Source organism: Urtica dioica, chromosome 12 (assembly GCF_054948205.1).
Source record: "Urtica dioica subsp. dioica isolate 48M chromosome 12, U.dioica_male_clone48M_v1_H2, whole genome shotgun sequence".
Lineage (NCBI taxonomy): Eukaryota > Viridiplantae > Streptophyta > Magnoliopsida > Rosales > Urticaceae > Urtica > Urtica dioica.
Genome location: NC_142767.1, coordinates 16,606,436 through 16,674,273, shown reverse-complemented (window position 1 = coordinate 16,674,273; position 67,838 = coordinate 16,606,436). Strand labels below are relative to the sequence as shown.

General features: G+C 36.7%; 10 protein-coding genes across 12 annotated transcripts; 2 read left to right on the top strand and 8 right to left on the bottom strand.

Moving 5' to 3' along the window:
- Positions 1-8,098: 8,098 nt before the first annotated feature.
- LOC149379647 (protein neprosin-like) lies at positions 8,099-10,703 on the bottom strand. Its single transcript, XM_089604047.1, has 8 exons — positions 10,654-10,703; positions 10,349-10,493; positions 10,027-10,116; positions 9,784-9,948; positions 9,512-9,676; positions 9,156-9,212; positions 8,917-9,066; positions 8,099-8,507 (listed from the first exon to the last, which is right to left on the bottom strand). Exons 2-8 carry the CDS (start codon positions 10,481-10,483, stop codon positions 8,145-8,147), a joined length of 1,125 nt encoding a protein of 374 aa, XP_089460173.1. The 5' UTR covers positions 10,484-10,493; positions 10,654-10,703; the 3' UTR covers positions 8,099-8,144.
- A 2,181-nt stretch (positions 10,704-12,884) lies between these two features.
- Positions 12,885-17,781, bottom strand: NFXL2 (NF-X1-type zinc finger protein NFXL2). The gene is made up of 13 exons (XM_089603770.1): positions 16,517-17,781; positions 16,064-16,177; positions 15,917-15,972; positions 15,717-15,783; positions 15,489-15,581; positions 15,313-15,398; positions 15,041-15,203; positions 14,777-14,941; positions 14,464-14,654; positions 13,957-14,038; positions 13,648-13,851; positions 13,461-13,550; positions 12,885-13,384 (listed from the first exon to the last, which is right to left on the bottom strand). Exons 1-13 carry the CDS (start codon positions 17,681-17,683, stop codon positions 13,226-13,228), a joined length of 2,637 nt encoding a protein of 878 aa, XP_089459896.1. The 5' UTR covers positions 17,684-17,781; the 3' UTR covers positions 12,885-13,225.
- A 1,240-nt stretch (positions 17,782-19,021) lies between these two features.
- LOC149379645 (phosphoinositide phospholipase C 2-like) lies at positions 19,022-23,049 on the bottom strand. The gene is made up of 9 exons (XM_089603771.1): positions 22,618-23,049; positions 22,312-22,508; positions 21,715-21,850; positions 21,403-21,645; positions 21,093-21,319; positions 20,345-20,462; positions 19,933-20,085; positions 19,749-19,835; positions 19,022-19,587 (listed from the first exon to the last, which is right to left on the bottom strand). The coding sequence occupies exons 1-9, from the start codon at positions 22,936-22,938 to the stop codon at positions 19,294-19,296; spliced, it is 1,776 nt and encodes a 591-aa protein (XP_089459897.1). The 5' UTR covers positions 22,939-23,049; the 3' UTR covers positions 19,022-19,293.
- Positions 23,050-25,032: 1,983 nt separating this feature from the next.
- Positions 25,033-28,692, bottom strand: LOC149379644 (phosphoinositide phospholipase C 6-like). The gene is made up of 9 exons (XM_089602683.1): positions 28,125-28,692; positions 27,518-27,711; positions 27,301-27,436; positions 26,976-27,194; positions 26,665-26,885; positions 26,459-26,576; positions 26,197-26,349; positions 26,029-26,115; positions 25,033-25,645 (listed from the first exon to the last, which is right to left on the bottom strand). The coding sequence occupies exons 1-9, from the start codon at positions 28,473-28,475 to the stop codon at positions 25,352-25,354; spliced, it is 1,773 nt and encodes a 590-aa protein (XP_089458809.1). The 5' UTR covers positions 28,476-28,692; the 3' UTR covers positions 25,033-25,351.
- A 2,207-nt stretch (positions 28,693-30,899) lies between these two features.
- Positions 30,900-33,294, top strand: LOC149379643 (peptidyl-prolyl cis-trans isomerase CYP19-4-like). Its single transcript, XM_089602684.1, has 8 exons — positions 30,900-31,057; positions 31,178-31,246; positions 31,332-31,404; positions 31,882-31,929; positions 32,100-32,123; positions 32,232-32,414; positions 32,488-32,563; positions 32,981-33,294. Exons 1-8 carry the CDS (start codon positions 30,980-30,982, stop codon positions 33,117-33,119), a joined length of 690 nt encoding a protein of 229 aa, XP_089458810.1. The 5' UTR covers positions 30,900-30,979; the 3' UTR covers positions 33,120-33,294.
- A 2,088-nt stretch (positions 33,295-35,382) lies between these two features.
- Positions 35,383-36,144, bottom strand: ELF4 (EARLY FLOWERING-like protein (DUF1313)). The gene is made up of 2 exons (XM_089602686.1): positions 35,567-36,144; positions 35,383-35,413 (listed from the first exon to the last, which is right to left on the bottom strand). Exons 1-2 carry the CDS (start codon positions 35,862-35,864, stop codon positions 35,406-35,408), a joined length of 306 nt encoding a protein of 101 aa, XP_089458812.1. The 5' UTR covers positions 35,865-36,144; the 3' UTR covers positions 35,383-35,405.
- Positions 36,145-37,410: 1,266 nt separating this feature from the next.
- Positions 37,411-39,519, bottom strand: LOC149379641 (DNA replication complex GINS protein PSF3-like). The gene is made up of 6 exons (XM_089602685.1): positions 39,198-39,519; positions 39,037-39,105; positions 38,852-38,952; positions 38,372-38,464; positions 37,755-37,894; positions 37,411-37,677 (listed from the first exon to the last, which is right to left on the bottom strand). Exons 1-6 carry the CDS (start codon positions 39,240-39,242, stop codon positions 37,568-37,570), a joined length of 558 nt encoding a protein of 185 aa, XP_089458811.1. The 5' UTR covers positions 39,243-39,519; the 3' UTR covers positions 37,411-37,567.
- A 5,347-nt stretch (positions 39,520-44,866) lies between these two features.
- On the bottom strand, positions 44,867-47,335 carry LOC149379640 (SGNH hydrolase-type esterase superfamily protein). Its single transcript, XM_089603772.1, has 6 exons — positions 47,008-47,335; positions 46,542-46,619; positions 46,214-46,354; positions 45,835-45,911; positions 45,551-45,700; positions 44,867-45,260 (listed from the first exon to the last, which is right to left on the bottom strand). The coding sequence occupies exons 1-6, from the start codon at positions 47,116-47,118 to the stop codon at positions 45,047-45,049; spliced, it is 771 nt and encodes a 256-aa protein (XP_089459898.1). The 5' UTR covers positions 47,119-47,335; the 3' UTR covers positions 44,867-45,046.
- Positions 47,336-52,337: 5,002 nt separating this feature from the next.
- On the bottom strand, positions 52,338-56,929 carry ATH9 (ABC2 homolog 9). Its single transcript, XM_089604439.1, has 12 exons — positions 56,729-56,929; positions 56,158-56,312; positions 55,827-55,952; positions 55,644-55,739; positions 55,424-55,524; positions 55,284-55,320; positions 54,875-55,093; positions 54,459-54,570; positions 53,973-54,064; positions 53,494-53,673; positions 53,220-53,333; positions 52,338-53,013 (listed from the first exon to the last, which is right to left on the bottom strand). The coding sequence occupies exons 1-12, from the start codon at positions 56,910-56,912 to the stop codon at positions 52,810-52,812; spliced, it is 1,620 nt and encodes a 539-aa protein (XP_089460565.1). The 5' UTR covers positions 56,913-56,929; the 3' UTR covers positions 52,338-52,809.
- Positions 56,930-60,377: 3,448 nt separating this feature from the next.
- Positions 60,378-64,403, top strand: LOC149379638 (retinoblastoma-related protein-like). 3 transcript variants are annotated; one of them, XM_089603285.1, is made up of 12 exons: positions 60,378-60,744; positions 60,829-60,933; positions 61,055-61,203; positions 61,300-62,174; positions 62,285-62,408; positions 62,553-62,625; positions 62,732-62,908; positions 63,026-63,142; positions 63,218-63,362; positions 63,476-63,588; positions 63,803-63,924; positions 64,010-64,403. In XM_089603285.1, exons 1-12 carry the CDS (start codon positions 60,646-60,648, stop codon positions 64,146-64,148), a joined length of 2,238 nt encoding a protein of 745 aa, XP_089459411.1. In that variant the 5' UTR covers positions 60,378-60,645; the 3' UTR covers positions 64,149-64,403. The 3 variants fall into 3 exon arrangements, with proteins under 3 accessions (XP_089459411.1, XP_089459410.1, XP_089459409.1); XM_089603284.1 differs by having other exon boundaries at positions 63,467-63,588; XM_089603283.1 differs by having other exon boundaries at positions 63,215-63,362; positions 63,467-63,588.
- Positions 64,404-67,838: the final 3,435 nt, after the last annotated feature.

Below are 67,838 nucleotides of genomic sequence, written 5' to 3'. Positions count from 1 at the left end.
GTTAAATGAAGCTGAAAATCGTCACATGTCTATCACGTGCTAAGAAAAGGCATTGATTGAAGTTCACGAATATCTCATTCGATTGTTCACAAAACAGATAGTTTCGTCTCTTCGATCTACCGAATTTTTTATTACAAAACAGAGAATGACAATGTCTTGATTCTTGAACCACAAAGAAACCAGGTTAGGTTGATCACCTAAAACAAAAAGCTCATATGCGAATAAGGAATTCCCGTGTTTCGATTCAAAAGCTCAACCCATTCATTCCAAGGAGCCGTCGATGGGTCCAAAAATTACGAGATTCCCGGAAGCATCGTGGATACATAGAACTCGTCAACTTCCCTTCGAATTCGTCCCATGATTCACCCATAGTCTTCATTTCAGGCCTAGTCTCATTCCATGGTCTTATTCTTGTCAAATATGAGTTTCCTCGTAATATCAAGACTTCTGACGAAGCAAGTGGGACTACTGTTGAAATCTAACTCGAAAGTTCGCTCCTTCATCACCTCGCTAGCCTGTCATCTCGTCTAAGCCACCTCATCTGAGCTTCAGCTCGTCACGCCGTCACTTCGCCGTTCATCCTGACATGCGTATCTCGGGAACCTCATTTCTTGAAACTCGTCTCACTTGGGAAAAGTGTTGCATTTATTTGTCATTCTATTTTCTATGTCTTGTTTTCTGTATAATATTTATTATTCTCTATTTCCTAGACGTAATTATTACACGTTTTATTACACTCTCATGTATCTAGTCTATTCTAATGTATCCGGCCACCACATGTATAAATAGGTGATACAATTTCATATCAAAAATAAGAAATAACATTTAAAGTCTCGGAACACTCTCTCTCATTTCCGACTCCTTTCTCTTTATTTCTTTTACTACAATTCTCGAGAACTTGAGCAAAGAGAGTGGTATAACATCTCTCCGGAGTAAACTCCTCTTCATCGCCAAAACCATGGTGGGAAAGAAGAAGAGGAAGATGATGGCTATGCGCATTTTTTTTTAATATAAATGATGGTTATGTGGTATTTTGTTACTAATTTTCGCTTATATTGACTGTTAGTAAAAATATGTTGATAAACAAAGATCGAAACAGTAGTTTTTTTTCGTCGCGAGTTCAACATGTTAAAGCGATCATAGTTGAGGGGAAAAAATGTCATTTATTATTTTTTTATGTAAAGTAAGAAAAACAAAATGCCTAATGTTTTAGTTTTATCTAGAGCTGTCAATTGAGCCAGGCCGCCCATTGGCTGATCGGCCCGACCTTCTTTTTAGAGGTTTTGGACCGGCTCAACTCTTTTCGGAAAAGGATCGGGCCGAACCGGACTTCATGAAGGGTCTGGGCTTAGGATATAGGCTCTAAAGTCCGGCCCGGCCATGCCCCTAAAAAAATCCCAACTTGGGCCTGACTCGGACCCTACTAAAGCCCGGTCCGGGCTTAACCCTTTTTTAAATATAATAAATATTTAATTTTGTTAAAAATTTATGTTTTTATGTATAAAATTTATTTTTGACACATAAATAAAAATTTATGTTTTTATGTATAAAATGTACTTTTGACAAATAAATTTAATTTTATATTAATGATATAAATATTTTTTTACACAAAACACCACTTTTTTTTTTTTTTTTAAACTTAAAAATACACATATACTCTTAATTTTTTTTAATGTTTATTACTCTCTCTCTCTTTCTCTATCTGAAACACAAAAACTCTATTTTTCATCATTTTTGAGGGTATTGATTTGTTTTATTTTATTTTCTTAGAATTTTTCTCTTCTATTTCAGTGAAGTGCAACTGGTTGACTACTAACTGAAGAGGCATATAACTATCAGAGTTCTTATCATCATCGTCATAATTCTCATCACCACATTTCTACTCTCCTTCACCATCAATAAGCTTATCAAGGAGTTCAACGGAGAGCGAGGTGGCAGCGGCAACGGCGTTAACGGCCGCGGCAATGAAGGAGACGGCCCTGAACGATTTCATGGTGTTTCACACACGGGCCGCATCGAAGTTGAAGGTGGTACGAATCTCGTAGACAAACTACAACACTCACTACGTCCTTATTGGAACATTAGGCTTTTCCTTGTATGGGTCGTCGAACATAGTCTCGCTTAACATATGTGTTCAGTTTTTCTTTAGTGATAACAAATTGTGTGTCGTTTGTAATGGTTTAAGTTTTATTCTCTTATAGTCGTTTTTAGTCTTCTGTTGTGGTTTGCCTCAACTATATATAAGTTTGTCTAGAGCTGTCAATTGGGACAGCCCGCCCGTGGGCTAATCGGCCCGGTCCTCTTTCTTTAGAGGTTTTCGGCTGAACCGACCATTTTCGGAAAAGGGTCGGACCGAACCGGTTCATGAAGGGCCTGGACTGGGCTTAGGATATAGGCCCTCAAGCCCGGGCCCAACCCAGACCCTACTTAGGCCCGGTTCGGGCCCAACCCTTTTTAAATAAAATAAATATTTTATTTTTGTTAATTTTTTTTTTATTTTTTTTATGTTTAAAATATACTTTTGACAATAAATTTAATTTTTATATTAATGATATAAATATTTTTTTTACTAAATTTGTTGTTGTTTTGATTAAAAGTGTATTATTTTAGTTTTTAAAAATATTTATATATCATTTCTTATGATTATAGTTTGGACTTTTTGAGACCTAGTTTAGGCTCTTTCAAGCTCGGGCCCAGATCCGGCTCTTGACCCCAAGGGTCGAGTGTTTGGTCCTGAGTTGGGCCTAAGGTTTTATTCCTTAGGTCCGGCCCGGCCTAGCCCTCTAATAAATAAGTTTGGGTTGAGCCCGACCCGGGCTCTTTTGAGCTTGAAGAACCTTGCCCTTTTGACAGCTTCCGGTCTCATGTACGAAGTTAAATAGAATAGAATAAAATCTTTTCAAATGTAAAAAAAAAAAAAAAAAAAAAAAAAAACAAACAAACTTTTTCACTTTGATTCTTTAAAGAACAGAGCTTCTTCCCCAATTCGATTTCTCCGTCAAAACCTAAAAATCCAATAGTCCTTAACAATGTCGCCTCATCCCATTAAGCTTATGCGCCAACACTTTGTCAAATCTTCCGACGCCATCCTCCCTATTGGAACCCTAGTTCAGACTGATGGCTTCGGCGACGACAAGATCAAAAAATTCTCAATCTGATAGCGATGCCAGCACTCTCCTCGCACCGGAACTCTCCGTGAGTTTTGGTCTAAAGTTTTTTTGTCGCTCTCAAGTCTATGACGGTCAAGTTTAGACCGATAATTTTTTTTATCGTTAGGGATAGTTTTGGAAAAATTGAAAATTGCTCAATGGAATGCCCATCGTATTTATTATGCGATGGAATGTAATTGATGTAATAAGCATACTGTAGAATCTTGATTCCAAACTAAAAAAATTTTGGAATCCATTTCATTCCAAACTAAAAGTTTTTGGCCAGTCTCAATCTTGATTTCTACCAAATTGTAGGATTGAGAAAACTAGCACATAGATCAAACCGATATAAAGTCCAAATAGAGACTGGCCAGAAAACAATCAAGAAGCTAACAAAACAAAAGGGATTGAGTAATCAAAAGTGGAGACAAATTAAAAAAAAAAAATAGAGCTGAAAGCTTTCGCAGTATAGGAGAACTATAAGGCCATCTCCTATCCAACGGCATAACACTAAATTTAGTGCAAAAAGTCATTCAACCACACTGCAAACCACACTGCATAATTTAGAGTTGGTATAGTATCACGCCATATTTGTATCACGCCATATTTGGCGTGATACTGTATACACGGCATATTTTTTTTTTGTTAAGGTTTTGTTTGACTACTATTAATATGTATATACACTGCCTCTGTCTAGTAACCAGTGTAATAAAATTGTGCAACCTTTACTAAAAAAAAATATTAATATGTATATAAATATATTTAAACCATATACATTTTCATAAATATTCAAAATTTACAAATTGACTACAATAAAAAATGTAATATACTAATTTAGATTATTTAAATGTATTGTGATTTTTTTAAGTAATGTAATATTAATTTTATTATTTTAAAATTTAGTACATTTAATTTTTCATTGAATATTGGTATATGTTTAATCACCTAATTAATAAATATAAGAAATATTAATTATAAATGATAATTATTTAGTTTTAATAGTATTTTTGGTGTAAGATTTGGTGTTGTGGTTGGAGTAGAAAAAAAATTGGTGCTAAAAACACACAAAAGTTGTGTAATTTCAACACCAAATTTGGAGTTGTGGTTGGAGATGCCCTAAACGAAGCAGGACGTTTAATATTCTTTTTTTGTTTTTTGTTTTTAAGAAACGGAGAATTTTATTAAAAATGGCAAAGCCGATAAGGTAGAGAGCCTGTCGGCGGGGCAGGGAAACGAGGACCCAAGAATACGCAAAACGAACAAGCCACTCGGGGGACTCAGAACTCAGCCCCAAGACCAACAAAAAGGAACCACTGAAAAAACTACAAAACACTGGACCAATAATTTTTCCCCCAGGGCGTTTATATTCTTATTTATCAATCATTTTTCTTCTTTGGTTTATGCATTTTGGCCAATTTTCCAAAATATTTACACCTTACCTGTGTGCTTTGTTCTGTACGTATAGCTGATTGATCAACACAAAGATGTTCGGGATAAGGCAAAAATGGTCTATGAAACCATGAGGAGATGAATTATGAGCACCCGACGTAGAGTAACAGCAAATGTTCTTGTTTATCAAGATCTTCCATTGTGCTACTACTTATTTTTAGGGTTACTATTTTAAAATTTACTTTATGAAGGCAAAAGATTACCAGAAAAAGCTTGATGAGCTGCAAATAAGCATCTTGAATCTGAATTTTTTATTTATTTTTTTTTTTTATATTTTTTATAGTTGATAGTGGCACTTTGATTTTTTTTTTTTTTTTTTTTTTATAATGGAATTTAAAGTTTTCTAAATTCAAAATTAAAATCGATCAATGTTATGATTATATCATTTCAGGAATCGAATCCTGCCTCTATATGTAGTTCACTAAGTTTTGAATCCTGATGTTCGATTGTAGGTACTTCTTTGCCTTTCCTTAACTCAAATTTATTCTGTATCTATTTTTCTCTAAAATTTACTTCACCTCTTTACTTGTCAAAAATATATTCTAATTGTTGCTATTTTGCTACGAATTTTGGTGTTTTGAGTGAGTTCGAATTGTAGAGGCGTATGAGTCTGTATACTAATGTTTCTCATTCATTTTTATGTGGTGACTGTGTAAAGCTGATCGGTACAGCCAAAAATGTCTAAATTGTATCCTTTGTAATAATTTAAAGCACTTTATGAAATTGTATGACATCAAAACCCATTATTAACATTTACAATGGTTGTGAGGAGTTTTTTCATACTTGAATTTGCCTGCCTCTTTTTAAGTCAGCATGGTAGGTAAAAGAGATGGTACAGAGAGAATGGATTCCTTATTAAGTCAATTAATACCATTTTATTATTATTATTTAAAAGATTGACGAGTGAAAAGTCGTCGAACTAAAGAGTGCCACTAGATCTCAAAAAGCCATTAGTTTGTCCGATCAAGCGAGAAGTCGCGGCAATAAAGTTGGCAAAGCTTTCAAACGTTGTTCAGTTATAACCGGGCCAAGATCATCGACCACCTCGTCAATTTGCCACGCAACGATCTAGTCTTTCCCAGATTGAAGCTATCTCCCTTTTTCATTCGCCACGCAAACGGATCTCGGACAAAGCCTAAATCCTTTAGATTACAACCGCCGCAATTTGACCCGGACTTTTAGTGTTACCCCCTTTCTTCTCGAACGCGTAGGGGAGTTTGTTGAAATCTCTTCCACACATCGTAGAGAGATCGTAGACATGCTTGAGAAGTTCCCACGAGAATTTACTTAGGTCGGCCTCAGGAAATTACTAGTATATATTTCCAAGTTACGCTTTTGGTGGAAAATAAGAAAAAAAGAAAAGCAGGGTAATTTAGCAAAATAGTCAATTTAAACGTTGGTAATTGCTAAATAGCCAAGGTTTGATAAATATTAGGTAAATAACTGATTTTATATATTTACAAATGTAAATATTATGTAAATAACCACTATCATATTAAGCCACGTCATCATTTATGGCTATTTACCTAATATTTACCAAACCTTAGTTATTTAACAATAATAACAATATCAAACGTTTAAGTTGGCTATTTTTCTAATTTTTTGAAAAAAGTATTATGAAATAGTAGTAATTGTGTCAATTTCTCATGAAAATTTCAAAAAAAACAAAGATAAAAATTTAAACTCAAATGAAAGAGGTGAACACAGGAAAGAGTTGTCAATTGAGATCGGATGTTTGTGGGACACTCGGCTTGATCCGCTTTTCAAGTGTTTTGGGTTTGATTGACCCTTTTTTAAAAAAGACCACACCAAATCGAGCCCATTGAATGGTATAGCATGTGCTTGAAGTATAGCCCCTCAGATCTGGCATGATCTCAACCCTAAAAAAATCTCAACTCAAACCTGGTTCAGGCCTAAGTTTTTTAAAATATAATAAAAACATATATATATATATATATATATTTTAATATTTATGCTGTTAAATATAAAATTGTTGTCATACATAAATTAATGATTTTTTTTTATAATGATATAACTTGTTTTCAATTAAAAATGCAGATATTTTTTAAATTAAAATAATACATTTATATTAGCTGAAAGTATATATTCAGTATTTATAAGGGTTTTGGTTTGTGCTTATTTATATGCCCAACCCTCAAATAATAAGGTCTGGGTCGGGTTTGGACCTCCTATGGGAATAAAATCAATGGATAGGCCTATCATCTCCAACTATTTACACAAATGATTTAGAGTAGGCTTCCTGGAACTAAAACATCAAAAATATATAAAAGAAGACGCCAAGTTATCCTTATGACCTTATCTCAATTGGATATTAATAAAGAGAAGTTGAGAGTAGGTGATCTGGTAGAAATATGCCTCAAAGAGGGCATAATTATGTTGGAAGAATAGTAAATAATAAGCTTTATTTACAAGTAAATGGATGATTTGTGGCTAATATTTGAGTGGGGTCCACTCATCGGAATTTGTTAATTCTTGCGTATTCTTATTCCTCGTTGCGTTGGGTATAAGATTGATTATTTATTTGCCAAAATCATTACTATAATGAATGAGAAATTGATGCTCAAAGTATGCTTAAAGAACACATTAGTCATGTGGAAATAAAGTGAATTGCAAAAGTCCCACATGGGTTGGGTAAGTGTGTTGTGGTAGTGTTTATATACCATCCTCTCTCTTTAGTGGTCAAGCAAGTGCAAGAGAGGAGAGTGTGTGTGGGTTATCTCTTAACCCCTCACGCGCGCACACACGCGGGCCGCCGAGCCGGGCCCGGGCTTGGGCCTTGGGCTCTTTGGGCTTACCCTTAACTTTTTATTGCAAAGTTCACTTACGATTTCTTTTAATTCCATAACATAACTTTTGTGTTATGTTGAGAATTAATTTATTCTGCATGGGATTAAATGTCTGCATGGGATAAATGCATTACGTGCCTTTATTCTGGAGAATAAAGGAGACTTAATGGAGACGTTTTTGAGCGAGCTTCCAAGGCTGCTCACGTTCAAAACCTGCAGAGTTAGTGAGCAGTAATGAGCATTAATGTATTAATTGGAGGTTATGGCTGAACGTTTTAGATGGTTCAAATTCGGAATCTCCTCTGCTTGCTCGGCTATAAAAGGCCTTCGAGTCTCTCATTCTGGGAAGAACCGAAAACACTCCTCTCTCCCTCTCTTTGAAATTGTTTTTGATTTGTAGTCTGGTGATAGGTTCTGACGCTCTGGTTCTAGTTCGCCGAAGCCGAGTTTTGTGGTGCATTGCTCGTCTAGAAGTCGTTGTATCCTGAGAGGCTTTCGCTCACGAAATCCAGCACCCGTGGGAGGGCGATAAAAGCTTCAAAGAAACTGTCAAACGGGCCTCGACCTTTCCTTGTTTTCCTGTTTCTGTTTTCTGGTTTATTTCCTTTCTAATTTTCCTTGCAAGTGTCTTGTATTTTTTCTATCAATATTATTATTAATATTGCTAACAAATTATTTTTTTATTATGTGTGCATCAAACTAAGGCATAAATCCTTACAATAAAAGGAGATGAGTTTAATTAAGCCTTTGGTCCGGGGCCTCCAAATTCTATAAGGTGTTGTACCGATACAATGGTTCCGAAGTCTGATGCCCTGTAATATTTAGGATTATCATTGATAGGGATTGTTTTCTTGGGATCTTCAAGTTGATATCCGGCGTTAACCGTGTATGGGGACATGTGATATGCGCGTGACCTGTCCATCTTCGGAAATAAGCCGGTCCCCATTTGTGGACCGCTCTGACCCGGCGTACACTTAGCTTTACCGCCCCATTTGACGTACGTGGCAAAGTCAGCCAAGTCCGTGAATGCCTCTCGCGGCCAATACCCGATATCAATTTTATTCGCTCCCAATGATAACCACCATTGTCCAAAAAATGCTGACTGAAAAAGCACCGATCACAATCTAGTTAGAGATAAGGTATCAAATAGATCGTAATATTAGGAAAAAAAAATATTGTTCTCAATCATTCTCTATACTTCACTCTTTTATGGCTCTAACAATAGATGTCATGGTTTTCCATATGAGCTTTTACAAAAAAAAAAAAAAAAAAAAAAAAAAAAAAAAAAAAAAAAAAAAAAGAACATTTATCAAAATGCGTAACTTTTACGGAGAAAAAAAAACTCTATTCAGATTTAAAAGAAAAAAAAAATGAAATCTATATGGAAAAAACATTGTATTTCTTTCTTTCTTTCTTTTTTTGTAAAACTAAGAAATCAAATTAACTAGGCTAATTCCATATAAACAATTATATTATAGCCAGAGGAAAAAATTATAAGAAAATTGTAGTACCCAATGAATATGTATTGGTAAACCAAAGGGTTCCCTTCTTTTTCTAAATGTTGAATTTCCGAAGTCCCTTACAACGCCACCGAAAGGAACCCGACGGTCCACTTGAATAAACTGGCCGCAACTTAAATCAAAGCAAGATACTGATTTGCCCTGTTAGAGAGAGAGAGAGAGAGAGATAATATATTACTAAAAAATGATCAAGCTTATTAGAAGAAAAAAAATACATCGATGATACTTACTTCAGTATATATGTATAAGCGCGCTTGAGTGTCATTAGGATACTTAATGGTATTTACCTGTTGATCATGAAAATAGTGGTCAGATATATATATATATAAACTTTTACTTGTCGATGTTATTTAACGGGAAAAAAACACTATAGTCAACATAGGTTACTCAAATCTAAGAATTGAATGGAGTGAACAACATAAGAAATATATACTTGTGAATTCGAAAAAGAAGAGAGAGACACCTAGTTAAGTACATAAACTATATAAAGGAATCAAAATGATTTAAAGGTAAGTTTAGTGTAGCTCACAAACTTTATTTAATATGTTATGTATACTATAAATATATATAAGTAAGTAGCACCTACCATCCATCCAACTTCGAAACTTTCAAGACCATTCCCCAAAGCCATTAGTCCAAAGCTTTGTTGACCAGGAAACACCTTAGGAGGATTTGGATGAACGCTTATTACAGTACTGCCACCATAGTACTTCTTGTTTGGATGTTCTTTTATTGTTTGTACCATCGCTCTCTGCAATTAAGATTTACTTTCATTTCAATGTATACACATAGGATAATTTATTTGTAAACAGTAAATAAAAGATGTGATGTATGAAGGATAGAAATTTTTTTACGTACATACTCATTGTCACCAGCTACCGAGACATGATATTTTTCTATATCATCTTTGTTTGTAATTCTCTGAATTGGAACAGTTCCGATTGGACATCCTCCATCCGGTAGTACTATGATACCGCTCAATTCATACACTTCACTATCACTCAAGTATGAAGATGAACTCATCTGTCAAACGTATATATAATAATTATTAAGTAGCAAAAAAATCTCTATTGAAACGAAAAATATCAATAATCCACAAACCTTGTATTCAAATGTGTGATTTTTCAGTAAGGGATTCTTGAAAGCCGGTTGTTTGTAGAAATCCACGCAATCATACAAATCGCCGAAGTACTAAAGTGTGTACATCCGTGTTAAAATTATTAGCCAGAATATCTTTTGTTTTACAGCATCAATATAATAAGATATACGTGGTTAAGAGATAAAAACAACAGTATAAATATATATTAGCGTTTAAGTGTACATTGAAGCTCCCAACCTTTATGTATATATATACACATACATATATATGTATATATGTGTGTATATATAAATCAAAACAACACTTTCATTCACACATACATACTTCTATTGTTTTCACCGGTGCCTCATCTTGCTTTTCAGAATCCGATTGTCTCTTTGGAAGAGCGTCACAATTAACCGAATTGAAAATTCCAAGACATAGAGCAAACGCTAGCACAACCGTCTTGACTCCCATCATTCAACAAAATCTAACACGAGAATGATTTAGCGTTACTTAATTACAATTACAAAATTAAGATATAATGAAAAAAAATTAAAAGTTTCACCAAAATTATTTAATAAAGACGTACGGAAATGCATGTAAAACAAAAAATAAGTAAATAAAAACTTTAGTAAAATAAAACTTACTTGTAAAATGGGAATTGTCAATATGTGATGCAAACTTCAAAAGAACGTTTCAGGATGAAATAGAGAGAATTAAGACCCTTGTTTTTATAGACTTAAAAAAAAATTAAAAGCGCCTTCTTTTTATGATGTGGTACTCTTACTTTTGTCTCATCCGTAAAATGATTTCAATTAATTTATCTCATATTTGACCATAATTGGAATGACTCTTAATTGTGTAGAGTGACTCATTTTTAAGTCAGCAATTTAATTGTGTACCGATGCCTCAGATTCGCAAAGGCAAAGAAATGTGGGGTTTCGGACGAGATCTGAAAAAGCTCCCGGGTCTCGAATGATTTGCTGAAAAAAATAAGAAATTACTTATTCTCAAAATAAGTAATTTTGAAGAAGACCTCAAAATTGTTCAATGTCAAGAGCTTTGGCGCTAAAGCTGATGGTCGGACCAATGACGCACAAGTATTTCCTTACCTTTAATTCTTCATACTTTTAGTTAATTTAGTTATAAGTATAACCCAATTGTTCTTTCTTGGCTCTTTAAAAGCTAGCATCAGCTATGATCTATAACAAAAGAAATTTTACTTTCACTTGTCACACTTTGAGTGACACAGATTTAGCTTTAGATAAATATACCACTGTGGTTACAGGCATTCACAGAAGCATGGAATGAAGCTTGTAAACCTATAGGCACAGTCGAAATTGGGATACCGAAAGGCACGTACTTGATATAGAACCCGTGTTCTTTAACATTCCCATTGTGTTTGAATGAGAAATGCTATGTTTATACATAAATATACTCTGATTATTACTCAACTAGCCTGTGTTTACGATGTAATTTGATTTTAACCATTTTGCTACTTTGGTTTGACCTTCTCAAAACCTTGAAAAGTCAAGAATATGTCTTTCTGCATTATGTTTTTCTTTCCCTCTGCTAAATTTGGCAATGCGGGTCTTTTAGTGTGGGAAGCCCGGGAAAATGTCCCACTGAGAGAGACATAAACGAGCTTATGGTCCGAAAGTGCAACGTGAAAGGGACAACAAACGGTATTCGAATCAAGCCATGGCCAAACTCTCCTGTCAGAAGCAAAGCGACGAATATGAGATTCGAGAACATTGCGATGAACAACGTGAGCAACCCAATCATGCTCGACCAATCCTATCGCCCATCTTTCACTTGTTCTTCCAGGGTAACATTTCATCTGTCCGATCGTTTTTTGAGCTTTACTTCATAACAATATCTTAAATCATATGTTGATCATTTATTCTTGGTGGGATAAGAAGCCATTTTGTTGATGCCGCAGAGTCCTTCTTGCCCCGTTTTGGCCCCCACGAGTTCTTCACGATGATTTATTCCCGTATTCGACGGCCGAGACTCCGTGGTACAGCTCGGTCCCACATTTTCCATTAAACACTCCCTGTATATTGAAACTCGAGAAGATCGTAAAGTAAAGGGCACGAAGAAGACCATGTGCATTAAACAAGCTTATTATATGGTGATCTTGATCATTATCCCACTGTAGAATTGGATGGCGACGCTGAGAGGCTGGTGAGCCAACGCCTTGATGAGACACAAAATTAGTCTACAGTGGGACCGAGCTGTACCACGGAGACTCAAAAAAGACACGCTTAAGATTACTTTCGTCTTTCATGGCATTCATTCTAAATAAACAAATAAATACAAAGAGCAAAAGGGAAAAAAGACATAGTTGAGTTGAAACCCACTCCAAATAAAATATGGTCGATTAGGTATATAATCATATTTACACTTTTACACTCATATCTAGTCAACTTTTCGTAAATATTAAGTAAATAGACTCGTCCATGTATTTACACGCGTAAATTAACATAAATACTCCATTATTTTATTCCAATTAAAAAGCAAATCAAGAATGCCACGTCATGTTTGTGATCATTTACCTAGTATTTACGAAACGTTAGTTATATAACAATGTGAAAGTGTAAATATGACTAATTACCTATTTGAATCAAATAAGAGCACGCAAAGGAGTTTGAAGCAAACAAAATCAGCCGAGTCCACTCACTCACACATATGTTGCTACTTAGACTTTTTTAATCCTCATGGAGTTATGCCCTAGTTTCTCCCAATATTAATGCATTATGCTAAATATGATATTCTTTCTCATATTAATATTTGTCACCATGCTAAAATGGAAAAACCTGAACAGATTTACCTAGTTTCACAATTCCAAAATCAAGCTTCCAAAAAGAGAGAAAATAAACAGTAGTTAGCTGCAAACTAATTGGTTATATACGTGGTCTCAAATTATTACAAAAAAAAAAAATAAATAAAGTGTTTTCCCAGCAGTGGGATTATTGATGTAATATAATTCTACAATGAAATCAAACAATGACTTAGCAGAAACCGAAATAACAGAAGAAAAAATGTCTAGTTTGCACTTATTTTCTTCTTACATAAATCATTTTCCGCCAGAAAAAATCTCCCAAAAAAAAGGGTCATATATAGTTCTGTTTCAGTGTATTTTTTAAATAAACGAAATACTGTTACTACGCAAGCCTTGTGCAGATTTAAAATGGATGAGAAATTGTGTTATGAATATTAAACTCGCCGGTAACTTCTCTTTTTTCTTTGACTATCAACCTCATTCATCCAATTGTTGACCCACAAGAGACCTTTGTAGCCATAATATAGAGCTGCAATCACCGCCATCACGAGAATCGTACAGAAAAGAAACCACTTTGCCGTTGAAAATACTTTCTGTGTTGCATGAAAAATACTATAAGCAATCTCATCACGAGTATTTTCTATGCAAAAAGAAAATAAAGCGACTTACTTGAAGAGTTGAGATTTGTTTTGTTTCGTTCACCCGTTCTCGCCTTTTCTTGCGTTTTGAGCCGTGTTTTTCAACTTCTGGTTCCTTTACCTTCAAAAAAATAAAAATAAAGATAAAAACAAGGCATCGGTGTCAAGTGAACAAAATGATATTCAAACATTATGTCTATTGTGTTTTTGACTTTTACCTCCACAACTTTAGATTTACGCAAGTGTAGCTCCGAATCATCTTTGAGTTTACTTTTGCAATTCGAATCACACGGGATAAGTCCAAGTCCGTATTGATTTCTGGATACGTCTTTTGGATCAGAACTGGCATTTCGGTAACTGGATTGAACGGCATGACATAGCCACTCTTTTTTCAAGGTTTGACATCCACAACGAATAGTAACCTGCCCAGAGTCGAGTATAGATAGATAAAACGATAAATGGATGAGGTCAAAACTAATTATACATTGACAAGATTTTTTAGTTTAACTTGCAACAAAAAATATTACCTTTTTCGAACAGTTTTCTGGAGCCGGACATTGACCAGGATGACAAGTCTCGGGGCATAGATGCGTACAATTCGGCAATTTTCTACATAATGAACATTAGTATCAAGGTACCCATTTAATCACTGTTCTTCTAACAAAGTAGTTACTAAGGCATAAAATGGAGGGTATATAATCCGTTATATAAGAAATATACAAATTGTATTTGCACCCCTTTTGGCTTTCAGCTTAAATACAAAGACCAAAATCAAAGCAGCCAATCGATCAAGGCCGTTAATTAAGGCCCCTAAATTGTTTCACTCTCACAGCCTTTTCAATTCATTCCAGACCTACTTACACATCACTAACAGTCGAAGTTTGAACTAATGTTGCCCACAACCTATAAATGTCATTTTCAGATCTCAAGGTTTTATGGTTTAAAAAAGATTGTCCTTTCAAATAAGTTTTCCCCGATTTGATTACCCAATTGAAATTTTCAATCGCTAAAAGAAGTGTACACATTCAAATCACCTGTGGCAAGGTCCGCCGCATGAACGAGCAGCCATTTGTGCCTTCTCAGATAAGCCGTTGTAATTTATACACTCAAATGCATGGACCATCGAACCACAATGACACGATCGCTTCACAAGAACCTTGCACTCGGGACAATCCCCGGGATGACATCGTAAAGTGCATGGATGTGAACAAACAGGCTCTCTCTCCTGGATAATTATACCATTATTGAATTATACTTTGTCAAACCGAGGAAAAAAAGAAAGTCCATTATTCTAAAGACGATAACTTTAAATTACATTTAAAAAAAAAAAAAAAAAAAAAAAAAAACCTTTTCACATGGAAGATTGCATGCTTCACAAGATTCACTTCCCCGTGATGAGGACGACAGGCTGTGGATAGCGTGGCATGTTTTCGTGCAGTAATGATTGGTACACGGCAAGAGATTTCCGCACAAGTTATCGCAGGAGAACTGTGATCTATTTGAGCACACCATCTAACAAAAGGACGGCGAAAAAAGGGATCGAATTTTTAGAAGGTGCACAAACAGCTTGGAATTATATATATACACATATAATTGCCTCTGGTAACTGACCATTTTCTCGGCTCCAATGTGCTGACCAACACATGGTCTCCAAACGAGTTCGGGACAAGGAGGGCATGGAGTACCGGAAGTACCTTCAGTCTGATGATGAGATTTCTTTTTCTTCGGTTTCAATGTAAAGTCTAGGTTAGGAGGCGGCCTTGAGTCATGGCACCTAGAAATGGAGAACGAAAATAAAATAATCCAAATCAAGATACATTTAAAAAAAAAAAAAAAAAAAAAAAAATGAAGATTGATCCAATTACGCAGTCAATAGCGCAGACCTTAGTTTGCATGCATGGCCGCACGGATATTCATCTCCACAAGGCAGTTTACATTGGGGACAAGCTCCGTAATGGCATTTGTGTGGCTGGAATATTATTTAGGATTACGATCGGTAAAACCCCCCAAGCTGAATTAGAAATCTTTGGAAACTCTAGATACATAAAAACATTGGTACCTTGAGATTCGGTGCATGCCTGCACAAAGGCTTAATAGTGCATCGTTTGGAACATCGAGGCGGCTTTTGATCTGTCTCAGTGCCACAAGGAACCTAATACGCGGTCCATTACAAGAGTGAGGCAAAATCATATGACACGAATCATGACTAAAGCATGGAACGAGAGATCGTATAGCATGATGGCATAATAGTAATAGATTGACCGCTCATCGGGGCGCATATTCGTACCTCAAAATGTGTCTCGCCACATTGACATGAAATCGTAACCATAATAGGGCACGGAGCACAAGGACCCCTGCAAGAGAACATAATTTTTTTATTATTATTATTATCAACAATATTTGCAGAGTTGGAAGCAGCAACGAACTTGCCTACTACATCTAAGAAGAGTAGGCTCAGTTGTGACATATTCGGGTTGAAGAACTCACCTGTGACACGGAGAAGGGCATTTGTGATTCTTACACCGAAGCCTTCTGCCACAAACCTAAATATCCCGATATTAATAGCCACAATACACACGGAGAGAGAGAGAGAGAGAGAGAGAGAGAGAGAGAGAGAGAGAGAATCATCCGAACCTCGGAGCAGGGCGGACAGTCCCCGTCACAGCAGCGGCGCCTGCAAGCATGCCGGCCACAGTCTCTTTGGTTTTGGCATTTCCTCTCGCACGAAATGTCTTGATAGCAAGGAACCTACTTTACACCCCAAACCAACACAAAGAGACAAACAGACAAAAAACTTGCTCACTAAAATCAATCAATCACATCTGTTAACAAGTAGCTTTCGTTTCACCTTTTTGTGTAAACTCGGCTCACGCCTTCATTCATACAAGTAGATTTTGTTTAAAAAAAAAAAGAGATAAAAAAATAAACAATTGGTTCTGAGACGAAACCCAATAAACAACACGGAATTTCAAGACAAACGCCGGACCTCCACTTGAAGCCTAAGCGCCGCCTTCACTCTTTCGATTCCTACCAAGTATTCTATAATCACCCCTCGACAAACCTACTCATTATCACAAAGACTCTCACCTCCTTCTTGAAGCTCCCGCAGCGGCAAAGCTTAGCAACAACGAGCCTACAATTCTCGACGCAAGGCCCGCGGTGGCACCTCTCGGGACACCTGTGGAAGCCGCACCCGAGCACCTTCCCGCACGTCCCTCCGCACAGAGGCGGCTCCACGTCGCACCCCATCCCTTCGTACCCTCTCTTCCCGCACGGGCACCTCCTCCCCTCCTCCTCGAACGGGCACGGCCCGCACTCGCCCGCGTGGCACCCCCTCCCGCACGCGTGCCGCCCGCACCCGAACCTCCCCCCGCACTCCCCGCCGCACCTCATCCCGACCCCCTCGCGACACTCCGCGTCCGCCCTCTCCGTCCGCCCGCAGAGGCAGCGGTGGGGCCCGCGGCGGCAGCAGGGGGGGCACTCGCCGGAGTGGCAGGGCTCCGGGCAGCGGTGGGCCCCGCAGGGGCCCACCGTCTTCCCGCAGGGGGAGGCGCAGGAGAAGGACTTGGAAGCGCAGCGGCGGGTTTCGGTTTTTTTGCCGCAGAAGCACCGGGTTTGGAGGGTTTTGGGGCACGGCGGGCAGGGGCCCGGGTGGCAGAGGAGGAGGCAGCGGTGGCCGCAGGAGCGGGGGAGGGACCGGTCGCAGACGTTTCCGCAGGAATGTGGGAGGATCCAGGGGTCGTCGGAGGGGGGGTTTTCTGATTTTCCGCAGAAGCAGAGGTAGGTTTTGGGGATTTGGGAGAAAGGGTATTCGGATCGGCATTTGGGGCAGTGCCAGGGGAATTGGTGGTGGGAGGGGTTTGGGGCGGTGGAGCGGAGGGAGAGGAGGGAGGAGGACTGGCGGGCCCAGGATTGGATGCAGACGAGGTGGAAGGGGGCGAAGCAGAGGGCGGTGCAGGACCAGGTCGGGTCGGAGGGGCGGATTCGTTCGAGGCAGATGAGGCACGAGAGGGCTCCGGCGGCGGAGGAGGAGAGGAAAGACTGGATCTTGGAGAGATCTGCGGCGGTGGCGGAGGACTTGCCGGTGGATTCCAGGTAGGATTTGAAGATGGAGGAGGAGAGGTCCGCGTGGTGGCGGCTCTGGGGGTGATCCGAATCGGAGTCCGTGTCGGTGTCGGAGTTTGAGAGGTCGTGGTGACGGTGGCGGTCGGCGGGGAGGGGCATTTTGGGGAATTGGGGTTGAGATGTAGACATTGGTGCGCGGCAAAATAGGAGGAGAACTCCCAGTCCCACGTTACGTTACGACTTTTAGGAGAAACCAAAAGAGAACCAGTGTAATAGTGTACTTTGATTACATTTTATTGCTTTTTTTTTTTTTGTAGTATTTACTTTTACTTCCAAAGTTGAAAAAAAGTAAAAAAAAAAAATAGACGTGCACCCGCGTCACGAAGTCACTGAATTTCATAAAATTATAATTATAGAAGCCCGTATTGTTACTTCGACGGTTCGACCAAATCCCCGGTATTCCCAATTCACGTCAACTATCTTCATTTTTTTTTTTTTAATATCAAGAATATCTACCGTGTTTAATCGAAATGCGAGATTTATCCCTTCTATTTTTTAAAATATCAGACATATCCTTCAATTTAATATAAATAACATATACATCCCTTAAAAAATGTTATATTACAAATTTCACAATTTTTCGTTTATTTTTTACAAAAAAATGATTTGAACTCCCCAAAATACCCTTAAGAAATAAATTTTTATTTTATATTATATATACAAAAAAATTAAATTAAAAAATTTCTTTATAAAAAGTTAAGGATTTTTTTTTTATAAAAGAGATTTTGATTTTTTTAAATAAAATAGTAAATAAATATTTATCATATTAAGGGTATTTTGGGGAGGTCAAATTATTTTTTTATAAAAAATAAACGAAAAATGGTGATATTTGTAATATAATATTTTTAGGGGATGTATATATCATTTATATTAAACTGAATGGATATATCTGATATTTCTATAAATAGATGGGATAAATCTCGTATTTCGATTAAACATGAGGGATACTCTTGATATTTTTTCCTTTTTTTCCTTTAAAAAATTACTAAATATTGCTTCTTTAGCGTACATCAGCTTGAAAACAAAATTACATTTCCCCCTTTCATTTTAAGGTAGATGCATCAATTCCAAAATTATTAAATCTTTAAATTGCATTGGTGTCGGAGTTTTTTTTTCACAACTCTTCTAATTTGATACTGACTGTCTTGACTTAAAGTCTTTCGAACTGATTCACGATCAAAGAAATCGAAGCTCTCGCTCTCCGCCTCGACTTATCATGAGCTTTGGTAATGTTTTTGTCTATCTACTTTGTGGAGTCAGATGCTAAGACGGTGATACAAACTCTCAAGAAACATTTTATTTTCAAAATGAGTTTCATTTCTTTTGGTCGGATGTATCTAATTTTCAAGAGTAAAGTTGTCATACTAAGAGGCCAACATGCTGTCTATGCTGTAACTAATCATAAACATTATGACTAATAATATATTTTTATCTCTCAAAAAAAAAAGTGAATAAAATATTGTTCAGACACAGAAACCAAAATGAAGGAGCAAATCAAATAACACAAGTTTCACGTTCATCTCGAGTACAAGCAAAAAGAAGCTGCACGTGGTCTGTATCCTTGCAAGAAATAGTATTACAACACAACAATCTTAACAGAGCAAGAATATATAAACACTTACAAGCTAACTTACATACAATACAACACAAAACAACTCAAGCTCACACAAAACAAATCCAAAGAATAAAGAAAGAAAAAACTTTAGCTTTACAACAATAGTACATGTTTGCATTCTCACTCAGGCCAACTCAAAACGCATGAGCAGCTTCACGGAATTGTATTTCTTTCCCTTGCGGTCGTATAATTGAACTGATCGAATGCCTTCTTTTAGCTCCGATACGGGTAGGCACGTTTGGCCGCCGAAGTCGTCCTTTTCGGACATGTCGTATTCATGGACTTCGACTCGGAGAAGAGCCAGCTCCGGAACAGTCAATGCGAATTCAAACGCCTCGTTCCAGGCGGGTATCCAATTATCTTCCAGTGTCTTCGTTTTCTTCATTACACAATCTGCAGGGACTCCAGCAATGCCAATCTGTATCATCACACAAAAAAAAAAAAAAAAAAAAAAAAAAAAAAAAAAACAATGTGTTAGTTTTGAACGAAGAGAAAAAATAATTCATCGGTATTTCTTAGATCACAGGCTTGAGAAGAGGAAATATTAAATAATGGACCCAGAAAATTGTATGTACGCACTCTGGTATAAAAATCCGGAGGGGAATATGCGTCAAAGTGAGTGTGTCGAAAATCGTAATACCATCCTTCACCCATGTAGACAGTTACCTAATATGAGAAGAGGTTATGTATCTCCTCGGTCAAGTCAAGAACACATGAGAAAATCGACGTGAAGCACGAAAATACCGGAGTACAATGAACTCACCTTGATAGTTTTTTTAACGGGTAACTTAGCTTTAGGATCAAAGACTTCATTGTTCGGGCCGCTCATAAGCAGGAAGTCTGGTTTCTTAACATAACCGCAACCCCCGTTGGCTCTGAACATCCCTTGCATCAGCCAGAGTGATCTCCCGTAACCCTGTTAGATTATTAAGCAACAAATTTTATGTGAGAGACTTTTAGGATTAAATGTTTTGGAAGCTGAAAGTAATAAGCAATCATGATAAATCTTAGATATGAACTCTCAGAGTTGGAACGATGCTGTTTCTAACAGCAAAAAAAAAAAAAAAAAAAAAAAAACCGAGTAATATATCATAACCAAAAAGTTTCCACCATAAATCAGAATATATGTTTACCAAAATCCAATCTAACTATTTGAACAGAAGTCAAACTTATACCTGCATGTTAAATGCAACCATCTGAGCTCCGTGCATCCATGCAATCAATGGGTTATAGTTTGATGAGTCAAAGCGAGTACCCTTGGGATAAACTCTCAGAATATTCCGTTGAGTAAATCTGCATCAAACCAATCGACAATAAATTATCTGAGAAACGATAAATCTTATGTTGTGCTAATATGTTTTAGACTGGAAATAAACAGAATGGAAGTATGTACATGAATAGTAAAACAATTTGAACAGAAACAGCAATCACAAGAGCAAGTTTACATAACCAGGCCAAAACACACAGGGATGCTTCTGGTGTATCATGTATGTATTTACAGAATCAATATGCTTTCCGAAAACACATGTACTCAACCTCGATGCCATCGAAATTAAGATCTTCAAGGACTTTAAAATATATTGCAACACACAGGTTTGTGTGAGTACACAGAGAGTAAATCAGGCACACAGAGCGAAACGATCCCACTATAAACTTATCTACCGGAACAGTTTTATACTTTTTGTACATGAATAGTAATACAAAATTGAACAGAAGCAAGTTTGACTAATAACCCTATCGAGCGGAACAAGTTACACTTTTGTGGTCAATTTAACTCGATCTACAATTCATTTATGGCTATGATCTTAACCTCTAAGCTGTTTGTGCTAGTTGTTTCAAATATACAACAAGCAGGACTATATTTATACACTATTTTCCATAACCAATAGGAAGCACCCAAAAAAAAAAAAATTCCGTGAATACCTGACGATGTCTTTCCCACGAGTTTCTGCAGTTTTTTCAAGCTGTGGCTCACTCAAACTCAGCCGCCGTACTTTTTCAGGATCAACCTTGAGGCATTCATCCATACCACCTTTAGGTTTCCCAGCATGAATTGCAATCAAACGTTTGTATTCGGGAGCTTCATGCTGAGTATTGGAATCTCTGGCATCATCTGTTTCATCGTTACTATCTTCCTCATCCATATCTTTCTGTGAGAAACGAGAAGCTCTTAAACTGCTGTCGACTGACCCAAAATGTAATGGCAATAAACAAGTTTTAAATTTATACAGACCTTGCTGTCCATTGAATTCAAGGATTTCATGTTTTTGACCTCACTCCCCCATGCTTCCTCATCTGCAGCCTTTGGTTTCTGTGAAGCATCTTCACTTTCCTTGGCGACTTTGGCCTCGAGGTATTCCTTAGGTGGTTTGGTCGAGATAATAATCCTCTTCTTCAACGATTCAGGGGAAGGAAAATCCTTTAGGCATTCCTCGCCAGGACAAAACAGTATGTCTCCGAACGTTTGAGTGATCATCTGAAATTCCAGTTTGTATTAAGCACATTATATATCCCAATATAATCCACAAAGCATTGAGAGACTCACCTCAGCGGTTTTGGCTTGAAGTTCTGGGGTAAGGTGGTCCTCTAGTGTTATCACAACTGGAAATTCAGAGGCCTCGAATGCGTACTCCTTTATAGACCTCAAACATTTGATGAGTTCCACTGGAGTGGTCAACGTCCTGTATCAAAAATTCGTACTTCTATCAGTCAATTTAATTATCAATCAAATTTACTACTCACGAACATTATGTCAATTAACCATATTCTTCAATATAGTCGTATTGCAGCCAAAGCACAAAGTTTTTGACTAATATAGAAAGTACATGTAGCTTTACCTCAGTTTATTGCAATGATATAAAATTAAATATATATCCAAATTAACCATCCATGAAGTATAGTGGATAAATCTTAAAACTGCACTGGATCAATTTTTTTTTTCCATATAAAGAATGGAAAATGTCTAACCACAAAGATTCTATCTTTGCTACAACTACCCTTTTCGGTTATATTAGATACACAGTATTAAAGCTAAAAAAAATTGACTTCAAAACCATAGACCGCAAAAAACAACCAATCACACATTTTTACAACCAAAAAAAAAAAAAAAAATAGAGATTAGAAGACCATATGGCTTTAGTACCTTCCATGAAGAACCTCAACATTGTCTCCAGCTGAATTGGGCCAAATATCCAGCTCGATCACTCTCACTCCTCTCTTCAAGGCCTCGATAATCGGAACATCACTGCAATCACTGCTCAGCTGATTCCCGGTCAGATACGAATTATGGCCTGTGTATATGAAGTAATGAGAAATCGGAGCTGTCATATCCTGGTGTACCTACAAACACACACAGAGGCAAAAATTGATAATCTCCAAATTAGAATCAGACGAAGAAAAAAAAATACAAGCACGCGGAAAAAAATCAATTGACCGAAAAAGGACATACTCCGAGGGTGGTCGAGATCGCCGGATTGCTGTCGGAGAAGACGTACTTGAAAAAAGCTTCGAGGTTGAGAGCTTTGCGGTGGAAATGTGGAAGGTGCTTAAAATCCCTAATGCAATGATCGATAATTGCCTGGGCTTCCTCTTTCGTAACATTGCCTTCCTTCTGAGTCTCAGTCAGGAATCTCTGGAAGTGATCAACGGTCATCATTCCGTTCTCGGAGTACCGCTCGAAGAGTTCCTTGATCTCGCCCGGAGCTTCCGAGGCGGTGAGTCGGAATCGCCGCCGGAAGCAGAAGCAGACTCGGTAGGTCTGTTTGGACATGTCGACGGAGCTATTCCTTGCCCGGAAAACGGCGAAGAGAGAGAGAGAGGTGGTGTTTGGTTTCGGAGATAGAGAAATGGATTTTGTTTGGATTTGGACCAAGTGTTGTATGGTATTTGTTTTGTAGTGAGAGAAAATTAACGGAAAAGATAATAAAATAAAAAAGAGACACGATGTTGGTGGTAATTGGCTATTTTATTTTAACACCTGGCAGGCAAATATACGTTTAACCAGTTAATAAAGCCGAATGCTTTTTTTTTATTTGTTGTTAACATCAGATTCAGATTTTTTTTGGATTATGTATTTAATGAACACGGTTGACAATTGCCAAGAAAAATGTGCTAACTAGTGTTACGCCAAAAATATCTATTTTTGGATTTTACATTCTTTTACTACAAATTTTTACTATTTGTAACTTCTTTAAAAAAAAATTACGAAAACTCATGATGTTAGTTAGTTCTTCCTGTCATTCCAAATTATTAAAAAAGATTGCCTAAGATTTCGTGTTATAAAAGTAATGGAAATGACACGAAGATTACTATTTATGCTCCACATTTTGTTGACATTCCTAGCTCCGAGTAATTTGCGTGTTCATTTATTAGGGTCGTGGATTTTTTTATTCTATGCATAATAATCGTGTAGTGACAATGACATGGCTAAGCATAACAATAACGTTTGCATCGAATATATCTAACACACACACACACACACACACACACACATATATATATATATATATATATATATATATATATATATATATATATATATATACGTAATGTTTAAGCATCGGTTTGCACGACTAACTTTCAAGTTTCAAAGATCCCGGACCAATGTCTATACGTTATTGGGGATCCAACAATAACGTTGCGTTGTGTTGTGACCATGAGGTCTTTAGCTCTTTTAATTTGATGTTATTCCCGAATATACAGTTTACTCTTTATACCAATATGAGAGAAGTCGGCAAAGTGTTTTTTTATTTTATTTTTAATAAAGTGTATTTATATGAAGCATGGTGTTGTAAGATTGGTATAAAATGTGACGTCATAATCATAACATGCTTTAAATGATCAAAAGAGTCCATATAAAATAGGTAGATGATATGGCTACGGGTCGTATTTATTTCGTAGCCCCACACAACAAATATTTATTATTTTGTCGGTTGGTTCGTCTCTTTCATTTGTTAATGTATTTTGCTTTCCATTGTAATTAAATAATTTGAATAGCCATTGTAGAGTCTGTTTAAAAGGTCTAAGTAAGGGTTAGACAATATCTAAAGATAAAGATGTATAGTCACTTTAGTGTTTTTTTACATCCTTACTTTTTTAACGCATTGCAACACCAAAAAATCATATCACGACAAAACTGTTAAAGAAAAGTCGAACCATTTTATCATAACGCAATTTTTTCTGTCACAATGTGATCTTACTCTTTCTACAATAAGAATATTCTTCATCATAGAATCATTCTACATAGCTACGAGAAATTCACGTCGCGATAAAATGTCACTAATTTCACAAAGGAACATTATTTTTTTAGTTATCTTACTATGACGGGAATATTTTCGTCGTGAAAAAACATCGGGTCACTACGAGAAATCTACTTGTCGCACCAAAATTATTAAAAATCACACTTTTTCACGAGGTAAGTTATTGTTTTCATCACGACAAAGTATACCAAAAGCATTATTATTTCACAACATGACTAATTTTTGTCGTTGAAATCTTTGGAAACCCCTGTTCTACGACATAAGTTATTTTTCCATCGTGGAATCGAGCATGTATTCAATCTAAAATTAGTCAATTGCATATTTAAACATGGTCACATAAAAACTAGATTCCTCTGTTATAGGCATAATTCAATCTAAATTTTTATTGTATTCAGCTTACTCTAGTCGAGATACAAAGATCTTCGCCAAGGCAATTGTAATTTTTATAGTCATTAACTAGCTTAATATGAATATATTAAGCATTTTACTTTTTTGAATTAACAAGAAATATATAATAGGCAACGATGTTGACATAAATACTATTCTTATCCAAAAGCATGAAGACAGGTAGACATATCAACTGCCCTTTTGACTCTAATTCATCATCTCAATAATATACTTTTTTTTCATTGAAGAATTTAATACTTGCCTTGATCAGTCAATCACCTTAATGCCCACCGAACCCATGCTTGTTGCAACCTTCAAAACCTGGTTTAAAAAGTCTCGAGTAAAAGTATTAAAATACTGAAAGTTACTTTTTTTTTTACTGTCACACACTCACAGCAAAAACATGACATTCAATACACAGAAAGAAAAATAGGTTACAACAACAAAATGAGCCTTATTACAAATCATAACTCAGAAAGTAAAAGCTCATTTATCATTATATATACAGCTGATTCTCTTGACTTTATTGACCGGATTTTATACGAATTGAAAACGCACTAAGAGCTTGACAGAGTTGTATTTCACTCCCTTTTTGTTGTAAAGAGGGACGGCCCTGAAACCGGGCTTGAGCTCGGAGACAGGCAAACATGTCTGACCACCAAAGTCATCCTTCTCGGACCTGTCGTATTCCCGTACCTCTATCCGGAGCAGGGCTAGCTCTGGCACGGTCAGAGGGTACGTGAACTCTTCGTCCCAAACAGGTGCCCAGTCGTCCTCTATGATTCGTGTCCGTTTCTTTGCACAATCGGCTGGAACACCAACAATGTACACCTGAAGAATTCAATCGGGTAGTAAGAAAACGACATAAAAACTACAATGTCCATCTACGAGTTGCTGATCCTTTGATCATCACTCAGAAATTAATCAACTCTGTCTCTTTGACAAACAAAACAATCCAAGCTTCATCTTTATAAATCTTCATCTCTCAATCTTGATCGATAGTTGGAAAATAGTTAACAAAAAGTTACAAGAAATCTGGCTCATGAGGTTTCCAAACAAGGCAACAACCATCTGGATTTTCCGAAATACAGCTGAGTCGTTCTCATTGCATATTATCATAGGACAGGATCACTAAAGTCTGAATTGAGCATAAATGTCTATAATTTTATTAATTTGAAATGAAGCACAAGTACTGCAGAGAAAACCATAGTTACCTTTGTGTAGAAGTCCGGTGGTGAATATGTGTCAAAATGCGTTCGGCTGAAATCAAATCGCCACCCATCCCCCATGTATACTTTTACCTGTTACGAGTACATAAATCAGTTCTCGTAGCGAGAATTGGGATCTCATTGGGCAAGACTTGAAACACAGTATAGACCAACCTTTAACGTCTTTTTCACCGGCAAATTTCGTTTGGGATCAAAAACTTCATTTTTCAAACCCTTTTGCATTAGAAAATCAGGCTTCTTCACATAACCAGAGCCTCCATTGGCTCTGAACATCCCGTGCATCAACCACAGAGATTTCCCATATCCCTGTCGAAAAGATGACATAACACGTAGCAACTTAGGCACACAAACTGTTTCCAAATGGCAACAAGTTCTGATCGAATGCTTTGAAACATTAAAAAAAATTAAAGCAAACCTGCATGTTGAATGCAACCATCTGAGCACCGTGCATCCACCCAATGATCGGCTTGTAATTTGAGGACGTTACTCGTGTCCCTTTAGGGTATACTCTTAGGATATTCCTCTGAGTAAACCTAAAAAAAGCACGACCAACTCGATTCAGAGTCGGGTGGAGATAACAAGAATTGATGGTATAAGAGCCAAATTGAAAATAAACCATACCTTACGAGGTTGGTCGGGTAAATAGAAGCAGCCTTTTCAAGCCCCTGTTCGCTCAAACTCAGACGCCTGACTTTGTCGCCTTCGATTCTCAAAGCCTCCCTCAGACCACCCTTTGGCTTCCCGGCGTGAATTGTGATGAGGCGTTTGTAATGTAGTGCTTCTTGACGACACGGTTTACATTCGCTCGCGGAGCTGTCCTCATCATCCCCGTCACTGTCGCTCTACCCATAGTCATCAACAAGCCAAAGTGAGTTAGCATAAACCCAGAGACCAAATTACCTAAAGAGATAGAGGTTTGATCGGCGACTCACCCTATCTTCTGCATCGTCTTCAACAGTAATGTCTACGGGATCTTCCTCGGAAGAACCTTTCCCACTTCCCTTGTCTTGCGTACCCTTCGATTCGAGGAACTCTTTCGGTGGTTTGGTAGAGATAATGATCCTATGCTTCAGCAACTCTGGCGAAGGGAATTCCACGAGGCCTTCAGAGTCGGGATAGAACAGCATGTCCCCGAACGTTTTAGTGATCATCTACATTCAATAAAAAAAAAATATCAACATGTCAATGCAGCTCAAAGTGCTCATAATTTATAATCAATAATAAAAAAAATTAAAAAAATAAAATAGTTAAGCTGACCTCGGCAACTTTAGCCTGGTGATCTGCAGTAAGGTGGTCTTCCAGAGTTATTATAACAGGATACGGAGATTTGACAAACGCGTTTTCTTTTATCGACGTCAAACACTTTATGAGCGGCACCGGAGTAGTCAATGTCCTGCAAGTGAGCTCTTTGCATCAAATCCTCATATTCATGCAAAAATAGTGGTTTTCGACATTCTAGGGGTACCGAACCGACCTCCCATGGAGGACATGTACATCGTCCTTGGAAGACGGCCATAGATCGAGCTCAATGACCCGAACGCCTCTCTGCAACGCCTGTTTAATCGGGGCGTCACTGCAATCGCTGCTTAGTTGATTCCCTGTGAGATAGGAATTGTGGCCGGTGTATATGAAATAGTGCGATAGCGGAGAGGTCATCTCATGGTGTACCTGAGAATCAAGACAACCACATTCCTCAATTTTGGAAGTTTATCAATATCAATAAGATATTTTAAGTGGGTGATCTTATAATGGGACACAAAATCTTCATTAGTTCAATCAATGCTCTTCTTCAAGACAAGTGCAAAACCTACCAAATTCATGGCCTACAGTTTATATCCCCAAACAGTTCCCTTAAAAAAAAACTCTTAATAGATTTCTTTACTGTTTTACCTCATTCAAGCTAAGCAATAACGAAAGATACAGTCCAGAAATGGTCAAATAAAATAAAATAATAGATAAGTCTTACTTGCTTGGGCTATATTTTTCCATTGAAAAGTTACGAAAACGTCAAAATCAATTCTCAGAATCTATATCGCAAAATCACATAATCGAGTCCTCATGGAAACGACGCGAAATTTTACCAGCGAATTGTAAGGACCGTTGAAATCGTCTAGAAAGAGCATGTAGAAGAAATCGTCAAGCCCGAGCCAATCCGGAATCGTCGTTCTGTCCCTCGGCGTTTCGTTTCGCCTCCTATGGATCTCGGAGACGATCGCCTGGGCTTCGGCGAGCGTGACCTCGCTGGACTCGGCCTGATGTTCCGCCATGAATCGCCGGAGCTGATCGGCTGACATCCGATGATCGCTGTCGGAGAACTTGGCGAAGGCTTCCACGACGTCGCTCGGCGGCGCGGCCTCGGTGAGCTTGAACTTCCGTTTGAAGTACTTGAAAAACTTGTAGCTGTTGTAGCTCTGACTATTGCTCGCCGCCATATTCGGATTCCGAAGATTCTCGGTCTCGATTCAGGCTTTGCAATGAGAGCGAAGAAGATGACTTTCTGTTAGCTTTTCAGAGACTGGTTCAGAGAAAATGAGATCTTAACTATGTAATAAATTATTCGAAATCCTAATAATTAATGTACTAAATGTCGATTTAGGAGGTTTCTGAAGCTGGATCGTTTTGTGTTATTGTTGTTGGGAATTGGATTTTCGTCACCGTTATTTATAATAGTTATTTTCCCACCAAAAGTCTCGACTTAAGTCTTTCTTTTTCGCTAAAAAAAAAAGTCTAAAGCCTTAAGTCCTAAGCTTAATATAATAAATTCTATGTGTATATGGGATTTTTTTTAGAGTCAGAAATATAAATATACCTACTAATTATAAAATAAAAAACTACATATTTCAACGAGTGATGTAAGAATCACTATTAATTTGTGTAAAGACTAACTTAATTTGTAAAGACTAACTCATGTTAGCCTTATTTGTTTGACTCACTTTAATTTGACTCCTCTAAATTTAAATTGAGTTTTTTTATAAAATTGCACGAATCTTCTACTAGAAATAGGGTATAATACCTAAACACTGAATACAGACAAGAACATTTAACAACACGAACCATGGACTTAAGTTGGAGTGAACCTACCACTAAATACATATAATAGATCATTTTGTACAAGCTTCTGACAAATGAAAGAACAAATAGCACATTAAAAATAGAGCATTCATAAAACTCTTTCAAAATACTCAAACTGATTGATGGAAAGATCCAGCCAACCGATGTCTGATGAACATGAGAAAGATAATTCTTTAGCCTACATTGACTAAAATATAACAGAATATTCAAATTAGGATAGGGGATAACAGCTAATCCGTCTCCCATAAAAAAAAAAGCTAAAAAATAAAGAGTTCAAGCAAAAACAAAAATAAGTAGACAAGACAACAACCCAAATAACTAAGCAAGAAAATAAAAAATGTCAAAATTCGAAACCCACACCATCTTTGATGCCTCCAACCTCCGATACTCCTCGCCTAGCATAACCGCTCTATCCTTGCAAAAATCTCCTCCCTTTTAAACGCATGAAGTGTTACACCACCGTACTTCAAGAAGCATTTGTCAAGGTAATTCCGATCCAGAACTTTAAGCGAGCCACCAAATGCTCGTCCACAGATGACTCTTTGCATCCAACAAGCGTGCATTCCCACACTCTCGAAACCAGGACTACGGACCGTGGCAAATTGAGGCGATTTTCTACTAGAATAGGCGCCACCACCGAGATCCACCTAACACAACCTATTTATGGCTCCATTGACAAAAGCTCACCGCTGAGTAACTCCGCTGAAATTCACCTATATTAGTATCATGAGCTCATTAGCGCATTAATAATATTCATTTCCTACAAATTCAATAGATGAAATATATTGAGCTCGATTTTTATTAAAATTATAGTATGATAAGTTCGGATGAAATTGAAAATTATCATCAATTTGTTTCACTTAGATTGATTTTCACCATCAACTCAATTTAGTCTCGATTTATATTGAGATAGAATCAACTCAAAATTGAGCTTAATTTTTCTGGAATTGCAATTGCAATCAAATTAACTGGAATTTCACATTTAGGGTTCTAATTCAATCATAAGGAAAACGTTACAAAATTAAGTATCTAAAAATTTGGCACAAAGTAAGAGATGATATTATGTTTGGAATTAAATATTGAAATTTACGTCGAATCTAGCTAGCTAGTGGCTGAAAATCAGCCAACAAATCGATGTTGAAAACTCTGCCCGAGTATTAATTACTTTCAACACTCTCATGTCTTATGTTAAATTAATTAAAATTAATTTAAAGGAAAAATTATAACAAGGCGGACAATGCAATGTGTTTATCAATATATGATAAATTAGTGGCGGACACGTTTGTCCTCAAAATAAAGAGATAAATTTAGTCCGCATAATTAAAGTGAAATAAATAAAAGTTCTGTTTGTTTAAGAGATAAAAAGTTGTAATTTAATTTTCATGTAAAGATTCTTGGCCAAGAAGAATAATACAAAATTCGAAAGGACGACTTTATACAAAGACTAAGACGTAAAAAATTATATTTTTTGAGAGGTTGAACTCATGCTCCTTAAAATATCAAAATAGCCCTAAAATAATCAATTATGGTACATGTAACACGTATGAAAAGAATAATTAACAGAATTACATAATAACCCTATTAAAATATATTTTTATATTAGCCCCTTAAGAAACGCATAACTACGTCCCTGATCGTGATCGTGATCGTGACACGGAATGAGAGAATCGGATATCTGTGTTTAAGCGCGCGTGGCTTACGTGCTTGAACGTCGTAAAGCGTGGCTTGAGTAAAGGACTTTCTTAATTAACAACCCACGTGAAACACGAAGGCATAAAAAAAAAAAAAAAAAAAAAAAAAGTAAGTTAATGCGCTAGTGACTGTGAGAGAGTTAAAGAAAGTTTTTTTTTTTCCTGATAGAGAAATGCCGACAAAGCGAAGGATAATCTCATCGGCTCTTTTGTGGGTTTTGTTCCTATTTCTAACCCTAGTGTTCATTGTGGTAAAAATCTTATCTTTATTATATTTGTAGTCGCAATTCCTTTTTAGGTGTTCTTCGAATCCATTGAAATTAGGGACTTTGAAAGTAACCATTTGGGGTTTTTTTTTTTTTTTTTATCAGACTAAATTGGGCGATGATAAGGCGGCTTCTGGGCAAACCATTGCTGAGAGCGAGACTACCCATGAATTGGTAAGTGAATCTTCGTTCAATTTGGTCATTTTATTATTATTATTATTATTTTGGTTTGAAAATGGCTTGTCTTGGTGTTCAACAGGTACATGAAACTGATTTGGATGAAGTGACTCATAAGGTTTACTTTGATATCAACGTTGATGGCAAACCCATTGGTATAAATAAATTCCTCTTTTTTTTCCCATTCATAGAAAGTGAATTTTCATGTGGGTGCAAGGTTTTATTGTTTTGGTTTTGGAATGAAGAAATAGGGCACCAATTAACGTTTTTGTATTCCTAAATTATGGGGTTTTCTTTTCTGTAAGATCCTCTGTCATACTATTTCTTATTGTCTAAACCACAAACAAAAATGTTAAAATTAGAAAATGCCCTTTGTGTATTTGTTTTGTTGTAGAGAAACATGAATCCAATGAGGGAATTCAAAGTTCAGTGCTTTTACCAACAAAACACACGTATGTTATGATATAACTATAATTGAATCTGCATAAATGGACTTGTTATAACCGCTTGTTGAAGCACAGTGAAATTCATTTCCATAACCCATGGAATTCTTTCCTGTTGATGAGCCAAGTGCAAGCGTTTTACATTACTTGTTTTAGTTTAATAACTCTGTAAAAATTCTTACTTTCCAGGCCGCATCGTAATTGGACTTTTCGGCAAAGCAGTTCCCAAAACCATAGGTATATCAATGTTTTCAATACAAAAAAAAAAATTAGTATTATAATTTTTTTTATTCTTATGAGAAGAAGAAGAAGAAGAAGAAGAAGAAGAAGAAGAAGAAGAAGAAGAAAAATACACTATTTTACTTTGCAAAATGCTAACTGATTGTAAATATATATTTCTGGTGCAGAAAACTTCAGAGCGCTTTGCACGGGTAGCCAAGTAACTTGAGTGTTCCCTTCTATGTTAAAATGGTTTCGATGTTATCGAACTATGTTTACATTCAAATATATTGAATCTGTTTTGAGCGTTGTTGGTTCAGGGGAAAAGGGGACTGGGAAGAGCAGAAAGTCACTTCACTACAAAGGAAGCACTTTCCACAGGATTATTCCGAGCTTCATGATCCAAGGTGGTGATTTCACTCGCGGCGATGGACGCGGCGGAGAGTCTATATACGGTGATCACTTTCCGGACGAGAACTTTGTGCTAAAACACATTGGACCAGGCAAGGTTTTTTTTTTTTTTAATTACTGTCCGCCTTTGTGAAATTTATTTTAAAAATGGTGAACTTTTTACAGGCATTTTGTCGATGGCGAATTCTGGGCCAGATTCCAATGGATCGCAGTTCTTCATTACGACAGTGAAAACAAGCTGGTAACATTTGACATTTCGAGGCATTTGTGTTACATATTTAGTTATCTAGAGTTATTAATAAGAGCAATTAAGGGTTTTAAATTATGCATTTTTATTCTTACGAATTTAGATTAATTAATTAGTGTTTACTTAACTAGGTTTATGATTTTGGGCCCAATCCATCAGGTTGTAATCCTTGGTCTAGTTAAGAGACTCTTAAGGTCCTGAGAGTTTTAGCTAATAGTGATCGATCGCCAAAAGTTCAAAGCAGGGTAGACTAAGATCGGTAAACCTCCCGTTTCGAGATCGAATCTTGGGTCGTAACAATTAGGGGTTATAAGTGTGCCTTAATAGAACTGCTTTCTTAGCCTTTTGATTGTAGCTTGACTTGTATTAGACATTGAGCACTTTGCTTAATGAGTTTATGCTTCGGTGAAGGTTGGACGGTCGACACGTTGTATTTGGGAAGGTGGTTTCGGGTATGGACATCGTCCACAAGATCGAAGCCCGAGGCTCTAACGATGGAGCACCGAAGAGTAAAGTCATTATCTCAGACAGCGGCGAGCTTCCTTTATGAGAAGACTCTCAAATGGATTTTACTTTTTTCGAGTTCCAAACGCTTTGGTTATACCCTGAACCATTTTGATATAGGGATAAAAAGGCTTATACGTTTTGTAATGTAAGTGACAATTTATACAACCAAAGCCCCATCAATTGATATTATTTGATTAAGGTTGGGTACAAACACATTATACGCATTTTTTTTTTCTTTTCTTTATTTAGAAATTTGATTCTCCATTACTTGTTTATTACTCAGTCATAATAGAAAATTAGAAACACCACCAATCTTGCTAGTATTAAAGTACACATCTTCTCGGCCTTGAGTCCAAAATCCTTGCAGTGCACACCTTCTTCAAATCTATTTTAACCATTTGTCAAATATAATGTCAGCGTAAGAATATGCAAATATCTTTTATGGTATTTATGGCTTTTTATAGACCAAGAGGGCAAGAGTGGAACAGAATCAGATCACCCACAAATGCATGAGAGAAGTTCCGAGACCATCATTGGAATTACACGAATACATGTCTAAAACATAATTGGGTTTTTAGAAGAACTTGTTTACTTTAGGCTCCATTTAACTTTCTAAAAAGAATTCTAAAAGCGTCATGATCTACTTTTGAAGAATTAAAAACACCGACTATTTCATAAATGTTAATACTTACTATGTTCGTTGCATAAATCCAAAATCTTAAAAGCAAAACTTTCTATATCTAATATCCAAACAAATATCTAAACACTATTTTTTAAAGAATTTAAAAACTTCCATCCTTTTTAAATGTTATTTTAATACACTGTTCCCATAATCTCGTAGTATTAATCTAAAAAGCAAAAAGCTTCCATATCTAATAACGTTCCCGCCACCTTCCCGACGCAGCCACAGCCATTTTCTCCCGGATCCCGCCGGTTCCCGGATTTCCCGGTGAGCTTAACGACGGGAAGGAGAAGAAGAAAAGGAACTTACCCACAACTCCGGCCTCTCTCACGGTCGTCGGTCTCTCACTCACTCTCTCGGACTCTCCCGCTCTTTCTCTCTCTCGTAAAATCGCTCAAAATGAGCTCTGTTTTTTTTTTTTTTTTCCTTCTTCCTGCGTGTTTTGGGTTGTCTCAATGTGTTCCCATTTTGTTCCCACGTTGATGAGGTTAAATGAACTTATCTCCTTTATTTACATGTTGACAAGTCAAAGGAATACTCTAGAAAACTTAAAATATGACTAATTCCTACTACATCCTTACTTTACTTTGCTTTTTTAGTATTCTACCACAACTTTTCTTTGTTGCAATTTGGTCCATTTTTCCTCAATGCTCACCACTTCGTCCATAATTAAATGGAAACAATTTAGAAAATAAACCGAGATAATTTCTCGTTGATTCTAATTTATTTTGAATAAATTTAAGGTGTTTCGAAAATTATTCTCACTCTCGAGACTCTTCTTAGTACTCGAGGACTCACCGAAAATATTATTCGGGAAATTAAAATCATTCGAGTCTAACTCGAAATTCTCAACTCATTCCGAAATCTTTAATTGACCTTAAATATTTATTTTCTAAATCTAGGACCATTTCACGCTCTAATGAAATTATAATTTGCAACAATACTCAATTCAAGGAAAAAAAAAACTCGTTCATTGATTCCAACGTTCACAAGACGAGTTACACAAAAAGCCTTACTTTACATGCGCATTGTTACCAATGCAAACAGGGTTAGCCCTATCAAAAGAGCAGTGTCCTAAGACACCTCAAGAAGTGGAGGATACGAGTCGAATTGAACAATTGTATTTGGTGGATTAATTGTGTTGAACTTTATCATTTTGGTTATTAAACTTACTTTTTGTTGTGTTTGTAATTTCGTATAGTGTTGAAACATTCTACACTATTTTTAATTTTATGAATTTTATCCTACGTACTTTGTATGTTTTATTGTATATTTCTTTTCTGAATTCCCCTTGGTAAATACGATATTTGACGGTATTCCTCTACGGTAACGGTAAGTTCAACGGTACCGGTTTCCTTTTTTTTCTCGCTTCCCGGCTCGGAACGGTAACGGTATTTCGATCCTTGCTAATAATAACCAAACAAATATCTAAACAAGATAAGACATGTCATAGTCTCGCTCCGGGCAATAATAAGTATGGATAATTGACTTGTTAAGGACATCGGAAAAGAACTCATATCTCAATTAAGGTGGGTTTAAAATAATAATATAGCGCAGCACAGAATATAACTGAAATAAATTACCTTATTCTATTGATACGTAGTAGTAGTAGTGGAGAGAATAGTAAGCCAAGCAAAGTCTTTAATTTCACCCTCCTTTTATAACACAATACACAACAACCAACGCACAATAAAAACAATCAAACACAATCCGATCCAAACAAATCTTCTCTTCGAAATTTTCAAAGCCAAGACGACACGTGATGAACATTATTATTATATAGCTATGGTGAGTTTAACGGGGCTTGCCGTTGGGAGATCGGTGAAGGACGTCGGAGAAGTTGGAATTGAGGTCGGAGTAGAGAGAGACGACCTTCGAGATGTTTCCATTGAGCTCCTGAATGAGCTGAACGTTCTTCGCCATATTGTCCGGCATCCGAGACTGGTGGTTCTCGTTCACCTGCTGGATCAGATTCCGATTCCGATCCAGAACGCTCTGGACCTGACGGAATCTCTGGTCCAGACACTTCCATGCCTCCGGATCTCCGTCGCCGTCTTCCTCGGCCGCCGCGGCGCGCTTGTTCCGCCTCCGGTCCTCCATTGCCATAGCCGATCGGTTCGATTGATTGAGACAGTGAGTGAGGTTGAGAATTGAGACAGTTTTTTTCCGTGTGCTTAGGGTTTCTATTAGTCGGCCATGGAAGGACTTTGATTGAGCTCTGTTTTCTCTCTCGCTCTCGGTATGGATTTATATAACTATGACGAGGCGGCGAAGGAGAGGGAATTATTGGATTTTTTTGAGCGAGTGAGGAGAGAGAATGAGAGAGATGGCTTGAGGTGTGGAACACGCGCTTGGCGGGAGATAAATAAATATCTGGATGTGTTGATTGTCGATACTACAGCAATAAAATGAAACGACCCTTGCCACGGTGGCAATAAAAGGTGTCTCGCTTTTCCGCTTTTTTAGTGGGTTTATAAATAATATCTGGGCCCGAAAAATATCTTCTTTTGGAAAGAAAAAGCAAAATATTCCACGAGGCAGGAAAGAAAGAATGTGCTGGCCGATATCAACGAGACGAGAAAGAGATCAATATTGCTTGGGCATATTTTGTAATAACATTAATTATTTACGAGATATTTCATAATATTTATTTGATTCAACTTGTTAAATAGAAAGTTTTGCCTAATAATCTGATCAGATTGTGTTAATTATCATGAAGTATAACTCATTTTTACCAGATACTGATAAGGAAAAAAACAATTACATATAGGCAAATAAAAGTTAACCACCAAGAGCTTGGTTCGGCAGATACTACCTCATTCTTCTTGTATGAAGCTATGAGTTTAATCCTCTTGAATGTAAAATAAAAAAAATAAAAATAAAAAACAAAAAAAAACTTCAATATTAAAGTTTAAAGTTAATCCTTGCAAGTTGTGTTTAAATTTCGAATATACACTATGTTTGTGTGATTATACTAAAAGGCAAAGGACATTTTTATGATATTTTTCTGGTAAGAATAAGTCCTTAAGATGAGCTTTGCTGAAACTTAAATATTAAAAGAGGTCTTGTTCGTTGAATTTTAAACAACTCAGAGTATAACTAGTATATCATACAAGTCTTACGCAATTCCCTTTTCTTTTCAAGTGATTAAAAATAACCTTCATTCAATTGATGTTCATTAGCATCATCAGAAACAGAATTTTCTTCTTCATTCCTCACTTTCACAGCAAATCATGCCCATATAGATATATGATTTCAAAAAATAATATTTACAAAGCTTAGGGACGCTATTTATCAGTCACACCAAATATGGTACATCACCATATTTGGTTAAAGAGAAACTATTTGACAAACCTTATGAAAATTGGATCTCAAAATGTAATGTAACAAACTCAATGATTTGTCAAATAATATCAAGATATTTTTCTCAAGAACCTGGAACTTTGTTTCAACGTCGTCTACACTTTAAGAATCTTAGCCGAATATGGGGCTACAAAATTTTGCAAATTCCGTCAAAGAGTGCCAAAAGATCTAAACTAAAGTGGGAATCGGATGCTAACTTTAGAAGCTCAGACCTTTCTATTTGTTTTTGCTGCAATAAAATATCTTCTGGCAATTCTTCTGATTCTTATCCAATAAGCATTCAATCAAATGAAAAAAAAAATATCTATCCATTTTGAGTGACGCGACTATGATCGTAATTTGGGCAAGTAACATATACAAAGTGTGTGAATTGAGCTAATAGTGAAATAAAGTTACTAAAGTTACCGATCTCTTGTATAAACTTACACGAGATAATAAATGACGAACTAATCCGACGGCTTTCGCTTCCTTCCGAGAAGAGCTGCTCTCTGGAATCTGGGGCCGCCGATTCGCCATTTCTTGAACGCCGCCATTGAGGCCTGAGCCGCCTCGTAGACTATACCGAATAAGCAGAGTCGTAAGATAAATGTCAAACCCATAGAGTTTGGGGTAAAATTGTAAAAAGACACTCACGTTTGGCTTCTTCTTTAGTTAAGAGGGTCAATGATTTGGAAGCCACTGCAAAAGCCGCGGAGTGTGCCTTGGCCAGGACTTCCTGATATCTGTTCTTGAATGCCGACAATAGGAATGACCCCATATCTCTATCACCAACTCTGTTCATAGGATTGATGAACAAGACAAAAGGTAATTAACAGCTAAACTCAAACCTTCTTCGCAAAATAGTAATTAACATTTAAACTCAGTATCCCTTATTTTAACCAGTTTGAGCTTATGTACGCATTTTATAAGTCACTACCGACACATCAAATGGTCTCTGATCTATGACCGTAACCAGTATCGAACAAAAACAGCATTATGTCTGCAAGTTAAAGATCAAACAATCATCATTTTGTTCACCATAACGGAGTACGTCATTCAGGGCATCTAAAAAAATCAACCTGTAAAATAGCTAAGCAAGTGGTGCTTATTTTCTATACAGATAATGGAAGCTGATTCATATCTTGAGTGCTTTCAGAATGCGAAAAAATGGTTTAGCACTAGGTGACCCACTAGGCAAGTGCAATAAGTGCAATAAGAAGCTTCGTCCAAAATTTACAGCAGAAATAAGAGAGTGGGTGAAGAAGACTAACAATGGTACTATTTTGCAACCGAATTCATAAAAGTACAGACACTTAGATCTCAAATCCACACAGCCGGCGTCGGCCCCGATTTCCAGCCTGGTTCTGGTTTTAAAAAAGCAGATCAAAACATTAGTAAGAGTGTAAAACAATCTCAAAATATCAAATTGTCCAAAAGCTTTGAACTTGCTGTACTTAATTCATCAACTGATATTTCTCCTAGGCTTTGGCAATATACCCGATTCGACAAGTCCTCGACTTACCATATCTTAAGTTTCTTAACTATACTAGTGAAGCTGCATTTCATTTTACCGTCGAAATCCAATGAAATATCCAGAGCAGACAATAAGAGTGTTAAAGAACCATACAATTTGCACCGTGATAAAAGTTTTGAAATCAATAACGTGTTTAACCGTCTAATAGTATCTTCTTGCTAGCATTGACTTGTAACCAAGAAGAAAAAAAAGAATCTCAAATTTAAACCAAAATTACTTTTGATTGAAACACGGAGGAAGCTTAGTCGTCGCAATTTGCCGTTGGTGCAACTCGTGAGCGAGCCAGAAAGGAAGCTCTACCTTGGAACCTGGCTCAACCTGAAAACACATAAACGGATTACAAGATGATCGCGTTTTCGATTCAAAATCCGTATGCAAAAAAATTCGATTATATGCACTTACATTGTCTGCTTCAGAGCTCGGATCGATTCCGACCCCATTCACCGCCTTCTGAAACACGACGGACACGAGCTGTGAAGCGAAACGGAGAATCAGTTTAAGAGCACCAATAAAATTAGGGCTTTTCTCGAGAAAATTGATTTAGGAAAATTGCGAGTAACTACCTCTTCCTCTGCGAGAATATCGTCGATGTCGTAGTAATTTGCCATCTGCGAAATTAAATTTTCCTAAAGAACAACCAGATTAAGTAGAACCATCGGATATTTCAGTTTCAATCGCCAAACCCTGAATTAGCCTTCGCTTGAGTAATATGTATAAGAAATTCAGTTGAGAGTTGGGAAACGATAAGGATATTTGAAATTATTCTAAATCAGGACATTTCAGTGTTACAGGGAAAAGGAAAAAAAATGGAGGGAAACTGAAAATCAGGTTGAGCGAGGGAAATTGAATGTTCATACTTCAGAGCGCCAGACAACAATATAAATATATGTTTAAAAACATGCCTAAACGAAAGATATATATTTAGGTATATATATCATTAACCTAACTAAACATGTCTTAATGCATTTTTTAATTCTTTTACAGGTTAAATTAGTTTTGGTTACAATTAACCAAATAATTAATCAAAATTAACATCAATTTTGATGTATAAAATTTTATTTTTGGGGTGTTTTGGCCTTGGTTTAAATATATTTTGGATAATTTGGTTAAGGGTTAGTCCAAAATAAGTTAAAACTCATCTTACTTTGTTTGAACAAACAAGTCTGATATTAACCTGTATTAATTAGATTTACATAATTTTATATATTTTAATCAACGAAATTAATTTTATTTTATTCACCCAAAAAATATACACAAACCAAATTAATAGTTTATTGAACAAGTTGGATACTAAATAATTAATAAACTACTAGCATATTAAGTTTCACTTACCCTAGTTAAAGATCAGTTAAACCTTTGACGTCTTTTTTGTAACGACGACATGCACAAATCTCATATAATATAAGAGTCTTGCTATACAGCCTCCTAAGTAAACCTGGCTTACCGGTAGCGGGACGGGACGGAATCCCCGCTACCGGTATGAACAGTAACGGGACGGGACATCCCGTTAAGGCGGACGGACGGGACTCCCGTCCCCTTACTTTGGCTAACGGGATCCGGTGATCCCGTTAGTCTCGCTATTTTTTTTTTTTTTAATCTCGGCCGTTGGATCTTTGATCCAACGGCCCAAAAAAAAGAGCCGTTTTTTTTTTTACCGTTTAAAAAAGAGCCGTTGCATCATTTCGGCCGAATTTTTAATTTTTTTTTCTAACCCATTTATTTCTAAAATCTATAAATACCCCCCCCCCCCCCCCCCCCCAATTCATTCATTTTCTTCACACCTTTCATTCACTCTCTCTCAAACTCTCTCAATTTCTCTCAACTCTCTCTCAATTTCAATCTCGAATTCTCTCAATTTCTCTCGTTTTTAGTCTCATACGCTTATATTTTATCATGGCATCTTCATCCCACAACCGAGGGGGTCGAAGGGGAAGAGCTTCCCGAGGTCAACAAATGCACCATTTTGAAGAAAATTGGTTGCACTTATCTCAAAACGCCCCCGACCCAAACACCCAATACTCCTTCGATCCAAATTACGTTGCTCCTACTTTCCACCACTCGGATTTCACCGAAATTCCAAACACACAAATGCCATATTATCCTCAAATGGATCCCGAGCAAGCATATCAAGCACAAATACCGCCATCCGAAGTCGCTTTTCAAGAGTTTCAAGTGTTCGAGCAACATTATCGTGAATCCCAAAATCCAAATGAAGAAGAAGACGACGACGAAACCCAAGATCCAAATGAACAACATGATGACGAGGAGGAGGAAGATGAAGAAGAAGACGTCCCACCACCACCACCTCAGCCTCGAACTCAAGTTCCACGACCTCGACAACGTGAGCAACAAGAGGATACCCGACAAAGACGACAACGACGTGCCCGAGAAGAACAACAACAACAACAACCACCTCAACAACAACAACAACCACCGCAACAACAACAACAACAACAAGCACCTCAACAATCACAAGCACCACGACGTCGAGCGAGGTCTGTTGTCTGGACGTTCTTTGAAGAGGTGATTGCCAACGGTGAAAAAGCCGGAAAATATCACGTTTGTGGCAAAATCTTTAGCGCTCATAACACTAGAGTTGGGACGTCGCTATTGTGGAGTCATCACAGACACTGCCAGGGGGGGACACAATCTGGAGCCTCTACAACCCAAGTAAGTAACATCGATCCTTTAACATTTAGACGTGATTTAGTTGAATATTTTGTATCAACCGATCAATCTTTTAGTCATATCGAATCTCAAGGCTTTGTTAGATTCATTAGTTCTCTTATTCCAAACGTACAAATAATGTCTAGGAAAGCCTTGAGATCCGATATCCTAAAATGGTTTTTAGGAGAAAAGGAACAAATGAAAGACTCAATATCCTCTGGTAGATATAGCGTAGCCTTAACATCGGATATATGGACCGGTCAATCTAAGATGGACTTTATGAGCGTTGTAGTCCATAACATAGACGACGATTGGAACCTGAACAAACGTATCATAGCGTTTAGGAGGATAGAAGGTTCTCACACTGGTGAGAACATATTAGATATCATAGTTAGTGTTTTAGCTGAGTGGGGTTTGAACAATAGGGTTATATCTGTGACCTTAGATAATGCCACTAGCAACAACGCCATGATTAGGGAGTTGACCCAAAAACTTAACGCAGACGAAACCCTTATACATCAACGTTGTGCTACCCACATCATCAACCTCATAGTTCAAGCCGGAGCCGCTAGTTACGAGTTTTCGATAAACAAGATTAGGAATTACATAAGTTGGATAAATAGTTCAACCTCTAGAGTAGATGAGCTTAAGAGACGGCTTAGACTAAACGGCCTTCAAGAACGCACCTTTCACCTAGATAACAAAATTAGGTGGAATTCAACCTTTCTTATGCTGACCAACTTCTTATCCGAGCGTTACGTCGATGTTATTGTTTCTTACATTAACAGTGTACATGGCGAAAACGCTATATCTGATTTGGATATTAGGATGGCTGAATCATTTGTTTCTTTTCTCGACATTTTTCATAAAGAAACTTGTTATATTTCTGCTGTTTACACTCCCACTTCTTTTCTCGGTCTTCATACTATGACCGCAATAGCTGTGCATCTTGATAAAAATAAAAACGAAACTATTTTTCAAGATTCTATTCAAGCAATGACAGCAAAGTTTTTAAAATATTGGGGGGCTGGAAAGGTTCCATTACTATACGGTTTTGGAGCCATTCTAGACGTCCGATGTAAAATTGGAGGTTTAAATTTTTTTTGAAATACATAAGAAACCATTTTGTGGACCAAGATTACGTTGCACTTGATCTTCCGAGGATCGTGCAAGCTTTTTTTGATCTTTTCAAGGTTTACGAGGCGAAACTTCTACCGCAATACCGAGCGCAATCTTCTCAATCACAGACGCAATATCCGAGAAGACATCAATACACGAATGTCTTCGTCAACGCGCCCGCGTACAGCTCGTCTATTCAACAACAAGAAGCTGGGACAAGTCAGACGAGGTCAAGTGCAACCGACGCACGGTCCCATCCGGAGATCCAAGAGTACGATAGGAACGATTGGGTCAGGTCGGACGACGAAGCCATCGACCTCTTGGTTTGGTGGAGGCAGAATGCGAGGAGGTTTCCGATCTTGTCATCTATGGCACAAGACATCATCACCATCCCAGTTTCAACTGTGTCCTCTGAGGCGGCTTTTAGCAGCGCGGGCCGGATCATCGACGATAGAAGATGCAGCCTGAAACCGGAGATGGTCGAAGCATTGACGTGCGGAAAAGATTGGATTCAACATCGAAATCGAGCACAAGAAACATTCATGTGCTTCGATATTCTAGACGATTTTGAAGTTGATTTTGCAAACGTAAACATAAATGGTTAAAGTATCGTGTATAACAAAGGGATATCCCGGCCCTTGTCCGGGATAAATTTTCAAATAATTAACGAGGAAAGGGGTGCTCTTTTTCCTCGCCGTCGCACCTTTTTAGGGGTCGGTGAGGTTTTTTAGGAGGCCCATTTATAATTTCACATTTTTTTTATTAATTTTTCTACCCATTTACTTCACAATCTTTTCAATTAAGTCATTGTATATAATTATTTAACTTCATTTAAATCTTCATTTCTACCCACTTAATTTAAATTCCTTACAATTATATCCTTCTATTTAATTATTTAAATTCTTTTAAAAAGTTATTTTTTTTATTTTTTTTATTATTTTTATGCCTAACGGGGTCCCGAATTCCCGTTAGGCCGAATCCCGCTCCCGTCCCACTACATAACGGGACGGGACTCCCGTTTGGCCAATTAACGGGAGTGGGACGGATGGCGGTAGCGGGAGACGCGGGACTCCCGCTAGGCCAGGTTTACTCCTAAGTCTCACTTCAGGTACTCTTTTCTTTTGTTAAAAAAAAGTTACACTTCTCTACGACAGTGGCAAGAAAGGTTATCGTCAATCAATCGGACCCAGTCCCGGGATCGTGAAGATATTTAAAGAAAAGATCGTACAAATCCAAATATCCTCACTGAACATCTTGATGGTTATGTCTCTAAATTATTTGAGATAAGCTTTCGCGAAGGTTGATTAGGAGTCGTTTGACCATTGTCTCACCCAATATTTCAAATATCGATTTCGATACTCATGCCGAGATTCTGATTTTACGGATATATCGGATATCGACGAATATATCGACGAAATTCTATAATAATTTCAATACCGACTATTGATGATATATCGACAAAAATCTTATAACAAAATATAATAAAATAGTTATCTATAATTATATTTTCAATTTCCTAATAAAATAATCAAAATTATAGTATATCAACTTAATATTATGATAATTTTAGTTTAGTAATTAAATAAAACCTTATATTTATTTACTTACTTAAATATACATATCTTTAACCATTTTTTTAAATAGACACGTATGTATATATATATATATATATATATATATATATATATATGCGTACAAAAAAATAAACATTTTGATAAGAAAAAAAAAAGTGTATGCGTGCATATTATGTAAGTTGGTTAGGTGTAAACACAAGTTTTTAGAAAGTCCTACATTGCTCATGTACATGAGTAATCCAAGTTTTGAAGTGTTATAAATAAAAAAAAGATTTGGTAGCAAAAGATTACAGCGTTGCTTAAGACTACTTAGCTAGCTTCAGAGGGTCTGTAATTTTTTTTTTATTTAACGTTTTAATCTTATCGTCGATATTTTGCTTTGTTTGGGGTATTTTTGCCTATTTTTGTGATATTTTATAAAACGGATTGGTTTGTTATCGTTTTTTTTTCGATCACGAGATATGGTTCCAAACTCGAGCCTGATTGTGATAATCAACCATATTAATGTCTAAGTTTTTCAATTTTGTCAAAATCAAAGTTATCGACCTTGTTGAAATATAAGGAGAATCTCATTCATTCCATCAAGGACGTATAAAAGTCATCCAAAATAATACCATTTTGTACCACGGTTAGGTCCAGAGTTTCTCAATAACATATAAAACACATAGCAAACATTGCTTTGCATAGAATAATAAAGCGTTTGGGTAAATATTTCAATGAAAACCTAATAAAATGTCAACTCGTTTTTTTTTTCCTATTTCTTGTTGCAGACAAATAAATTAATGAAATTATAATCAATATCTTTATGTTCTAATAATGATAGCTACAATATAGTCCTACCATGTTCTTCATCATCAAAAGACCAAAAGGCATTTTCCAAAAACTCAAACAAACACGTTATTATTAATGAACTTATATATAAGTAAGTATCACTTCTCATCTCTTGAGTTATGCTATACAAGTAACAACAAGCACTTGCAACAACATACATAAACCAACCTTCAAACAAACTTTTTGAGCCTCGAGCAAAAATCGAATGCGAATCGATGAAGCTAGTCCCACTGAATATCCCTGTGGAAAGTCCACTCGGAGGGGTTGAGTGTTCTCTTGCCATCGGCAGCGACAAGATCGTACGGAGAGTCCTGAGAGAACTCCGTTTCCAAAGACTTCCAGTGAAGACTCGGCTTCCACTCAGAGCTCTTCAGGGCCTTCAGAATCTCCTCGACCACTATCTTGCTTCCCTCGGCTGCCAAATGAATCCCGTCCCTGCACCGAAGAACACAGATCAGGGCTCAAATTTGCTTTTTGGATTACGATTTTAGGCCATGTTTAGAACCTCTAGTGTTTCAATTGCATTGTGGAAAATTTTGAAGATAGTTTGGAAGGAAGTGTGAGGAAAAAATGTATAGCTAAAACACGGGTTTCTATTCCCAAAAATTAATGAGAAAATTCATTTTGAATTATTTTTCGTAATTTATTTTGTTTCATAAGTCGAATTTTTCTAAGACCACCGAAGACTGAGGACGGGAAATTGATACTGAAGCAAGGAAACTTACGTAAAGCAAACGTTCATCCAATCGTCTTTCCTCTGAAAGGCGCTAAACAAATCAACAACCTTAACTCCAGTTTCTTGTCCCACTTTTATGCAGGCTTCCGAGTATTCTCGGCACAACTCGTTGGTTCTTACTAGCTCACTGAAGAACCCACTTTATTTATAAAACAGAAAAAATCAAACGCATAACTTTTAAGAATTCATCCCGAATCTCTGTGACGCATTTGAAAGAAAATAAACAAAAGTAAAAAAAAAAAAAAAAAAAAAAAAAAAGATTCGCAGTCATACCTTACGTTTCCGCGAACTTTTTCCTCATTTACAGGAGGAGTACCTAGAAAAATAATCCGTATCGAATCCGAAAGGCTCTGGATTTTTTTTTAATGATAAAATAATAAAAGAATGTCATGTTAGATGTTTTGCACATGGAAACACAATTAAAAAAAATGCATTTCAACCATCTCTCACTAGACCAATCATTTCAACAAGTTCATATTTTGATTAAGTATCCTAAATCAAACTCCTCCTATGGCCGATTTAACATGGTATCAGAGTCCACAAAGCTCAAAACGAGCCAATTAAACAGCTTCACATCACAAGTAATTAAACTAAACCCACTTTTCATTTTTCTCTCTCAAAGAAGCCACGGATGAAAAGAAGAACTCGGTACCTGAAGATGCCTCGCGATTTTGATCAGATTTTCGGTGTACTCAGGGAGAGGAACATGAGGGCCGAGACCAGACGAGTGAGGTCCCATTGAATCGTTTCCCCCGAAATACACAATCACCAGAGATGGATGAACCGCCGCGTCCTATAATAAACACAATTCATTCACTCTCTCGCAATTTGGTTCTTACAATGTTGGGCACAATTTTTTTTTTTTGGTATGAACATTTCATTCAGCACAAGAAATGGATGATCTCGATTCATTCAATCACAAATCACAGTAACATGGAGATTTCAAGTGTTTGTGTCTATACATATAGATATAGATATACCTTGGGAAAGACGTCGTCGAGGACTTGTAGAGCTCGCCGAGAGTTCCATCCATAGTACCCTCTCAACACTATGTCTGCCTGCAAACAATAATCATAAATATTAAATTCCATAACAGATCATAATTACAATAATAGAAGAGATTATTCTTGACATCGTGACCTGAAAGCGAGTTTACAAAATAGGCCGCGACTAAAACAAATCGTAATTCATGAAAAAAAAAAAAAAAAAAAAAAAAAAAAACTGTGGTTTTCGAGACACTGCACAGGGTAAACTAATAGAAGAAGAAAAATGTATACTGAGAATACCGAGATCATCGAATAAATTTTTTTTAAAAAAATAAAGAACTCTATTGAAAATTCTGTTACTGTATATAATAATCGGATACGATATTCACAAAAGAAAAGAAAAGAAAAAAAAAAAAAAAAAACTCGAGAGTGAACGGAAAAAGGGAAAGCGAAGAGATACTTTGCGAGCGTAAATGTCGGAGAGAATAGCACCCCAACCGCCATTGCTGTAACTCAGCTGAACAATCGACGATCCAAACAACACAAATTGAGGCCTCGCTGGTCCCACCATTTCTCTCTCTCTCTCTCTCTCTCTCTCTCTCTCTGACTCAACGACACTGGTTCTTCAAACACTTGGCGATTTTTTTTTTTTTTTTTTTTTTAGGAAACACGATGGACTACTTAGAGAACATATCTACAATACAGCAAAACGAAATTCCCGGTTATAGTTATAGCCAAAGAACTGAGTAAATTTTTTGTTTTATTTTTCTTTGGAAATCGGAATTACGGATTATAAGGATACATCAATTATATCATAGCTAATTATAGAATGGTTGCAGTTTTTTTTTATTACTATTTACGATGCAATTTATTTACATTATTTTTCAGGTAAAGTAAAACAAGTCTTTGTTATTACTTCTTACTATTAATGTAAAATATCTGGAATTATTATTGGTTTGAACTTTGAAGTGAATTGAATTATTTATATTATGATTAGTATTAATTGTTAGTAAAATAAATAATAATCGATAACTTCAAAATTAATAGTCAATTAGTTATATTTTTCGTTTTTTTTTTTTTTGAACCGTGGACGGTACCACGGGAAAGATATATTAAGACTCTCACTTAAGTGGCGGAAGAATACCGTGGTTACATTAAGGACTAATACCACGAATGTCGTTCACGGCTTCCCGAATAACGCATGGGGGAGCCGATTCCAACCAACGGGCGCCCGAATTAAAATTTAAAGCATAGCTAGCCAGCACATGAGCGGCTTTATTACAACCACGGGGATGAAAAATAAAACTCAAGCTATCAAAATTAGGCAAAAGTAAGAGAATATCGCTAATGACCGTACCTAATTCTGTAACTGGCGCTTCAAGTCTTCGAATCACCGAGATGACTTCGAGACAATCCGATTGAATAATCACTCTGTTCCAACCCATGTCAAGAGCAAAGAGCATACCGTGAAGGACCGCAGACGCTTCCGAGATTTAGGGCGAGAGGCCTAGGTGGAGAATATTAGTTTCCGATCCTAAGACCTTCCCTGAAGCATTCCGAGCCACAGCCCCAAGTCCAATCCTTCTATCCTCCGCACGAACGGCGGCATCTACCGAAATCGCAACAAGGTTGGCCGGATGGGGAGTCCACTTGCTTGAAGGGGTTTTGTCTCGTATCTCTTTTGTCCCGAGGCAAGCTTTGCGGTAGTCTCTAGCGAAGTCACCTGTCCAATCAAGAAGGCCCTCCGGGGTCCACAGCTTTCGTCCCGAGCAAACATTGTTCATATGGTTCCAAAGAGTCCATAAGATGGTTAGAAAATATTCAAGCATACTTACCTTGAGTCTCGTTGAGGCAAGGAGAAGCATCCCTATCGTGTCACCCGCCTGGAAGATCGTAACAAGCTCTTTGAAACCCCCACACTTCCACACCTTTTTGGCCCAGGAGCATCCCCAAAGAGCATGGAAGATGGTTTCTTCATCCACTTCGCATATCGGGCATCGAGCATCGGTAAGAATTAATATGTCGTTGTCGGAGGAGTGTCCGGGTCGGAATCCAACCCCTACAAATCCGCCAAACAAACGTCTTCACTTTAGGAAGGATGTTGAGAGACCAAAGTTTGTTCCACCACTCGATATTTCCGGACGGCCTAGAGGGGCCCTTCGCGATAGCCGTTTCTCTAGCTACCCGATAGCCGCTACGTACCGAGTATTCTCCATCTTTAGTAAAGTGCCACTGGAGTTTGTCAGGACCTCCTCCACGATTCTCCGGGATGCTAAGGATCGCGTCTACATCATCAGGGGAAAACATCGTCATAATGAGAGGGATATTCCACTTACCTCTGACGTCTTTAAGTTCGGAGACTCGCATCTCTTCAGGGATATGAGCGGCGTCGGTGAGGAGGAATGAAGGGGGACGGGGAATCCAACGATTGCCGGAAACCGAAGTGGTCTCACTGTCTCCAATCTTCCATCTCGAGCCCTTGCGAATAAGATCCTTACCCCAACAAAGACTTTTCCAAATGAAGGAACCCGTCGAGCCGCAAGTGGCGTTGATGATATCCCTATTTGAGAAATAGCTCTGACGGAAGACACGGCCTACGAGGCTGTTCGGTCGCCGAATGAGACCCCAGACACTTTTAGCAAGTAAGGCTTGGTTGAAGCTACCTAAGTCACGGAAGCCAAGGCCACTGTTGGATTTGTGTTTCGTGAGCTCCTCCCATTTGCACCAGTGAATTTTTTTCTTTTGTCCTGTATCTCCCCACCAGAAGCTCGCAATGGTCTTATGAATGCCGTCGATGAGACCTTGGGGGAGACGGAAACAACTTGTGACATAGCTTGGGATGGCCTGTAGGACAGCCTTGATGAGGGTCTCTTTGCCGGCCTGAGAAAAAAAGAGACCCCTCCACGAGACAATCTTCTCCCAGACACGTTCCCTGATGAAGGCGAAGATATCCGCTTTCCTTCTGCCCACCGTCGTAGGAAGCCCTAGGTAGCGGTTGTGGCACGAGGTGACCTTTACCTGTAAGATTTCGGCTAGTTCTTCCCCGTACCTGTCATCTACATCCGAGCCAAAACAAATGTCAGATTTGGAAAAATTTATTAACTGACCTGATGCCGCCGAGTAGGAGTCAAGGAAGCGTGCGACTTCCTGACATTCTTCGGGAATGGCTCTGAAGAACATTATGCTATCATCTGCAAAGAATAGGTGAGAAACGACAAGGTTGTCTCGACCGAATTTCACTCCACGAATAAGTCCTTGGTTTTCTCGTGCCCGTAGGAGACACGAGAGCCCCTCAGAGCAAAAAATGAAGAGGAACGGAGAGAGTGGATCCCCTTGTCGAAGCCTTCTCTCAGGAACAACCCCGACCTCGAGTCTCACCATTGATGTTGAAGGAGAAGCTCACCGTAGATATATTTTTGAAAATTGTAGCTAAATCTTTTGAAAATTGTAGCTCTCTTTTAAAGCTTTGGAAAATTATTACTATATGATTTACACTCACCATTCTTGACAAAACATCGTATCGAAAATTCTAACAAGATATTTGACCGCTAATTATTTTTTAAATAAGTTTTGAAATGTTAAACTTTTTATATTATTAGTTTTAATAAGCTATTTTGTTAATTCACTTAAAGCTATTAGGCTAATTGTTTGATGTAAACCTAGCCATCAAAACCGGAACTTACAAGAAATTCCGGTTCCAATGCTTAAGTTAAAGCCACCGGAAGTACCGTTCCAATGACAAGCAGTATCTGATTTTTTTTTTTCCATAGAGTGACGGAAGAAGAAGCAAGTGCCAATGGAAGAAGAAGTTTCCGCTAATGTTTGCAGATTCATTTTTTTTTAATTAAATCTGGGTCGTTGGATATAAAATATAGCGTCCTAGATTGTGTTTGTCATTAATTAATGCACTATAAGAGCTTCATTTTTTTTTCCTGTTCTAGTTTTTTTTTTCATTAAGCTTTTATTTTGTTATCGAAAATACCATTACCGATAATACGTTAATTCCGTCGTTAAACAAACGGAAATTTTCGTTACACTCCGAGTCGGACCGCTAACGTCTGATAGCCAAGATGAGTGTGATGGTTGGGGGAAAAAAACATTGGAATTTCATCACTGATTGCAATTAATGCCAATATTTATCTTTTTTTTTTTAAATTTCTCATAATAACAAAAACTATTGTAAGTTTGCAACTATGTTCCTTTTTCTATAATAGGATTCAGCTCAGTGTCTACTGAAATACGCAAATTACTGTTTACGTTGTTCAGTCAATTCAAAATCGTTTCATGATTACATGTATTATTTATTTTTGTTTATTTAAATAGAACACGTATTTATATCGTGAGCCATTCACTACCTTAGTACACCAATTAAATATTTATTGTCCTTTTATCCATTAAATTAATATTTTCATACGGCAATGGTATTGCCACATATGCAATAACATATCCTATGTATTAAAAGTCAGAATAAAAGTACGTTTATTTTTTCCTTTTTTTTCATATATTAAAAAACTGATCCCCCAATAGGAAGCACTGTATATATGTATTGATGCATATTGTGTATAGTGTGCCGTATAAGTTATTTATTATTATTATTATCAATTTTTTTTTTTTTGAAAAAATTATTATTATCAATTTTAGAATGTAAATAACCCACCACACCAAACAAAATGAATTGGCCAACTAACACCAAATTCACATTAAATGAGGATATCAATGCGAGTCTGACGAAAGTTTACAACCCATTTAAAGCTTTATTTTTACTTACTGCTCTCATGTCCCAACAATAAAATAATCAAAAAAATTAGTTAAATAAGCCACCGAAAATTTAAGAATTGCTAGATAGTCAACATTTTGTAATTTTTTTGTAAATAGTCACCTCAACTTATTTATGGCATTCAAAAAGACAAAAATACCCAAAAACATTACCGCATATTTTGGGTTTTTATTTTATTTTTTTGAGTACCGTAAATAAGTTGAGATGATTATTTACAGAAAATTTATAAAAAATTGACTATTATATAAAACGCTATAAGTCAAATAGATATATAGCTAAAAGACCCTAAAATAATAAGTTTCTAAGCGTACCTTATACTAGTAAATGCCCTGATTATAAAACCCCCTTTGAAAAACAGTTCCTTCATTTTGATGCAAGTTATAACAGCAAAACCTTTTTGTTAAGGAAGTTCTCAATTTGGAAGCCTCTCATTAAATTAGGAGAAGAAAAAAAAAACATTGGTTGTTTCTCAATTGGCTTGTCTTCTCTCTCTCTCTCTCTCTCTCTCTCTCTCTCTCTCTCTCTCTCTCTCTCTCTCTCTTTTATTAAACTGTTTTGAATGCATTTCCATGGATAGTACGTCCATGGCTGTACCAAGATGATAACAGTCCTTTTCAATCAGCCTAAAGAAGAAAAAAGATATCAATTAATTTCTCATGGCTCTATACTGTGTACATATTCTACAGAAAATCACGTATATTTATGTTGGAATAGCATGGCCGATTAAAGAATGAAATAAAAGAGCACAGAAACTTGTGTATTCGAATTATTATTAATAAAACCAACCACCACTGAATGTGGTTGTCAACTTGTCATATATATATATTTGCATAGATTTTTTAAATAAATAAATAAAACATAGTATTTATATCTCTAATAAATATTCTATAATTTATCCCAATACTTCCTCCAATCTATTTTCCAAGTAATTTATTATTCTGCACAAATTATGTATAAATAAATACACTTCAAATGTCGATATAAAAGAATTTATCATGGTAAAATTAGTAAGCTTATAATCAACAACCGACACTTTCATTTTCATTTTTCTTTTGAACAAGCAAACAACTTTAAAATGTAATACAGGAAGTCAAAACATGTGAAAATTAATGCTGAACCACCACAAAATGTAAACACACGATTTTTTTGATTTCCAATTGGAAATAAACAGTTGAATAATCACATTCGTTACTGTCTTTGAAACATTCATGCAAAAATTTCTAGATAGAGACGCCTAACCTCCGGCTAATCAATGTTTTCTCACTTATTACCCGTCAAATCGAAACGGGCTCAACGTGTATCGTATACATCAAGAATCTATGGACCATATAATTCACTTTTAAACCTTAAAAAAAATCATAATATCTATCAAACTCCGTGATCAAGACCCCGAGCATTGTTCGCAGATCGTGAGAAACGGGTAAAGAATGATCTAGGTATAGTAAAAGTAAATATTTATAGCTATGAAAAATAATGAAATTGGTATTAGCAGAAACATAAGGCTCTTTTGAGCTGCAAAATCCAAAGGGCGACTTGCATTCCGAGAAGCCGAGCTTCCAATAAGATCTCGTCTAACCACACATTCAGCAACAGAAATAGAGATTTCTTTTGCGCCAATTTAGCCTCGATCACCGCTTCCGAAGAAATCTTTCCGATGATCAAGAACGTGTCAAGAGACGAACCCTGCAACTGTTGCCAAACCCATATATACACATTTTTTTTTTTAATATAAAGTTAAATTTGAATAAAGATAATAGAGATATTGGTACCAGGGTGACGGCATTTATATTTCTTAGAGAAGAAGGTAAATATAAATCTTGACATATCAGTCAATCTTTTGGGTGATTAAATATTGAGTCGCATAAAAGCCAATAAAGAGGAAAGAGGTAAATTACCAGGCTATTGTTGACCGCTCGTAAACAGTCATTTGTCTTCAACATTAAAAGAATAACACGCGGAAGCCGACATAAAAGCTCTGATATTTGAGGGAAGTACTGAGAGGCATACATCTGTTTCAATGGAAGACCATTCCAAAAATAATAAGTACATAATATATAAATAAATAAATATATAAAAACCCATCTACCTATACAACTTGGAGCAAATATTTAAAAATATCATTCGAGCACATTGATATTATGTGAATGTTGTAAATAGACGTGAGTTCACCTGGATTTCAGAATGGTCACCAGCGCCGCCTTGTAGGACTAAGTGATCAACAGAATTGTCAATAACCCGATCCCATGGCCTCATAGTAAGAATCCCGGCAAATAATACATATAGATCCTCCCCGGCACCCAGTTTCACACTGCTTTCCTTTATGCCTTTAGCATCAGAAAAAACCAAGGCCTGTAATAAACACGCGTACAACATGCAGAAGATTACTAATGTGAATGATAAGATTTTAGGGATGGGGTAACTGTAATAATTAGAAGATAGTTGGTGGGTTAATAGATCACTTAGATGTTGTTTTAATCTTTACTGGGGGGAAATTATTGGAGAAAGAAATTGAACATTTAGATAAAGATTGTATTAGGAGAGCCACGGGTTTCTCGAATTACCCGGAACTCCCCAGATATCCAAATTCACGCAAAATATGGTGTAGACATGGAAAAGGGATTACTAGAGAGAGAGAGAGAGAGATTTACCTTCCACAGTGCAGCATAATTAGTTCTTGTTTGGAAGTCAAGTTCCTTATAGAGACCGTGGTCTAGGAGTATCAATTGTGGTTTTCTTGTGCCTGTTGGCATGAAGACAGAACAGATGGCAACAATCGTGATAAGAATTCTCGTTGTAATCAAATCTACTATAAAACCCGATACCTAAACAAACTTGAAAAATAATACATATAATCATATGGAAAGGATAGAATTAGCTTTCATCAACAGTTAAACCTACATTTTATATCCCATTAAACCTACATTTTATATCCCAATTTCCATGATCACAAAATGTGCATACATTTGTGACAGCTTCTATAAGGAAATTCTGCGAGTTGAAGTTTTAAACATAAACAGTTGTCCTTTATGTAAATTTAGGTGGGAAATTCTGGATGGAGCTAGACAGGAATGAATGATGGTCATTTTCAATAAACCGAAAACAAGTTTTGATATGTTAGCAGTAACGTCGCGCACCTAGAAAGCTCTTTCCACCATTAGGCAAAGGGCGAATCAGCAAGTTTGCTTCATGAGGATCACAGTGCACAAACCCATGTTTAAACATCATTTCAGCAAAAGTTTGACTGACCTGCCAGAAAAGAAAAAAATAAAAATAAAAAACACGATCAAACCTTACCAAGTTGTAAGCTCCAAAAATCATCCAAGTTCATGCAACATATGACAAAGAATCTTGAAGGGAAAGAGAATGATATATTATTTTAATAGTGGCTCAATTGCAAAAGTCTAATAACCCTAGTAAATGGTTTGATACAAGTAATTTACTTTGTCCAAAAGACCTTAAATTCATACATAGGTACGTGATCTGAACATGGAATAGTAGCTTCTGTTTGCAATCAATAGCTAAATACTAAATATAGTAATTTAGTGCTTACCAATTTTGCAACATCATGCGGTTGAACTCCTAGTTTCCGTATGGCTGTCACATCATTTATTTGTGCCCCATCCATATACTCCATGGTTAGTAACTTTTTGGTACTGAGACTCCAATACACTTTCGGTGCATATATATAAGGTGCTATCTGAGGAGATAGCTTCCGGAAATTGTCCAGGCACTTCTCGCTGTTTTTGGCCTCAACCCAAAAATCTAGTTCCTGATGTTTACATAAAATTCATCACTCAGTTAAACTCTTTGTGTGAGTGTGTGTAAAGACCGATGCGATGTTTAAATTACACCCGCATAGCAATTTGCAAAGATTTAGAAAGTTTCAGACTTTATTTCTTTAAATAATAATAATAGAAAAGTAGTGCAACCAGAATCGTTCAATAGACTTGGAAACTTGCCTTGGGTAAACTTTCACTGATTTCATCAATCAACCATCTGCACACAAAGCAAGAAAATTAAAACCCACAAGAGAATGTGCAAGCCTAACTTGTTAATTTTACCTAAATTGACCTTGCATGGTTGATTAGAGAAGGTGTACCTGTAATCAAAAGAAGGAAACAACCAGTGAAGGCCATTCACAATTAATTCCACGGTGGCATGATCCGCAGCTGCAGTATCGGTCATGTGAGTGTGCTGAACCTGAATGATTAAGATTTATTAGCAGATAGAAATTCGATTCCATAATAAACAACAATCATAAAATTTACCCCTAGGAAGCACTAAGGATCCATATTTGATGTTAAGTTTGAAATTAAAACCTTCACTGCAACTTTCTCGCCGTTGGACATCCTCGCAACATGAACTTGTGCAAGAGAAGCGCTCGCTATTGGAACCGGATCAAATTCTGAGAATATCTGCGTATATAAATCTTATATATAAGCTAATCAGAAAAGAGACGAAACAATCATCCGATGGTCCATAAGACAATTTCAAACACGTACTTTATCTGGAGTCTCTCCTAGCTCTTTCTTAAACACTTCACACACTCGTTCATACGAAGAAACGGGGCATTTATTCAGCATAGACTCCCTCAACGTCTGGACATACTCTTGAGGTACTAAATACTCCTGGATTTTAAGACAAAAATATAAGAATTTTTTTATAATTATCTGACGCGGCGACGCCTTTCTATGGATAACGTTCTTTGCATGAAAGTACTTATCTGTTCTAGCACTTGGTCAGAATACAATAATACTACAAAAACTTGAGGTTAATATACAAAACGACTGTAATCATTCTTCAAAAAAACACAAGAGGGAAAGCAAAGCATACAAGTTGCCCAAGGTGTTGACCAAGCTTTATATATATGCCTCCATTCTTGAAACATAATTCTTGAAGTTTACGTGCAGATCTCAGGTGAACTTCGTGCTTGACTCTCATCTTATCATCACTTCCTTCAGCTAATCCCCATAAGGAGTATTCGTAATCTAACCAAAACGCGATAAAAATGTATCGGAATCCTCAGCACAACAAAATTTCCATGGAAAAAAAAAAGTACTGGATTATATTAATCAGAATATAGTATAACCAATGAACTCAGACTTGCATACAGAACAGTAAAAGAAACATCAATTCAACCAGTTGATTCAAAGATAAATAAGGTCAATCAAATACACGCCAGCTATTTACTATGATAAATTCCGTTCTTCGTTTAAAATTATACCAAAAAAAAAAAATCATGACTAATTCAATTCCAACATTTGTAAATTACAATCAACACTTAATCAAGCAAGACTCAAACTAAATCTTCCAGCTATTCAGATAGGATCATCAAAGTTGCGAGCATTGTTGATTAAAAAATAACTAAAAAAAATTGAACGATGATCTTCGAACGTGGCGTTACCGAAGGCGATACTGGCTGCAGTGACGGCGTCGCGGTAGAGGCGGACAGGGACGGCGGTGCATAGCTTGAGAGTTTTGGGCGGGTCGTCGGAGGTAGCGATAGCCGCCGCGGCGACACCAGAAAGCGCCGCCGTGGTGGCCGCCGCGAATTTGGCCCGGGCGCGCCACAGAGATCGGGTCGCCATTGTTGGGAACGCCGATAGAGAAGTCTCGAATTTTGGAGAAGAAATAATAAATACACGAAAGGTTTACTGTTTTATATACGTCGTCGTTTGGCTTTTGAAAAAAATAAGGGAACGACAAAAGTAACTTTTTGTCTTCATCTTGATTTTTCATGCAAAAACTAGAAACTAAAAATTTTGGATGACGAATCTTGTTAAAACTCAAAAGCACGACGCTTTACAAGTTTCGACTCATTAATTTATTTTACCATTTTATTCTTACATTACACAAATAAATATTAGAATTAAATTTTGCCCCTGAACTATTACAATTATGTCATTTTAGTGTATGAAATTTCAAATCTATTTTGACGACGTTTAACTTGATTTTTTTTAATAATTTTAGTCGTTTCGTCGAATTTGAATGGTTCGATTATTATTATTAGTGAACTTGTTTTCGCAAATTATGTTGGATGTTATTTGTCGATTGAACTTTGAATTCATGTGGTGTCTTTGTGAGTATTCGTGCGTGAGGATTTGTGCTACAAATGAGTCGTGTGGAAAAGATGCCATCTAAAACGAAAGCGATCTCATTTGATGTATGAGACGAGGTATGCGGTGATTAGAAATATCATAAACTCTCGTTGGAGGCGTGGAAACAAGAGACCAAGGATTTAAATTTCAGGGGAACCGGACGGGAACCGGTCCGGTTCCCCCTTTTTTGAAGTCCCCGGCACCGGAACCATCAAAACCGGAAGTTTCCGGGGGAACCGGACCGGGATCCGGGAAGGAACCCGGTTCTCACTTCTCGGTCCGGTTCAATTAAAAAAAGGAAAAAAACGGGTCCCGACCGGTGAGGAACGGGTTGAGCTCGCCCAAAAACCGTCGCGACCCACACCAAAACTTCTCACTTCCCGACCGGATCCCGCCGACCCGCCTAGTTCCCGACGCAACGAAGACCATTTCTTCCCAGATCCCGCCGGTGATGTGGAGTTGTTGTTTTTTTTTTCCTGTTCTTCTTTTATATGAAATGAGAATTCCATATTTGCTCTTAAAACCTTCAATTCTCCACCACTTGTAAACTAACCCTGAGCCCATAAAAACATTACAACCACGTTCTTGTCACAAAATTTTGTGACTAAAACCGTAACCGATCGAACATTTAATTAAATGATTTGAACCGATAATTTTCTCATTCGTTATCGATTGATTTAAATTGATTTAAGGTTTCTCGGAATTCATTCTCGTCCTTGAGAATTTATTTTCTCAAATTAAATTCCGGAATATTTCATCGGAAAATAATTTCTTATTCGAGACGAACTCGATAAATCCTTCCTTTTTATTCCGAGATTTCTCTATACCTTAATATATTTCAAATTAATTCGATAAACTCATTATTCCAAACCCAAAATGATGAAAATAATTCTTAGAAAATTAATTTACATAATTTTCTCGTCCTTTTGAGTCACTTAATTTACAACATTAAGCTTAAAATTTCGAGTCGCTACACACATGACCGTTGTACAACTATCACTTAGATATGTACTTTCGTGCATGTGCTCATTATATGACTTGATATGATTATTGTATGACCGTTGCATATGGTCGCTATGAGTAGTCATTTCATTTATATCCTTTTTATGTTGAATTTGTTGAACTATAGTATTTGATGGATTGCGTTGAACTTTATCATTTTGGTTTGTACTATTGAACTTACTTTTTGTTGTGTTTGTAATTTGGTATTGTGTTGAAACATTCTACACTATTTTTAATTTTATGAATTTTATCCTACGTACTTTGTATGTTTTTTTGTATATTTCTTTTCTGAATTCCCCTCGGTAAATACGGTATTTGACGGTATTCCTCTACGGTAACGGTAAGTTCAACGGTACCGGTTTCTTTTTTTTTATCGCTTCCCCCGGTATTCATTTACGGTACGGGGGGTTACCAGTAAATTCGAAAGCTCGGAACGATAACGGTAACGGTATTTCGATCCTTGCAAGAGACACGATATGTTAGGTTGTTATGGACCAATCTAAAACATTGGCCCATAACTAGAATTAAGAGGCCAACAAAGTCCAATGCCCTTTAGTTTTTTTTTTATTATATTTATTTATTTATTTAAGATGCTCATTGAGTCTCTAGTTAGATTCGCGCAAGACGTGACAGTCCCAACCTAATTTAACAATAATGCGATTAATTTAATTTCTAACTCAAACTTGTCAATAAATTTACCTTATATACTTGTTAATATGAAATAATTTTGATTAGATTAAAATTCTCCTTAACATAAATTAATATCAAGTAAAAAACAACCAAATCAACTCAAAATTAACCAATAATCAAATCAACCAACTGAACTCAATATCAACCAAGTTAGACTATATAAACTTAAAATTCACTAAAACTCAAAAAGTTTGAAGAAACCTATAAATTATGTTGAGATTGAAACTGCTTACCAAGAGGATTATGCAAAAATAACAGTATCGAATAATAAATGGACTGGATCGAGACAATAATTAGTGAATTCGTGCTGGGTGTCTTAAAATTGAAGAAAAAAGATCAACTCAAGACATTTGAGAATTACATACCTAATTTATTGAGGTCGATAGTAATTACGGGTGCTATAACTACGCTTCAAACTTTTCTAAAAAAAAAAAAAAAAAACTACGCTTCAAACTAATAATCACACTTTAAACTTCATGAGATATACTATTTTCGAGATAATATGCGAGATAGACTTAAATCGCTACTGGGAGTATGTACTAATATACAATATCCCAGGTGGGAAAGCGTCTGAATCTGCAATTTTTAGAAATCCCAATCCATAAATTAGGATTTACTAACCACATAATTACATAATTATCAAAACCTTGAGGACCCTAGCAAAAAAAGTTGCACCAAAACAATCATTGATTTCAATTATTCACAAACACATCCTAATCTCCTAGTTTTAGTTTATTGTACTCTCACATGATAATTCTTCGGGGAAATGGTGGTAATAATACTCAATGTTTGGTCAAAATACTACTTAAATACTCAAAGTTTTTTTTCTTTGGCAAAAATACCACATGTTACGTTATTATGGGTCCGTTACTACTTGGACCGTTAAGTTCAAAGGAAAATTTTAACGGCAAAGTATTTACGTGTAACTAAATCTGAAACTTTGAGTATTTTTGCCCAAGAAAAAAAAGAATGAGTATATAAGTAGTGTTTTGTCTAAACATTAAGTATTTTTGCCACCATTTCCCCTAATTCTTCGGGAACCAGGTACTCAAATTTTGGGGGGAAAAAGACAAAAAATAGAAAAACTCATAAAGCAAAAAAGAAACAAACTCATGAAAAATTTTGGAGTTTATAAGAAAAGTGCAAAATGACAATTCCGTCTATTTAGTTGACAAAATGACTAAAATTTTGAAAAAAAATTATAAAGTTTGAGAACCATTTTACCTTTAAAAAAAGGTTTTAGGACCAAAACGGCTCAAATATAATTGTTCGAGGGCCATTTGAGCTAATCCCAAAAATAAAAACTAAAAAGAAAAGGAAAGGGAAAGTTCTTCTTTTGCCGCCATTTTTTCTCTGCTCGGAAAAACTTTCCGTCTAACTTCCCTGGTCCCGATCCCGACAATAATATCATTTAAAGCTAAAATATTATCAACGTACTTCTTCGTAACGGGTATTAGGAGAAGCTGTTTTATTTATTTTTTATTTTAGGGTTTTCAATCTCTCTCTCTCTCTCTCTCTCAGCATAGCAAAGATGTCAGATTCCGCGCCGGAATGCCCTCCGCCGTCAAACGGAAAGAATGGCGGGAATTTGGACCTAGCTGCCGAAGCTCGATTCTCCGATTTCGCCAAGGTTTGATTTTTTGTTAGCTTCGTTTCGTTTTGTTCGTGTGTGACTATGGTCGTTTTTTTTTTTTTTTTTTCTGAATAATCACAGAATAAAATTGGTATGGACTCGAACTCTCTCTCCGGAGCTCTCAGGCTTTTCAATGAAACCAAACATCTTCTGCAGACTTACAGTTTGGCAATCGGAAACGTAACGGTGATCGCTTTCTTTTGTTTTATCGCTTCATTTTTTTATTTTTTATTTTTTTTAAAATTTTTTCATAATCTTGACAAGTGTGAGTTTTTTTTCCCCCTTCTATATTGGTTGATTTTTCCAGCTCCACGAAGCAGAGCGGTTTTGGTTTGCGTTTGTCTTGTACTCGTCGCATAGGCTGGGTTTGAAAGACGAAGAGGAAGAAGAGATCGAGCGAGGTTCTGAAGATGATGGGGTTCCATTGAGCAAGATATTGAGAGCTTCCGATCTAACGTAAGCTTTAATGTTTATGAAATCTGATTTTGGCTTTGGTTTAATTTAAGGTTTTGACTTGCGAGTTTTAAATTTGGATTCCTCTCTCTTTCTCAGGATCCTGGGCTTTTTCAAAGGGCTTCCTCAGTTTCTGGTTAGAGCTGGTTCAGTTTTGAGAAGTATATATGGCCCAGATTGGGAAAATAGATTTAAGAAACTCGATTCATTGTCTCCTATGAAGACAGTCACACGTCCTCAGTCTCCACACAACGCTGCTCTGACAACGGAAAAATGGCTTCGCACAGTCATTTCTCCACTTCCGTCGAGACCCTCGCCGGATCTGGAACGTTTCTTCGCATCGTGTGATAAAAAAGACGTTAGCCGCGACGTGACACGGAGGGCACATATATTACTGGAAGCCATATTTCCGAGCAGCGCACTTGGGGATCGTCGCGAAACGGGGTTTCTTAGAAGAGCCGGGCTCATGGATAAAACATGGGCAGAGCAACGAAGATCAGAGGCGCTCAAATTATATTTCAGGGTTCTGGAGGCAATGTGCAGAGCAGAGGCTCAAATTTTGCCTGCCTCGAATTTGACGTCTCTGTTGACCAACGAGCGGTTCCACAGATGCACGATCGCCTGCTCCGCCGAGTTGGTTCTCGCGACGCACAAGACTCTCGCGATGCGTTTCCCCGAGGTTCTAGAGAGGATCGGAATCACGGCTTTTGACCTCAGCAAGGTGATAGAAAGTTTCATCCGGCACGAGGACTCTCTCCCGAGAGAGTTGAGGCGGCACTTGAACTCGTTGGAAGAGCGGGTTCTGGAGAGCCTCGTGTGGGAAAAAGGGTCTTCGATGTACAATTCCCTGACTGTTGCCAGGCCCGCCCTCTCTGCGGAGATAGATCGTTTAGGGTTGTTGGCTGAGCCAATGCCGTCCTTGGATGCGATTGCTTTGGATATCAACTTCTCTGGCGATTCCGAGACTTCACCAGGTAGATAGAGAGAAAGCAGATGTGATTACAAAAAAAAAAAAAAAAAAAAAAAGCTTTTTAATGGTACTACTGAGTACTGACACGTAAAGTTGTTTATGTTTAAATTCCAGCTGAAAATGGGAATATGAGATCTCCAAAGAGAATGCGCGCAGACTATCGGAGTGTATTAGTAGAACGGAACTCCTTTACATCACCGAAGCCAAAGCCTATTCCACTGCAATCTGCTTTTGCAACGTATGTATAAACGGATCTGAAAGTTTTCTAATTTTTTGCATAAACTATTTTGTTTGTACTAAGTTTCTTCAGAATTTGGTTTTTTTTTTTGTCATTTCCGAAAAACTTTCTGAGTGGATGATTTTCGATATACATGTTGCACAGTCCAACACGGCCAAACCCAGGTGGCGGAGGAGAAACATGTGCCGAGACTGGAATAAAAGTATTCTTCATCAAGGTAGTTATTATGATACAAACGGTCTATGTGTAACTAACTTAACCGTCCCAATATACTCATGGTATTTCCTGTTAATTTCTGATTTTGACTCGTATTTTATTCCCAGATTATAAAGTTGGCCGCTTTAAGAATCAATGGTATGGTTGAAAGACTTCAACTTTCTCAACAGATAAGAGAAAAGGTCTACCTTCTTTTTCAACTAATACTTGGTCAGAGAACTGCTCTCTTTTTTAATCGCCATATCGATCAGATCATCCTTGCTAGTCTCTTTGGAGTTGCCACGGTTAGATAATCACAGTTCTTCCAGATTTTGACAAGTTCCCATTGCCATATATATATATATATATATATATATATATATATTGGGTGTACGCTACCAATCTGATATTCTAACTTGCAGATTTCTCGGCTGAGCCTCAAGTTTAGTGAAATAATCGACAACTACATGAAACAACCACACTGCAAATCCCAAGTTTGTCATCGTGTTTTTGTTGGTTCATCCACGCGCCCAAGTGGGGTATATCTATCTATCTAGTCCTTGACTTCTCAATCTTTGGGTTCTCTGCACATTAACCATTTGAATGATTAGCAGAGAGCAACTGAAGATCGCGTGCATATTTTCACATTTTACAACAAGGTTTTCATTCCTGCTGTAAAACCTCTGTTGGCTGAGCTTGGACCCGGTGCAACAAGTATGATGACGAACAGGGCTCATGAGGTTAATACTAACAATAATGGTATGTCATTTTTATTTTTGTATTTTATCATCTATGTTCGTCTTTATACAACTTTGGTGTCTTATTTTGGTTATAGAAAATTGATTTCTATTTCATATTGAAAGTTGAAACAGCTCAATGTCCCGGCTCGTCTGAGGTATCTCCGTTTCCAAGTCTACCTGATATGTCTCCGAAGAAAGTTTCTGCATCACAGAACGTATACGTTTCTCCGTTGAGGTCTTCTAAGGTACTTTTGTTATATCTTCTCTTGTTTTTTTTTATATTTATTTTTTGCTTTATTGTGGTTGGAAGTTGGAACAACTTTGCGTATAGCCATTTGGAATTGTTAACAGTTAAAAGTAGTTGGCATCAGCAAAAGAAATTGTCTCGGAAGGAAAAAAAAAATCCAGGTTTCAAAATGTGGGATTATGTTTATATTTATTTCTTTATTTGTTATACAGATGGATGCTCTGATCTCACATAGCTCGAAAAGCTATTACGCTTGCGTCGGAGAAAGCACTCATGCGTATCAAAGTCCTTCCAAAGATCTCTCTGCAATCAATAACCGATTGAACAACCACAAGTTCGTTTATATACCCACCTTCGATTTACCAAATAAAATATAAAAAAATTCATCATCATCAAGTCCCAACATTTCCTATTTTCAGTCCTCAGAAGCGCAGAGGCAGTCTCAACTTTGACGTTGCGAATGTTGAGTTTATAAGCGATGCCATAGTGGCTAACAGCCTGAACCTTCAGAACGGAAGCGCCGTTCCGCTGCTGAAAACGGAGCAGCAAGATTCTTGATCCAACGGCTCACTAAGGCTTACCGTGCGGCTTGTAAATACTCGTCCCATGTCTCTACTCTTATCTACAATTTTTTTTTTCTTTTCATAAGCTCATGTCACGGCGGGTTTATCTGGTGAGCGGTGAGCTATTTGTAGAAAAGGCCGCCACAGCGCCTCACTGTGCAAAGTGCGGAACTATATTATCAATTTTTATTTTTATTTTTAAGAAAAGAGAAACTTTTAAAAATGAAAATAAAAGGTTGTTACAGCTTAATTCATAGAACAATAATTTGTTGGATACGAATTCGTGGGTGGGAAAGTTGGCAATCTGTTCTTGCAAGAGTCGAGAGATTGGGAATATGGAGCTGATATCTCGTGTCTTCACAGAAGACGTGGCGAGGATGATTTATCTGACGAGATCGCTGCGACCGCCCGACGAGACGAACCACCATGGTTAGGAACGAAGAATGGAAGATTCACAGTCAAGAGCATGTAGTTGTGGAAGGCAAAGATTCACTTCCGATGGAAAGTGAAATTCTGCAAGATCTTTGGATCGACATTGATGGAATGTCATCTGTGCAGGTCTAACACCATGGAGACGGTCGACTGTGTGCTCGCGAGTGCACCTTCGCCAAGGAGTGCTGGTTCAACTCTCAGCTTCGAAGAACTGCTCGAGTGGTTGTTAGATTGATGAAATCCGCTATCAGGATCAGAAGTGACATGGGATATGAGTGATGTAGTTAAATAGTCAATTTAAAATTATGAATTTGCAAAACAGCCAAAATTTGTCTTAATTGAGTGAAATAGCCAAAATGTGCAGCAATCTGGTTTTAAAAAAAAAAAAAATTGACCCCAAAATTAATTTTTTTGAAAATGATAAATTGCTTATAATAGTCGTCAAAATTTTTAATCTTTGCTTGTCAAAATTTTTTTGAAAACGTAAATTTGGTTACTTTGTTGAAACGTTGAAACTTTGATTATTTTACTAATCAATAAGTTTCAAATTACTATTTTATACAATTTTTCCCTGGGATATTAGGGATATAAAAATAATAAATAGATAATTAGGGGTTAATTTAAATTAGTAAGAAGTTTGTTAGCTTATAAATATCAATGGTCAGTAGAGAAATGGTAGGAAAAGAGTCTTAGGCCATGTTTGTTTCTTCACTCAAAAACTGTTTTCTAGTTTTTGGGTTGAAAAAATTGAAAACCAAAATTGAAAACATGTTTGGTTAGGTGTTTTTGGAAAAAATTTTCAAAAAATTTTGGAGTTGTTTTGGAAAAAAGTAAAGAAAACTGAAAACAAATAAAAGGTGTTTTTGAAAAAAAATTTCTTCTCTTCTCTCATCTTTCTCCTCATCTTCTCTTTTCATTCTTTCAAAAACAAAAATGAAAACTATACCAAACACTTTTTTCAGTTTTTTCACTTTCTCAAAAACAAAAATGAAAACTGTACCAAACATCTTTTTGAAAACAACTACAAAACAGTTTTTCAATACAACTACAAAAATTAGAAAACATAAAACAAAAAACTTTTTGAGTTAACTACCAAACACAACCTTAATGTATTTTGTAAGGAAAGGGATTTCCGATTTGGAGAGCACTGACCTCTCTCGAATGTCCAATATCATTTATTTTCGTTAATATTCAAATTAGTATAAAAATATTGGGGTGTATCGTTGAGGTCGCCTTTTGGGGCTTGCCTGATGGAGATAATTTGGAAGGTGAGGAATGATGTCTTCCATGGAAAACAGAAATTGTCAATTCATGAAGTTGTCGAGTCTTCCAATGCTTTCAGTAGGCATGTGAGCGAAATCGAAAAAACGGAGCAAAGTGTGGATACAATATGATGCTAAGCGATTGTATCAAATATGTTGCCAAACAAAGTGTGGTTCGAGGAACGTGTTGAGTTAAGTAGTTGTTTTTCAGTTTTTAATCTGTCTTAAATTCCCAGAAATCGTAACAGCTCGAGATCTAGTTTCGCATTTAATGAGATTTCAACTTTCAAAGAAAAAAATGATAAATTTTGAACTTGGTAACTGAAATTCGTTGTGTGTTGATCGAGAAAACATATAACTTTGAAACGAAGGCTTCTCTAGATACCATTACCATATATATATCACAATTCACAAGTAAAATTGCATCCATTTCAACCACAATAGCACAAGTATGTGTGTTTTTTAACCAGATAGTTTATCGCAAGTAAAAATTGCACCCACTCACATGTGTAAACATCATACCAATTAATTAATGATTCTAAAATTGTAAACACTGAAATTTCAGACCGTTTATGTACAATTTCTCTGAACTAGAAAACAATGTGTTGAAAGAAAAAAAAAAAAAAAAAAAAAAACCCCCAGAATTTCAATATCAAATCTTCATTGCATACAACAGTTCAGATAGCTAAAAATTAAAATTCAAGAAAAAGAGCAACACTTGATAGTACATGTACAATCACTAAAACACTTGATAGCACAAATATGATGCAAACTTCAAAACACTTGATCGCAAGGTGAAAAATGCTGATAATCGCATTTTTAGAAAACCCAGAAAAGCAGTAGACCCATTTTCATGATATATCTATATCAATTTGTATTATATATAATACATAGGTAAGCGTATTCCAACTCTTGCCACATAGCCACCACTTTGCTTTGTAAATCACCAACACATTTTGCCGCCATTTTTCTTTGTAAATCACTAACACATTTAACTTTTATATATAAATCTTTTTGGGTGGCTTTCCATAATGATAACAATATAATTATATAAATATATTAAACTAGATAGTATTTAAGTAGATACTAAGAAATACGATTGCAATTCTTTCATACTAAACCAAGTCATGCTTTTTTTTCCCCCTCTCTCTTCGTTTTAGTGGGTTCTTTACTTCTTACAAGAAAATGATAAATAAATAAATATTTGTTATCGTGAGGAACGAGAATTCAATATTGACGTTTATTGGGAACTAGAATTCTGTGTTTGGAATAAAGAGTATTTATTATTTTATGGGTCGGTGATTTTAATCAAAGATCAGAATGAGGTCCACTTATCGAAATTGAGTAATTTTTGCGTATTATTATTGTTTGCGAAAAGAGGTATAATATCGATTATAAGTTTGTCAAAATCAAAACAATAACGAATGAAAAATTGATACTCAAAATATGTTATAAAAACACATTAATTGTGTAAACACACTTGTTGTATGTGGGAAGTGATGGAGTGAGAATGAACAAATGAGGGAAGTGATGGAGTGAGAATGAACAAATGAGTGAGCTTTTATAACTAATTTGTACAAAACGGTTCGGGTTTCTAAAGGTGACCTAATTTTGTAGAGAGACAAGGGCTTAGGTAAACCCAAATCCACCAGCGCACCGCCGTCCGTCCGATCGTGTCGGGCCGGGTTTGAGCTTGAGCTTATTTGTGGTAATCCTTATCTTTTTATTGCGAAAAATCACTTCCGAAAATTTTAATTCCACAAATAACTATTCTCAATTTTGTAGACGGGACAATGACTTAGGGAAGCCCAAGTCCACCACGCGCGCTGCGGTTCGTCTGGTCGTGCCGGAGCGGGCTTGAGCTTGTTTGTGGTAATCTTTATCTTTTTATTGCAAAAATCACTTCTAAAATTTTTAATTTCACAAATAACTTTTTTATTATGTTGGGAAATAAATTAAAAGCTGTTGTAACCGTGAATGCTACGGATTAC

What these genes read in the sequence shown, in the direction of transcription:
- ATH9 (XM_089604439.1), bottom strand. Translation starts at nt 56,912, where the DNA reads ATGGCGACCCGATCTCTGTGGCGCGCCCGGGCCAAATTCGCGGCGGCC. An exon ending in TAGGAGAGACTCCAGATAAA is followed by an intron (nt 55,740 to 55,826) that starts GTACGTGTTTGA and finishes TTATATACGCAG; the next exon opens with ATATTCTCAGAATTTGATCC. An exon ending in GAGCGGTCAACAATAGCCTG is followed by an intron (nt 53,014 to 53,219) that starts GTAATTTACCTC and finishes GTTTGGCAACAG; the next exon opens with TTGCAGGGTTCGTCTCTTGA.
- LOC149379643 (XM_089602684.1), top strand. Translation starts at nt 30,980, where the DNA reads ATGCCGACAAAGCGAAGGATAATCTCATCGGCTCTTTTGTGGGTTTTG. An exon ending in TAACCCTAGTGTTCATTGTG is followed by an intron (nt 31,058 to 31,177) that starts GTAAAAATCTTA and finishes TTTTTTTATCAG; the next exon opens with ACTAAATTGGGCGATGATAA. An exon ending in AGCAGTTCCCAAAACCATAG is followed by an intron (nt 31,930 to 32,099) that starts GTATATCAATGT and finishes TTTCTGGTGCAG; the next exon opens with AAAACTTCAGAGCGCTTTGC.
- LOC149379647 (XM_089604047.1), bottom strand. Translation starts at nt 10,483, where the DNA reads ATGATGGGAGTCAAGACGGTTGTGCTAGCGTTTGCTCTATGTCTTGGA. An exon ending in TAGCTGGTGACAATGAGTAT is followed by an intron (nt 9,677 to 9,783) that starts GTACGTAAAAAA and finishes TCTTAATTGCAG; the next exon opens with AGAGCGATGGTACAAACAAT. An exon ending in TACCAATACATATTCATTGG is followed by an intron (nt 8,508 to 8,916) that starts GTACTACAATTT and finishes GTGCTTTTTCAG; the next exon opens with TCAGCATTTTTTGGACAATG.
- LOC149379644 (XM_089602683.1), bottom strand. Translation starts at nt 28,475, where the DNA reads ATGGCGGCGAGCAATAGTCAGAGCTACAACAGCTACAAGTTTTTCAAG. An exon ending in AAGACGATGCAGAAGATAGG is followed by an intron (nt 26,886 to 26,975) that starts GTGAGTCGCCGA and finishes GACTATGGGTAG; the next exon opens with AGCGACAGTGACGGGGATGA. An exon ending in TGGTTGCATTCAACATGCAG is followed by an intron (nt 26,350 to 26,458) that starts GTTTGCTTTAAT and finishes TCTTTTCGACAG; the next exon opens with GGATATGGGAAATCTCTGTG.
- ELF4 (XM_089602686.1), bottom strand. Translation starts at nt 35,864, where the DNA reads ATGGCAATGGAGGACCGGAGGCGGAACAAGCGCGCCGCGGCGGCCGAG.
- LOC149379641 (XM_089602685.1), bottom strand. Translation starts at nt 39,242, where the DNA reads ATGGCAAATTACTACGACATCGACGATATTCTCGCAGAGGAAGAG. An exon ending in GGTTGCAAAATAGTACCATT is followed by an intron (nt 37,895 to 38,371) that starts GTTAGTCTTCTT and finishes TCCTATGAACAG; the next exon opens with AGTTGGTGATAGAGATATGG. An exon ending in AACTAAAGAAGAAGCCAAAC is followed by an intron (nt 37,678 to 37,754) that starts GTGAGTGTCTTT and finishes TATTCGGTATAG; the next exon opens with TCTACGAGGCGGCTCAGGCC.
- LOC149379640 (XM_089603772.1), bottom strand. Translation starts at nt 47,118, where the DNA reads ATGGTGGGACCAGCGAGGCCTCAATTTGTGTTGTTTGGATCGTCGATT. An exon ending in TCGACGACGTCTTTCCCAAG is followed by an intron (nt 46,355 to 46,541) that starts GTATATCTATAT and finishes TGTTTATTATAG; the next exon opens with GACGCGGCGGTTCATCCATC. An exon ending in AAATCGCGAGGCATCTTCAG is followed by an intron (nt 45,912 to 46,213) that starts GTACCGAGTTCT and finishes AAAAAAATCCAG; the next exon opens with AGCCTTTCGGATTCGATACG.
- LOC149379645 (XM_089603771.1), bottom strand. Translation starts at nt 22,938, where the DNA reads ATGTCCAAACAGACCTACCGAGTCTGCTTCTGCTTCCGGCGGCGATTC. An exon ending in CGATCTCGACCACCCTCGGA is followed by an intron (nt 22,509 to 22,617) that starts GTATGTCCTTTT and finishes GTGTGTTTGTAG; the next exon opens with GTACACCAGGATATGACAGC. An exon ending in TGGTTGCATTTAACATGCAG is followed by an intron (nt 20,086 to 20,344) that starts GTATAAGTTTGA and finishes ATAATCTAACAG; the next exon opens with GGTTACGGGAGATCACTCTG.
- NFXL2 (XM_089603770.1), bottom strand. Translation starts at nt 17,683, where the DNA reads ATGTCTACATCTCAACCCCAATTCCCCAAAATGCCCCTCCCCGCCGAC. An exon ending in ACATTGGAGCCGAGAAAATG is followed by an intron (nt 14,942 to 15,040) that starts GTCAGTTACCAG and finishes TCCTTTTGTTAG; the next exon opens with ATGGTGTGCTCAAATAGATC. An exon ending in CAGAAAACTGTTCGAAAAAG is followed by an intron (nt 13,852 to 13,956) that starts GTAATATTTTTT and finishes GACTCTGGGCAG; the next exon opens with GTTACTATTCGTTGTGGATG.
- LOC149379638 (XM_089603283.1), top strand. Translation starts at nt 60,646, where the DNA reads ATGTCAGATTCCGCGCCGGAATGCCCTCCGCCGTCAAACGGAAAGAAT. An exon ending in TGGCAATCGGAAACGTAACG is followed by an intron (nt 60,934 to 61,054) that starts GTGATCGCTTTC and finishes TGATTTTTCCAG; the next exon opens with CTCCACGAAGCAGAGCGGTT. An exon ending in CATCCACGCGCCCAAGTGGG is followed by an intron (nt 63,143 to 63,214) that starts GTATATCTATCT and finishes TTGAATGATTAG; the next exon opens with CAGAGAGCAACTGAAGATCG.